This window comes from Osmerus eperlanus, unplaced genomic scaffold (assembly GCF_963692335.1).
Source record: "Osmerus eperlanus unplaced genomic scaffold, fOsmEpe2.1 SCAFFOLD_134, whole genome shotgun sequence".
In the NCBI taxonomy this organism is placed as follows: domain Eukaryota; kingdom Metazoa; phylum Chordata; class Actinopteri; order Osmeriformes; family Osmeridae; genus Osmerus; species Osmerus eperlanus.
Window position 1 is genome coordinate 1 of NW_026911979.1, and position 61,644 is coordinate 61,644.

Genomic DNA, 61,644 nt, shown 5'->3' on the forward strand with positions numbered 1-61,644 from the left:
CCTCCTCTCCCCCCCCTCCTCTCCATCCCCCCCTCCTCTCCCTCCCACCCCTCCTCTCTCTCTCCTCCCTCCTCCTCCTCTCTCTCTTCTCTTCCCTCTCTCTCTGATTGATCTTAATGGGTTCCCCCTCTCCCAGTCTGTAACTGCTTGGAGGAGGGGGGGGGGGGAGAGGAGGGGGGCGGTTTATTGGTCTACAAGGGAGGTGGATTGTTTTTTTGCGGTGAGGTGTGTGGGAGGGGGGGCGGTATGTAGAGTCTGTGTGTTTATGCTTGTGTATGCTTCTATGAGTGTGTGTCTGCATGTATTCCTGCTTGTGCGTCCGTGTGTGCGTCTTCAAGCGCGTGTACATGTGTTAGTGTGTGTGTCAGGGTATGGCTAGAGGAATCTGCAGTCAGGATAATGAGAGGTAATGGATCCCATATGGGGTGTGTGTGTGTGTGTCAGGGCTGTGAGGAGAGTGACAAGCTCCTAACTAGAACCAGATTTCACCATGGAGCCTTTGAACTGTGGAGAGCCAGAGAGTCTACCCCCTCTGTCCTAGACCTAGCATAGTCCTGTCCTAGACCTAGCATAGTCCCCCTGTCCTAGACCTAGCATAGTCCTGTCCTAGACCTAGCATAGTCCTGTCCTAGACCTAGCATAGTCCTGTCCTAGACCTAGCATAGTCCTGTCCTAGACCTAGCATAGTCCCCCTGTCCTAGACCTAGCATAGTCCTGTCCTAGACCTAGCATAGTCCCCCTGTCCTAGACCTAGCATAGTCCTGTCCTAGACCTAGCATAGTCCCCCTGTCCTAGACCTAGCATAGTCCTGTCCTAGACCTAGCATAGTCCCCCTGTCCTAGACCTAGCATAGTCCTGTCCTAGACCTAGCATAGTCCTGTCCTAGACCTAGCATAGTCCTGTCCTAGACCTAGCATAGTCCTGTCCTAGACCTAGCATAGTCCTGTCCTAGACCTAGCATAGTCCCCTGTCCTAGACCTAGCATAGTCCTGTCCTAGACCTAGCATAGTCCTGTCCTAGACCTAGCATAGTCCCCTGTCCTAGACCTAGCATAGTCCCCCTGTCCTAGACCTAGCATAGTCCCCCTGTCCTAGACCTAGCATAGTCCCCCTGTCCTAGACCTAGCATAGTCCTGTCCTAGACCTAGCATAGTCCCCCTGTCCTAGACCTAGCATAGTCCTGTCCTAGACCTAGCATAGTCCTGTCCTAGACCTAGCATAGTCCTGTCCTAGACCTAGCATAGTCCCCCTGTCCTAGACCTAGCATAGTCCTGTCCTAGACCTAGCATAGTCCTGTCCTAGACCTAGCATAGTCCCCCTGTCCTAGACCTAGCATAGTCCTGTCCTAGACCTAGCATAGTCCTGTCCTAGACCTAGCATAGTCCCCCTGTCCTAGACCTAGCATAGTCCTGTCCTAGACCTAGCATAGTCCTGTCCTAGACCTAGCATAGTCCCCCTGTCCTAGACCTAGCATAGTCCTGTCCTAGACCTAGCATAGTCCTGTCCTAGACCTAGCATAGTCCTGTCCTAGACCTAGCATAGTCCCCTGTCCTAGACCTAGCATAGTCCTGTCCTAGACCTAGCATAGTCCTGTCCTAGACCTAGGATAGTCCTGTCCTAGACCTAGCATAGTCCCCCTGTCCTAGACCTAGCATAGTCCTGTCCTAGACCTAGCATAGTCCTGTCCTAGACCTAGCATAGTCCCCCTGTCCTAGACCTAGCATAGTCCTGTCCTAGACCTAGCATAGTCCTGTCCTAGACCTAGCATAGTCCTGTCCTAGACCTAGCATAGTCCCCCTGTCCTAGACCTAGCATAGTCCTGTCCTAGACCTAGCATAGTCCTGTCCTAGACCTAGCATAGTCCTGTCCTAGACCTAGCATAGTCCTGTCCTAGACCTAGCATAGTCCTGTCCTAGACCTAGCATAGTCCCCCTGTCCTAGACCTAGCATAGTCCCCCTGTCCTAGACCTAGCATAGTCCCCCTGTCCTAGACCTAGCATAGTCCTGTTCTAGACCTAGCATAGTCCTGTCCTAGACCTAGCATAGTCCCCCTGTCCTAGACCTAGCATAGTCCTGTCCTAGACCTAGCATAGTCCTGTCCTAGACCTAGCATAGTCCCCCTGTCCTAGACCTAGCATAGTCCTGTCCTAGACCTAGCATAGTCCCCCTGTCCTAGACCTAGCATAGTCCTGTCCTAGACCTAGCATAGTCCTGTCCTAGACCTAGCATAGTCCTGTCCTAGACCTAGCATAGTCCTGTCCTAGACCTAGCATAGTCCCCCTGTCCTAGACCTAGCATAGTCCTGTCCTAGACCTAGCATAGTCCTGTCCTAGACCTAGCATAGTCCTGTCCTAGACCTAGCATAGTCCCCCTGTCCTAGACCTAGCATAGTCCTGTCCTAGACCTAGCATAGTCCTGTCCTAGACCTAGCATAGTCCCCCTGTCCTAGACCTAGCATAGTCCCCCTGTCCTAGACCTAGCATAGTCCCCCTGTCCTAGACCTAGCATAGTCCTGTTCTAGACCTAGCATAGTCCTGTCCTAGACCTAGCATAGTCCTGTCCTAGACCTAGCATAGTCCTGTCCTAGACCTAGCATAGTCCTGTCCTAGACCTAGCATAGTCCTGTCCTAGACCTAGCATAGTCCCCCTGTCCTAGACCTAGCATAGTCCTGTCCTAGACCTAGCATAGTCCTGTCCTAGACCTAGCATAGTCCTGTCCTAGACCTAGCATAGTCCCCCTGTCCTAGACCTAGCATAGTCCTGTCCTAGACCTAGCATAGTCCTGTCCTAGACCTAGCATAGTCCCCCTGTCCTAGACCTAGCATAGTCCCCCTGTCCTAGACCTAGCATAGTCCTGTCCTAGACCTAGCATAGTCCCCCTGTCCTAGACCTAGCATAGTCCTGTCCTAGACCTAGCATAGTCCCCCTGTCCTAGACCTAGCATAGTCCTGTCCTAGACCTAGCATAGTCCTGTCCTAGACCTAGCATAGTCCCCCTGTCCTAGACCTAGCATAGTCCTGTCCTAGACCTAGCATAGTCCTGTCCTAGACCTAGCATAGTCCCCCTGTCCTAGACCTAGCATAGTCCTGTCCTAGACCTAGCATAGTCCTGTCCTAGACCTAGCATAGTCCCCCTGTCCTAGACCTAGCATAGTCCTGTCCTAGACCTAGCATAGTCCCCCTGTCCTAGACCTAGCATAGTCCTGTCCTAGACCTAGCATAGTCCCCCTGTCCTAGACCTAGCATAGTCCTGTCCTAGACCTAGCATAGTCCCCCTGTCCTAGACCTAGCATAGTCCTGTCCTAGACCTAGCATAGTCCTGTCCTAGACCTAGCATAGTCCTGTCCTAGACCTAGCATAGTCCCCCTGTCCTAGACCTAGCATAGTCCTGTCCTAGACCTAGCATAGTCCTGTCCTAGACCTAGCATAGTCCCCCTGTCCTAGACCTAGCATAGTCCCCCTGTCCTAGACCTAGCATAGTCCTGTCCTAGACCTAGCATAGTCCCCCTGTCCTAGACCTAGCATAGTCCTGTCCTAGACCTAGCATAGTCCCCCTGTCCTAGACCTAGCATAGTCCTGTCCTAGACCTAGCATAGTCCTGTCCTAGACCTAGCATAGTCCCCCTGTCCTAGACCTAGCATAGTCCTGTCCTAGACCTAGCATAGTCCTGTCCTAGACCTAGCATAGTCCCCCTGTCCTAGACCTAGCATAGTCCTGTCCTAGACCTAGCATAGTCCTGTCCTAGACCTAGCATAGTCCCCCTGTCCTAGACCTAGCATAGTCCTGTCCTAGACCTAGCATAGTCCCCCTGTCCTAGACCTAGCATAGTCCTGTCCTAGACCTAGCATAGTCCCCCTGTCCTAGACCTAGCATAGTCCTGTCCTAGACCTAGCATAGTCCCCCTGTCCTAGACCTAGCATAGTCCTGTCCTAGACCTAGCATAGTCCTGTCCTAGACCTAGCATAGTCCTGTCCTAGACCTAGCATAGTCCCCCTGTCCTAGACCTAGCATAGTCCTGTCCTAGACCTAGCATAGTCCTGTCCTAGACCTAGCATAGTCCCCCTGTCCTAGACCTAGCATAGTCCCCCTGTCCTAGACCTAGCATAGTCCTGTCCTAGACCTAGCATAGTCCCCCTGTCCTAGACCTAGCATAGTCCTGTCCTAGACCTAGCATAGTCCCCCTGTCCTAGACCTAGCATAGTCCTGTCCTAGACCTAGCATAGTCCTGTCCTAGACCTAGCATAGTCCCCCTGTCCTAGACCTAGCATAGTCCTGTCCTAGACCTAGCATAGTCCTGTCCTAGACCTAGCATAGTCCCCCTGTCCTAGACCTAGCATAGTCCTGTCCTAGACCTAGCATAGTCCTGTCCTAGACCTAGCATAGTCCCCCTGTCCTAGACCTAGCATAGTCCTGTCCTAGACCTAGCATAGTCCCCCTGTCCTAGACCTAGCATAGTCCTGTCCTAGACCTAGCATAGTCCCCCTGTCCTAGACCTAGCATAGTCCTGTCCTAGACCTAGCATAGTCCCCCTGTCCTAGACCTAGCATAGTCCTGTCCTAGACCTAGCATAGTCCTGTCCTAGACCTAGCATAGTCCTGTCCTAGACCTAGCATAGTCCCCCTGTCCTAGACCTAGCATAGTCCTGTCCTAGACCTAGCATAGTCCTGTCCTAGACCTAGCATAGTCCCCCTGTCCTAGACCTAGCATAGTCCCCCTGTCCTAGACCTAGCATAGTCCTGTCCTAGACCTAGCATAGTCCCCCTGTCCTAGACCTAGCATAGTCCTGTCCTAGACCTAGCATAGTCCCCCTGTCCTAGACCTAGCATAGTCCTGTCCTAGACCTAGCATAGTCCTGTCCTAGACCTAGCATAGTCCCCCTGTCCTAGACCTAGCATAGTCCTGTCCTAGACCTAGCATAGTCCTGTCCTAGACCTAGCATAGTCCCCCTGTCCTAGACCTAGCATAGTCCTGTCCTAGACCTAGCATAGTCCTGTCCTAGACCTAGCATAGTCCCCCTGTCCTAGACCTAGCATAGTCCTGTCCTAGACCTAGCATAGTCCCCCTGTCCCTAGAACAGTCCCAGCCTAACATTAGCCTGCAGCCTGTACTTGAACTGTTTAAATGCGTGTGTTTGTGTGTTGAAGGGGCTGGAGGAATCTGTAAACAGCACAGTGAAATCTAACGTGTGTGTGTGTGTGTGCGTGTGTGTGTCCTCCAGGACGGTGGTGATGCCCATAGCGCAGGAGTTCTCCCCTGACATGGTGCTGGTGTCGTCTGGGTTTGACGCTGCTGAAGGGCACCCTGCACCCCTGGGAGGGTATCTGGTCACACCCCGATGTAAGCTCATTACACACACACACATTACACATCACACACACGCACACTCTCACACACACACACACACATTACACATCACACACACGCACACTCTCACACACACACACACGCACACTCACACACACATAATCATCACACACTCACACACACGCACTCATCATCACACACTTCCTGATGTATGCCTGATCACAACACCATGGGGTTGGGTTCATGGTTCATCTCACTCACACTCCCTGTTAGATTAAACTAGTCATTCTTTCTTTCTTCTCATCCTCCACTCTTCCTCTCCTCTCCTCCTCAGTGTAGACCAGCAAACACTGGATGAGATTACAATGACTGATGTCCCTCCCTAGTCATGGAGGTAGAGGGTCCAGAGCAGGGTTCTGACCGTGTGTGTGTGTGTGGCAGGTTTTGGGTTCCTGACCCGTCAGCTGATGGGGCTGGCTGGGGGTCGGGTGGTGCTGGCCCTGGAGGGGGGTCACGACCTCACCGCCATCTGTGACGCCTCCGAGGCCTGCGTCAGCGCCCTGCTGGGGGTGGAGGTGAGGGGGCATGCCACACCCTGCTTTGGGGCGGGGCTGGGATGGGGGGCTGGGCAAGGATGGGGGGCGGGGCTGGGATGGGGGGCTGGGATGGGGGGCGGGGCTGGGATGGGGGGCGGGGCTGGGATGGGGGGCTGGGATGGGATGGGGGGCTGGGCGAGGATGGGGGGCGGGGCTAGGATGGGGGGCTGGGCGGGGCTGGGATGGGGGGCTGGGATGGGGGGCTGGGCGGGGCGGGGATGGGGGTTTTGGCGGGGCTGGTGTATTTAGGGGACATGCATTTTATTTGTTAAAATGTTGTGTGCATGTGAGCTTGTGTAGTGATCCCTTTCCTCCTCTCCCCTCCTCCTCCTCCTCTCTGCTCCTCCTCCTCCTCTCCCCTCCTCCTCCTCCTCTCTGCTCCTCCTCCTCCTCTCCCCTCCTCCTCTCCTAGGAGCCTCTGTCAGAGGAAGTGTTACTCCAGAAGCCCAGTCCTAATGGAGTCTGCTCACTCCAGAGAGTCCTACAGATCCACGGTACTCCTCTACTCCCCTCTCTCTCTCACTCTACCTCTCTCTCTCTCACTCTACCTCTCTCACTCTACCTCTCTCTCTCTCTCACTCTCTCTCTCACTATACATCTCTCTCTCCCCCCCTCTCTCTCTGTCTCACATGTGTGTGTGTGTGTGTGTGTGCAGGTCAGTACTGGCCGTGTCTGCGGGCCTACAGCAGCAGCGTGGCTCTGTCCTTCCTGGGGGCTCAGAGGACAGAGTGTGAGGAGACTGATGCTGTCAACGCCCTGGCCTCTCTGTCTGTAGGGGTCCTCACCAGCAAGAGGTACACACCCACACACACACACACACACACACACACACACACTAATAGACAGACACACACACACACGTATACACACACATACTAATAGACAGACACACACACACACGTATACACACACGTTGCTTACACGAATGCTTATACACACACACACACACATTCCTGCATCGTTCACATAGCTCCAAACATTACGTAACACAAGCAAAACACCCGAGTACACATTCTTTAAACTTTCCAGAAGCCTCCACACCCTGCAGGCTCTCTCTCTGTATCTCTGGAGCTGCAGGCTCTCTCTCTGTATCTCTGGAGCTGCAGGCTCTGGACACACACTGGAACTGTCAAGATTTACAAAACATCAATATTCTGTGAAAATATGACATTCGAAACATCTTCTGACATGCAGAAACTGGTGATGGTTAGGTTTCTAGTAATGTATCGTGTTTATAGTTCATTATCTGATCTATGACAATACAGACTGTCTTATGTCACGTAAATAATTTATAGACTATCTAAAAATAGACTGTCTTGTATACAAATCTTCTATAGACCATCTGAAAACAGACTTTTCTGAATTAAATGTTACCTGCCCGTTTACACCGCCGTCTCAAACCCTCTGTCTCCACTTGTCTCCGCCCCCAGCCTGTCTGACGAGCCAATGGAGCACGAGGAGGACACCATGTAGAATATACTGACCAATCACCGCACAGACCTCACATTCACAAAGTCCTTATCCACCAATAGCCTTGCAGCTCCTGTGCTGTCACATGACTACAGAGAGGGAGGAGCTCTGCCTTAAAAACCCTCAGTATACACACAGACACACCACATACTCACACTGTGCCTCAGAGAAGGTTCTACAGTACAACACACACACACCACATACTCACACTGTGCCTCAGAGAAGGTTCTACAGTACAACACACACACACACCACATACTCACACTGTGCCTCAGAGAAGGTTCTACAGTACAACACACACACACCACATACTCACACTGTGCCTCAGAAAAGGTTCTACAGTACAACACAGACACACCACATACTCACACTGTGCCTCAGAGAAGGTTCTACAGTACAACACAGACACACCACATACTCACACTGTGCCTCAGAGAAGGTTCTACAGTACAACACACACACGCAGACAAGACACACACCTTACACACTTCCCCATGTAGTCATCAGACCAAGCGAGTCTCATGTCAGTTATCTGTGTGTGTGTGTGTGTGTGTGTGCGTGTGTGTGTGTGTGTGTGTGATGAAACATCTACTGAACTGTAAATACTTGGGACATTTGTTTGTGAAGGAGATTAAAGTGCTGAAGTATGAAGATCAGAATAGGATCAGAGAATCTCAGTTTTCATGCGGTAACCAGCGGCACGACGACCGAGCGCAGCCAATCAGGCGAAGGACGTCCTTGTTGGGTAACCGTGACAACGAGCGTGTGAGAGCGGAAACTTTTTTTTTTCTTCTTCATCTTCTGTCCTCACGGTGTTCCGTTTCTGCGCTCCGCTCCGAGGAAACACGCCGGGAAGGGTCGACAACAGGTTGAGACCCAGACACAACATGGCCGCTCCCGCGATCAACACCTCGACCTGCTCTGTCTAACAGGAGAAGTTAAAATGGCCACCGCCGCCGAAGCTAAACATTCCTGGGAGGCCTGGAGGAGCCAGGAAGCTGGCCACAGAGCCAGCTGATGATGTCACTAACACTCAGTAAAACCACTAAAGAAGAAGACAAAAGACGAGGAGGAGGAGAAGGATGGTGATGGATGGTGATGGATGTCTCTTTTGTAGAGAACCAGCCCGTCATGTTTTTGCACTGTCTATTCTGTAATGTGAACCATGAGGAAATCCTAAACTCTGGGAAATAGAAAAGCTCTAGATATTTAATGATCTTTTTGGACTTTGAAAACAGGATTTAAATCTGTGTTCTTTCGTCCACTTACATTCAGTAATGACCTGTACGTTCAGCCTGTACGTTCAGCCTGTACGTTCAGCCTGTACGCTCAGCCTGTACGCTCAGCCTGTACGTTCAGCCTGTACGTTCAGCCTGTACGCTCAGCCTGTACGTTCAGCCTGTGCGTTCAGCCTGTACATTCAGCCTGTACGTTCAGCCTGTACGTTCAGCCTGTAATGGCCTGGATTGACGCAAATAGGGCTATTTCTACAGAACAAAGTGCTTTTGTAAATATATTTTTTGAAATGTGTTTTGGGACAGATGTAGTCACGATTAGCACAGCATTTGCTGTCCATATCCAAGTGTCTTAGCTATTAAACACACACACATGCAAACACACATTTCACAATGTATTGCTAGTGACATGCTGAAGACCAAACACATGAAGGTTATTGCTGTGTCGTGGATATTAAACACACACTCACATTTACAATATAATACTAGTGAAGGTTTCTGGTCTTCAGACTGAAGCAGAGAGAGCCATCACAGGCTACTGTGTGTTCCGGTCTGTTAGCTGCTTTGTACCACCACCACGGCCATTCCACAGCTTCTTCCCTTGAGGACCAGGATTACTGTTATAACTATAAGGACTTGATGCACTTAATGAAGATCACCCAAAGAAATATGTCTTGGTTGACTGTCTGCAAAGGGACCAGTGTGGATTTTGCTTTGTGTTGATTGTGTCTGTGTTCTGTTTCTACGTTAACTGTTTGTACTTTAGCGGTTTGTATATCAATGTTGACTATTTCTGCATTCGCTTTTATTTTTTATTTGTATTACATTGAGTCTAGGTTGACCATTTTTACGTTACCTGTGTCCGTGTCACCTGTCTTCATGTTGTCTATGACCAGCATCGTTCGTCAGCGATGGGACCATTGTGTATACTGCTTTATCCGGATTTCTGTGTCTAGGTTGTATATTTCTACGTTAACTGTGTCCACGTTGTCTATGACCAGCATTGGAACTTGCGTGTCTTAATTCCCCCTCCCCTTCATGAACCCTGAAGAGAAGACAAGCTCTAACTCCCTCCACTATGATGTATAAGGGCTCATATGTTGATAGTGACTTTGGGTCTGTTTGACAGCCCTCTGAATACTGTGCTGAACTCATCCAGGTCCCTGAAACCTGTTGAAGCAAAGCCTTGTAGATGTAGATACAGCCTTTATTGTGTGTGACCTATGACCTATAGTAACCGTGGTGACTGCTAAGGAGTCGTATAGCCCTGTGTATGTTTTTACTATACTCTGCACCAATCACTGTGGACAGCTAAGATGTGTGTGTGTGTGTGTGTGTTGCCTTCAGGACTCTGGGCTAGGTTAGCCTATCGGACTCCTCTAACAAGTTTCTACTGTTCATAGAAGTACATTGAAGTAACAAACTGCATTCTTACTCTTTCAAGTGACTGTGTGTTTGGAAGACCAAGGCAGGAAGTGTGTGTGTATGCCTGTGTGTTCAATACTGTACAAGACTGTTTGGTAAAAAAGGAAGAAAAAAACCAAGTCATATTTGGCCACGGTGTGTTTGTCTCCTAACAAACTTAAACTTCTCTTAATTCCTTAATTCAGTATTGCTCTGTTTCTGTGAGTCACTGTAAATAGATACTTCAGACCAAATGGCATCACGTGTGTGCCTTGATAATGTACAGCAGAAGGTATCTCTAACTGTGGTCCAGTAACAAAACATGAACGTTGAATCTTTTAATATTTCAATATTATTCACCTGTTTTACTATGTGATGGCATCTCTCTGTGTGCATAGAACAAACATCTTTTTTTCTACTGTTTTACTCGTCTTAATTAAATGAAACATTTTGACCTTTATAGAATCTCCTTTTGCTATGCTTTTGTAGAACAGTGTGAGGGTGATGAGTTTAAACTGAAACGGAGAAATAAGGATTCTAGTATTTATTTCAGGACCCAGATGAACACACAACATAGTAGACACACAAAACAACAACAAGACTGTCGTTCAGGCATTCTGGAAAGACGCAGTCACACACAGTCAAAACATCTGGTTAATCAAGAAGTCTACAAGTGCATCACAAACACAACTTTTCTTCCAAAGCTGTTTTTATGTCCCTGTTCCAAAGGCTTGTATCTTGTAAGGCTTGTTAACAATTAGTTGTACATTTATCAAAAGCTTTACACAATGACTATGGAAGCACCACACTTCACAATTTGTAGCCGGTAAATCATGTTTGGGGTGCTCACCAGATAGAGCCGGTGTACCACGGGGGGTAAGGCTTTAACACAGGCGTTCGGGTTCGATTCAAGCCTGGGTCATTTCCTTCATGTCCTCCCCTCACTCTTCTACATTTCCTGTTTCTCTCCACTGTCACTTTCATAATAAAGCCAGGGGGAAAAACTTGAAAGAAACAGTTTTTGATCCCAAAATGGTTTCAACTCTCATGATCTAAAGTGCAGTTATCCCAGAGTCAATGACCTGAGTCGTTATGAAATCCTTTCTGTTGGTGATTGGTTTAGTCTGCCTAGTTTGTTCTCTGGGAACAAGTGAGCTTGGCTCCACTGTGCTGGACAAGAGCAATCAATCACAGACGGGGTTTAGGGGATTTGGGAGACGTTATGAGTGTGGGGGAGGGGGGCGTCTTACTTCAGAGTGCGTGATGCGAAGGCCTCTGGCCCCAGATTAAGGATCTCCACACCAGTGACAGTATTCCTTTGGAACCACTAGTCCTGTACTTAACATTTATGCAGCATGCACATTGATGTTGAACCCGGAGCATTGAGATGTTCCAGAAGATTCCAGAGGATTCCAGAGTTGATGTTCAAAAGGCTCCTGGCATCCAAGGTTCCAGAGTGTTGGCGAATTGGGAACCCCAGAACAGACACAGGTGTGCTGGAGCCAGTGGTGACTGAACTGCTCTCTCGGGTGAGCCGTCTAATCACAACACCAAACAGGACATCCCACAAAGTCTGAAGCAATACTTGGGATTTTTCACCTCCATTTTTATGGGTTCCTGTCCCTGTGGGTGGTCTAGGAAGGAGAGGAGAACACCAGATCCTGTCGTCGGACAAGGCCTGGGGTCGAAGGTGAAAGCCCGAAGGTTTCCATAGTTACGGTTACAGAGATGGAGACACAGGAAGTAATTAAACCACCAGCAGGAGCCCTCCCCTCAGCTTGGTGTCGGGTGCTGTGGAGACAAAGGGTACATGGAATCACTTTCAGGAGACGTCCTGGAACAGCTCTGGACATCAGCCGCAGGTCAGCACTCCTCACACTGTTCCAGAACCTTCTCCAGGACCAGGCTTAGGCCACAGTCACTGGCACCAGACACAGCAGTTGTCATAGCATAGTCGCTTTAATGTTAAACTGTGTAACAATCGAGTGCCCAGAACACTGAAATTACCTCAGGGAGAGAGAGAGAGAGAGAGAGAGAGAGAGAGAGAGAGAGAGAGAGAGAGAGAGAGAGAGAGAGAGAGAGAGAGAGAGAGAGGGAGAGAGGGAGAGAGGGAGAGAGGGAGAGAGGGAGAGAGGGAGAGAGGGAGAGAGGGAGAGAGGGAGAGAGGGAGACATATGGCTTTGCATGAGTCATAGACATCGGTTCTTGACAACGGTTGGGAAACTCAGGAAACAAGGATGATCTCACCAGTGTGGTAGCAACATACACTTTATATACTCGTATTTTATATATTGTATATAATAAAATATACCCTACACACATATTTAATATATTTACATATTTAGCATATCCACACTATGAATATCCACAAAACTGTTTTGATTGCACGATTCCACTCCCTGAATAGTGATAAACATTCCTTTGCGTAATACCAATCCTTTTGAATTGATTTACTACAGATACAGTATAGTTACATTTAACTTCAAAAGAGCCTTTCAAACGAAAAAAAAAAAATCCTCTTCATACTATATTTGTATAGGCACAGTAGGCTAAATGTATCCTTCCGCCAGGTTATAAACACAACCTCAATCGTACACGTCATCTTTGCAGCTCTCTGAGGACATGTTGGTTTTCCCCCATCAACCGCAAAAACAACCGCTAGCCCGTCGCCCGTCTTTTACTTCAAAGTCTGCAGCGTTTACTTGCGCGACTGAACACAGATAGCTCACACCGGGCGGACCGGGTAGGACTGGGAAAATTGGGTTGAGATGGGGTGGCTAGGCGACCTATAGCTCACTGATATAGATTTAAGATCGGGCACATGAATACAATATTATGATGTTGATCATAATAATCAATATAATCATTTTAAATAATAAGTAATAATAATAATAATATTGATTCGTATTGAGGAAATTTAGGCCTACTTTTTATTAGTCTCTATTCATCCTTCTCCAGGATGTCACATGGAGGAGATCACAGTTGAGGGTCAGTCAAACCGAGGGATTTAAACCACCGTATCTATGGGACGTCAAAACATGACCCTTCTATGGTGAACTATAAACAGAGCCTTCATAAACTATGCCAAGATTCAGTTATTTCTTCAAGGAGCTCAGTGTTTAGAGCACTTGACGGTAGATCAAGAAATCGCAGGTTAAAATCCAATTTACTATACTTAATGGCTATGGATAAAAGTAAATGAAAACATAATAATTTAATTGTTTTTTGCGTTTACCGGCTCGTTGTGAGCGGGCCCGTGCCTGACAGGGAGGGACAAGTCACAGACACCTCGTTCACGAGCTCTGGTGGTTTGTGGACGGGACGAAGGCAGCCCTTTGATGGTGGTATGATACATGACTTTAGGGAGAACGTTTGTTATTCTTGCACACTGCCAACTCGGCCTATCTCAAGTCTGCTGCAGTTGCACAGACGCGGATTTCTTTTTTAAATTAAAGGACAGCAGCTTCAAAATAGAGTTGTTGTTTTTTTTAAAGATATGAATGGCCTGTTTTTGTGCATACCAAACTGAATGTTTGGATTAATATTCCAGTTTCTGTCCAAGTGATCACCCTTTGCTCTCTCCCCCTACCCCTCTCTCTCCTCTCTCCCTCTCCCTCTCTTCCTCCCTCTCTCCCTTGCCTTCTCTGTCTCTCACTCCCCCTATTCCTCCCTCTCTCTACTCTCTCCCCCTCTTCTTCCCTTTCTCTCACTCCCTCCCTACCTCTCTATATCCCCTCCCCTTCTCTCTCTCTCTCTCTCTCTCTCTCTCTCTCAGGTCTTTGCTTTCTAGGTTTCCTCTCTCAACTGCTCCTGTTCACCAGTTCACTGAAAGGTGCAAGGGAAGAGGACACACAGAAACAGGTTTCAGATGTAAACAAGGTGATGAAGCATGATGAAGGAAAGCTGAGAGTCTGGCCAGACGTACCTGATTCAGGGCAGGAGAGGGGTCGAGAGCCTGGACTGACAGGTCGTAGAGCGGGGGTCAGTGGTCAGGGGTCAGGGTGTCCTGAGGGGAACTGGGGAAGTTGACCCGGGGTGAGGAGGTGAGCGGAGGGAAGGGGGGCGCTAGGGTAGGCAGATGTGCAAAGTCGAGGGGTGCTTTGAGTTGAAGGGTGACTAAGTAACAAGACTGGAGGCAAGTGAGACCAAGTAGCCTAGTGGCTAATAAGGAGAGCTAGTGGTTAGCAGGCATGGAGATCAAGGAGGCTAGTGGCTAATTTCTAGCAGAAATTATGACTGGTTAGCTGTTAGCAGGGGTAAAGGACTTGGGGGCTAGTGGCTATCAGACATCTGATAGCTAGCAGACTGATAGCTAGTGGCTATCAGACATGGAAACCAAAGAGGCTTGAGGCAAATGGCTACCAGATTTGGTGGACTGCTAGTAACTGGCTAGTGGCAAGGAGACATGGTCCAATGTTTGTGGCTAGTGGCTAGAGACAATAATAGTCTAGCATACTGTTTGGCCTGGATGGTTGTGCATTAGCTTGAGGCTAATAGCCCATGGCTAAACAAGGCTAATGGCTAGTGACATTTTAGACCAGGAAAGCTAGTGATCAAAAGCTAGCTGCTAACAGACATGGTAGAAATGGCGCTCCATGAATGCTAGTAGGTAATAGAAAAGGACTAGAGGACATGCTCGTCCCCAGGGATGCTAGCGGCTAGCAGACACGGAGGACCAGGCAGGCTAGTGGCTAGCGGACATCGTGGACCAGGCCCCCTCCATCCTCCAGACAGAGAAGGCATAGCTCAGTCTCTCGTGGGCCAGGTAGTTGCAGCTGGCCAGCTTGGCGTCCATCTGGTCGCTCTCCAGCACCTGGTACAAGAAGTCGATGTACCTGGAGGCCAGCTTCAGGATCTGGATCTTGCTCAGCTTGTCCGAGGGCAGCGTGGGGATGATCTTGCGCAGCGAGGCGAAGGCGTCGTTCAGGGACTGGGTCCTCTGACGTTCGCGCACGTTAGCGATGACGCGCTGGGCTTGCGGGTCCTCCAGGGTGGTTCCTCCGGGCGACAGCGCCATGGGCAGGGCCGGGGCCGGACCCAAGGACGGGGGACTCTTCTTGGGCCTCTTCGGTCCAGAGGGGACCTGGGTCTGGAGAGAGGCCCCCTTGGACTTGGGGGTCTTTGCCTTGTCGCGCGTTGCCGCGGCAATGTCCGCCTTTCTGGTGCCGGTGACTCGTTTGCGTGCGCCGGTGGCGGGAACGGGGGCGATGACGACGGAGGCTGTGGCGACGGTGGAGATGGCGGCGCCCGTTGCCACGACAACGGGGCACATGTTGGACGGTCTTTCCGGCTCCTCCTCCTCACTGGACGTGGCCCCGCCCTCCTCGGGGAAGTCGATGCTGGTTGTCTCCTCTCCCATGGTCCGCACCTCCCACACCTCACCTTCTCTCTCTCTGTCTCTCTGTCTCTCTCTCTCTGTCTGTCTCTCTCTCTCTGTCTCTCTGTCTCTCTCTCTGTCTCTCTCTCTGTCTGTCTCTCTGTCTGTCTCTCTCTCTCTCTCTCTGTCTCTCTCTATTCAATTCAATGTCTTTCTATCTCTCTGTCTCTCTGTCTGTCTTTTTCTCAGTCTCTCTTTCTGTCTCAGTCCCTATCTCTCTGAATCGATTTCTCTCTCTCTCTGCCTTGCTGTTTCTCTCTATCTCTCTCTTTCTCCTCAAGATTCTTGTCTTTCTTGGGATCTCCACTCTGCCACTCTCTTCTTCTTTCTCTCTCTCTTCTCTCTCTCTTTTTGACACTCTCTCTTCTCGTCACTCTTTCCCGGTTTCTGGCTAAGCTGACGTGGGGTGTTAGCTTAGCATAGCCTGTCCGTAAACACTCCAGGTACAGCCTGCAGAGGAAGTCAATGGGCAGATCATCTGGTTCCAGCACAGGAAATGTCGTCCATAAATGTAGTCCAGTCCATTGATATATCAGCGGGCTGGTTCGGTCTGTCTGTCTGCGTTGTGTTTCTGAGCTCCATCTATAGCTACGGTCAACCAGCGAGGCTTTTTAACAGGAGGAGGAGGATGGAACTACAGATCTCCTTCCCATCTGGTTCCCTGATTGGTCCAGATGTGGTTCTGGGGCGTGACCAGGTCAAGAATAACAGGAAGTAGTCGGAGGTGATTGGCGGAGGGTGAAATCGACGAGGCGGAGACTGGGGCATGTGGGCCGACCAATCAGATGTGTTTCTGGCGTTTTTTTATGTTTTTTTTTTAGAAGTCGTCCAAGTTTATGGGTTCCAGATTTCTTTCAAAACAAGTTGCTAACCACCCCTCCCCCCTTTCCCCACCCCTCCCTCCCTGCTTCTCTCTCCATCCCCTCTCTCTCTCTCTCCCTCTTTCTCTCTCTCTCTCTCTCTCTCTCTCTCTCTCTCTCTCTCTCTCTCTCTCTCTCTCTCTCCATCCCTTCATCCCTACTCCCTCTCTCCCTCTTTCTCTCTCTCTCTCTCTCTCTCTCTCCATCCCTTCATCCCTACTCCCTCTCTCCCTCTTTCTCTCTCTCTCTCTCTCTCTCTCTCTCTCTCTCGCCATCCCTTCATCCCTACTCCCTCCCTCTCTCTCTGTCTCTCTCTCTCTCCATCCTTCCCTCCCTACGTCTCCACAACTCAACACTATCATCAATTTCCCCCCTTTGGATTTGGAAAAAAACAAGGGGAACAGTTGAGAAGAAGAAAAAAGGGTTTAAAGAAAAGAAGCTTTAAAATGTATTTTTTGGGGGTCTGTGATTTAGACAGCACCTTCCCCCCCCCGATCACCCCCCCCCCCCTCCACCCTTCACTGCTTTACCGTCCAATAGGACGACACTCAGAACCACGGCAGCCCTACCCTAAGAGTAGTGTCCTAGAATGTTCTAATCACATTTAGTAATCAGAACCGTAGACGTCACATTCTTCTGATCTTTCACCGTCCATACTTATAAGGACCCATTTGCAATCAGCAGAAACCACGCTTCGCTGAGCTGTTGTTTTTTGAGTGTGTGCTGTTTTTTTTTTCTCACCAGATCAGTATATCTGCTTCAGAGCAGCCGCAGAAAAAAGCTGTATGTTCAGAGCGGTTTAGTTTTACTGGGCTGGCCTTGGCTCTGCGCTGTGACTGGTCGACGGGAGCTTCAAGGGAAACTGGCATTCCTGAGGACGGCAATGAAGTCTAATAGCAGCATTAGCTCAGCGAGGAGAAGAGAGTAGGAAGGAGGACCAGAACCCAGGCAGATCCCTCAGGGCTGGCGTTTCATCCTGGGTGCCAGGATCAGAACATACTGTAGGTCATAGAACATAGAACATAGGTCATAGAACAGGGAACATGGGTCATAGGTCATAGAACAGGGAACATGAACACAAAACAGAGAAGACATAGAAGAATAAAAAATTGTTAATAGAATGTAGGTCATAGAACATAAGTCACGGAACATAGAACATAGAAGATGAAGAAGGAACAGAGAACATCTGGAACGCCCACAGCGCAGGTCTTCCAACATGGTCGACGTTCCCGCTCAGCGAAGTGTTTAACTTCTGAGAGCTGACACGCTGGCAGACTGGATCCCACACAGGAAAACAGGATACTTAAATATATACTTAAATTATAACTAATTTAAATGTATTAAATGAGAGCTTGATGCATTTTCATTACATTGATCTTTTTCTACACAATTGTAATTGTCCTTACTGATATTTAACTTTAATATGATGAAGGCCTATGTAAGCATGTTTGCACTTGAACTTTGCAAGCATACTTTAAGTATAATCTTTTTTCTCTTGGGACGATTGTTCTACAGCGGTATTTGGTTAGGCTGCCCTGTGTGAAGCACAATCCACTCTCAGCATCTGACTTGGTTTAAGGCAGTTTTAGTGGGAAATTCTATTGTGTCCCAACTGCCAGTTTTGAACTTGAAGAACGTTCTAGAACATCTGTTGCATCATAATGGCCTGTTGGTTCTGAATCTGGCACATGCTCGTCAGAAGTTGTTGACTTGTTTACCATTCTTTAATCCTTCCTCTAATTATTGGTTCGTAAATGGGCACTTCATGAAGACTCAGTTAGTACAGCTTGTCTAAGATGATGACAGAGCCTTTTCAGCCAGGGCACGCACCCTCACACACACACACACACACACCCTCACACACCACACGCACTTGTTCCCAGTAACATCTGCCCTGCTCAGGACAACATAGTTAGCAGTTATAGTTTGTTGTTCCGTCTTAGCAACAAGACGGTAGAAAGTGGATACGTTATTATCAGTAGAGATGCAGGGAATTTTGACCACTTGTCAATATATAAAACTAGTTTACTGATACTCCTGTGGACATATATATATACTACTGTATATATATATATGATATAATATATCCAATAGAAAGAGGTTTTCAGCAGGTTAGACCTGTTTGTATGCAGGCACCTGGAACAATGGGCTGTGATGTCATAGAGGTCATTGATGCCATTGTGAGCAGCGGACCATTCTGGAACAGCGAGGATTCCTTTCAAATGGAGACATTTAAACAAAATCAGTGTGTGTTTGTATCATCTCGGCCTAGGCCCCTAGGGGTACACACACACACACCCACACACACGCATACACCCACACACACACCCACCAACACACACACACACACACCTGAAACTGATCAAACTATTTATACTTTATCTACAATTCCATTGCAAGTCCCACTTAGCTGTAAATAAATACCTTAGAAGCAAACTGAAAGAAGGGAACATGGATATCAGAGTTGATATAAACACATATATACACAGACTGCAGGGGGGGAGGGGGGACTGGAGGGGGGGGGGGGCACACAATGCCCGGTGTTGTACGGAGAAAAGCCCCCGGTGGTGGGCGGAGCCTGGAAACAGGAAGTGAAGCGAGCGCTCAGTCTTGAGCTGCATGCTCAAACGAGAGCTTAGCCTAAATATTTCCACAGAGAGAGACGGGAGAATGTTATCACACGTGGAGGTTATATACACACACACACACACACACACAGATGTTTGCAGACACCAGTGCACGCGTCAGACAGACTACATGACCTTTCACATCGCCAAATCACATGCATGGAAAGTGAAACACACAACACAGATTCATAAACACGTGCACACACACACACGCGCACGCGCGCACACACACACAAACCACACATGGATTTCTACAGACACACATACAAACCACACATGGAAATACGCACCCACATACACACACACAAACACATGGATTTATACACACACAAACATACACACAAAAAAAACATGGAAATACAGACAGACTCACACACACACACTAGGCTTGGCAATGTCTCGCGTGCCACTGTGCCATTGTCTGTCTAACATGGAGGAATGCCTGACAGGAAAAACAGGACACAGGCTCAAAGGGAAAAAAGGATTGAAAAGGAAGAGACAGGGAGAGGGAGAGAGAGAGGAGAGATAGAGTAAGACAGAAAGAGACAGAGAGAGAAAAAGAGAGAAACAGTGAAAGAGAGAAAGACAGACAGAGAGAGAGAGAGAGAAAAAGAGAGAGAGAGAGCAAAAGAGAGAGAGAGAGAAAGAAAGAAAGAGAGAGAGAGAGCCTTTCCATTCCAACCAGGTCCAGATGGATGGATGGTCGTGGATCTCTTTGATCTCCTCCACCAGACCCTGATTGATGTTGCGCATTTCATTTCCTCGTCAATGACATGACATATTGTTACTCTTTCACTCTCATTCTATCTCTCCCCCCACCATCTCTCTCTCGTTCTCTCACTCTTTCTCTCTCTCTCATTCTCTCACTCTTTCTCTCTCTTTCTTTATTTCACTCTTTCTCTATCTCTTTCTCTCTCTCTTTCTCTCTCTTTCTCTCTCGTTCTCTCCCCCCCCCTCTCTCTCTCTCTCTCTCTCGCTCTTCTTCTGCTGTCCCTCAACAGTCAGGACACATAATAAAAAGATGAATGAAAATTCATTCGTACATTTGCAACAAAACTAAGACTGTAGAAACCAGAAATGTTGGAGTGGAAACCTGGAACAAACAGATTTGACTTGGAGTCCTCCCGCTTAGAACTGACTGCAGATCAAGAGGACGCAGGTTCGAATATCCCCTGTATTGAATAATGCTTTGAATAAAAAGTGTTTGCTGGATGAAAAAACTAACAGAAAAGTAGTCTGACACACAGCTATACTCAGCTCCAGTTCACCCAGCTAGACTCCGTTTGTGTCTAAGTGTGACAGCAAGCCAGGCAGAGCTGTCCACAGAGAAGAATCGAGATTAACGTTTTTGTTTGTCACTGACTGTTGGCTCATCAGGAAGGGAAGACAAACAGAGACAGAGACAGAAAGAGATATAGAGAGACAAAGAGAGCGAGAGAGAGAGAGGGAGAGAGGGAGAGAGAGAGAGATAATGAGATGCAGAGAGAAGACGTGTGAGACTCCTACAGAACTTCCGCACACGAGACCAAACAGTCAGCATAGACACTTCTGCACTGTTTATTAGTTGTGTCGTACAGACACACAAATACACACTCAAACAAGCAACACGTATATACACACACACATCTAGCCACTATTGTACTGTTTGTTTGTTGTGTATGTGTTTACACACACAAACACACGGATATAAACACACACACAGACAATGTTTTTAAACATTTATACACACACATAATGCAGCATGAGGTTGTTGATGCTTGTGTTCCCTGCCCCAAAACACGCACACCAACACACACACACCAACACACACCTTTGTTGATGCTTGGGTTCTGATCTGGTACATCAGCTATGAACCCTCCGCCTGCCCCCCCAACACACACACACTTACACCAACACACACACCAACACACACAGTTGCCATGGTACTCTGCCGCATCTGGGCTCCATTTCCTCAGGAGAAGAAACACTTCCTGTGTGTGTGCGCGTGTGCGCGTGTGTGGGGGAGGCATGGTTAATGTTTGGGTATTTCAGATTAGGCTCAACCCACGAGTTTATATGTGTGTGAGGTGCACACAAAACTAGATTTAATGGTGTGATATAATAATGTTAATTATTTGGCTGAAAGCATATGTCTGTATACAGTTTGTCTGAGTATGCATGTATATGTGTGTGTGTGTGTGTATGTGTGTGTGTGTGTGTGTAAGGAAGGGGCATAGCTAATGTTTGGGTATTTCAGAGCTGGGTGGGGGTCAGGGGTGAAAGGTCAGGGTTCAGGGTTAAAGGGCTATCCTGCGGTAAACACGCTCACAGTCACTTCAGCAGTAGCAAGACCTCTATTTCCTGTTCTAGACAAACACGGTCTCTGAAAGGAACAGAAGAAGAAGCTAACCTAGACTGCTATGTCAACACAGGACATTGAGGACAGCAAGCTCACTAACTGGAATTTAACTATTTTATTCTGATATACGCCCGTGTGTTGATTAAAAATAATCTAAAATTGTAATACTAGTTTAAAAATAACCGAGCTAATTTAGGGTTCTAGAATCCAGAAGCTCTTCATCTGCCTCCCCCCAACCCTCTCTTCTCCTCCCCTCCCCTTTTCACCTTATCCTCCCCCTCTCCTCACCCTCCATCTACCCTTCCCTTCTTCTCTCCTCCCCCCAACCCTCTCTTCTCCTCCCCTTTTCACCTTATCCTCCCCCTCCATCTACCCTTCCCTTCTTCTCTCCTCCCCCCAACCCTCTCTTCTCCTCCCCTTTTCACCTTATCCTCCCCCTCTCCTCACCCTCCATCTACCCTTCCCTTCTTCTCTCCTCCCCCCAACCCTCTCTTCTCCTCCCCTCCCCTTTTCACCTTATCCTCCCCCTCTCCTCACCCTCCATCTACCCTTCCCTTCTTCTCTCCTCCCCCCAACCCTCTCTTCTCCTCCCCTCCCCTTTTCACCTTATCCTCCCCCTCTCCTCACCCTCCATCTACCCTTCCCTTCTTCTCTCCTCCCCCCAACCCTCTCTTCACCCCCTCCCCCCCCCCTCCCCCCCCCCTCTCCTTCCCCTCACACATCCCACTCAACCTCAAACCTGGCACGATGCCGTTCTGGAGGGTTTCAATCGGATGCTAATCTAGAGCACCTGATTCCTGATTCCAATAATCAACTGGTTAATTAGCTGAATCTGATTAGTTACAATGCACCACAGGAGGATCACTCTACAGGAACAGTGTGTTTTTGTGCATGCGTGTATATGTTTTGCTTTTCTCCATTTTACCTGAAGAAAAAACTTCAGAAGTCGGAAGACAACATTTCACATCGTTATAGTCTGAGCTGAATTTTTTTTTTTAATTGAATAGTGGCGCCATCCAGTGGCGCATGAATGAACTGCTCTGACAACCTCAATTTAACGAGGCAGGTGTCCTACAAGGTTTCGAATACCAAAACTGCAGTCCTTTATGAAAGTCACCAAAATCAAGCTGTGTGTCTATAAAATGAAATAAAACAAGAATATAGAAATGTAACGGTTGGACAAATATATCCATTATCAAAATTCAGATAAATATGACCACTTTTGTTAAAGCACCGAATAATATACATCAAATATAAGAGATTAAATCAAATCCAACTCCTGTTCATTTATGACACCTAAGTAAACCACAACATCCATCAATCTTTCCGCCACCTTTTGAACACGATCCATTTCAATTGGATATCATCATTGTATCCACCAATGGTATTGGAGTATACTGACCCATTCACTCTGTATTGTGGAGATTTCATCTGTCAAATAGCTAGCTAGCTGTCACTTGAAGGTAATAAGCGGCTTGTTATCGGTCGGTAGTTACGCCTGTTACATACAGAACAGTATTTCGGTTTCCGTTAACCAACACTGAGATGGGATCTGGTGAAAGCTCCACCAGAAAAGTGTCTTTCGGCGTTGATGATGACGACAGGGTCAAAATTGTTCGTGGAGTGAAGGTACTGTAACGTTGCATCGGCTAGCCAGAAAGTCCAGCAGAATGTCCTTATGCTAGCACGCTAGCTAACTTAGCTACTGAAACTAACTGCGTATACAATGTTTTTAACATCACTATTTGTCAAATGGTAGCAACATATACAGGACCCTTGCTAACGGCATCCGGCATGAACCCTGGAGGATGCAAAGGGGGATGCGGGGATGTACCAGTACAGACCACACAGTCATGTTACTACTATAGCTACGACCTCTGTGTGTGCGAGTCACCTCATATGAACTGGGCGAGGCGGTGAACTGGGGTGAAGAAATTTGAGCCCTCGCTATTAGCGGCGCGTTATGCGGTGGCGAAAAGCCACCAGCGCCGAAGAGTGTTTCATTTTCAATCTAATTTCGTGGCCTTTATAGCTAGCTACTTGGCTAAATAGCGGGCTAGCTGACTTAGTAAGCCGCTTGAGAGGACGCAACCCTCTACTCAGAGTAGCCTAAATGAACTGCAATAGTTGCTGAATATGCGTCTATTGCCAAATCAAACCAGTTCGCACAGTCAATCATTAGCCAACAAACAGTAAGTTAAAAAGGTCGATGGTTTAAATCAATCCTCTGCATTCATGCCCGTCAGTATTCAGTGACATATTGAGTGCTGTGTGTGAGGTGAGCTGTCAACCGAGAGAACCTCGTGTGTCTCCCGGTGGTGCCAGGTATGTGGTCTTGGCATCGGTAACCGGCTGAGCTGCAGTCGGTATACAGATACGTCTGCCCCGGGGCAGAGGAATCGGGAACGACACCCTAAACTACTCTTTCTATATAGTAGCAGATTAAGTGTCATGTACTACTACTACTACTTCGTAATTAAAAAATAGATTTATGTGATACCTATTGTTAAAAAAGAAAAAGTAATTATTTTACATTTGTTTTTGACAAACCGAGACCCAAGTATGTTGTGTGCATAAGGTGTAGATTTATACAAACTAGGTTTGACTTAATACATTTCTTTCACGCGAACCTCCTCCCCACCATCACTCTCCTCTCTCCTTCTTTCCCTATGTCTCTCTCTCTCTCTCTCTCTCTCTCTCTCTCTCTCTCTCTCTCTCTCTCTCTCTCTCTCTCTCTCTCTCTCTCTCTCTCTCTCCTCCCCCCCCCTCCCTCCTGTTGTCATGTCCAGCTCTCAGAAGACGTTCTCCAGAGGATGAAAGGCGACCTGGCACCGGAGCCCACTGCACAGCCGTGTCCCCCCAGCCCCCAGAGAGAAGCAGGTAACACACACACACACAGCTTACACTACACACAGCTTACACTACACACACACACACACACACACACACACACACACAGCTTACACTACACACACACACACACACACACACACACACACACACAGCTTACACTACACACACACACACACACACACACACAGCTTACACTACACACACACACACACACACACACACCTTACACTACACTACACACACACACACACACACACACACACACACACACACACACACACACACACACACACACACACACAGCTTACACTACACACACACACACAGCTTACACTACACCCACACACCTTACACTACACACACACAACTTACACTACACACAGCTTACACTACACACTCACACACACCTTACACTACACTCACACAACCACACACCCACACCTTACACAACACACACAGCTTACACTACACACACACACACACACTTTACACTACACACACACACACACCTTACACTACACACACACAGCTTACACTATACACACACCCACACACACACACATCTTATACTATACACACACACACATCTTATTCTATATACACACACACACACCACAAACCTTACGCATGTGTGCTTGTTGGAGAGACATGGTTCATCACCCTGGCGTAACCAAGACCTAACCAAGGCTTCTGTTTTCCCTCCTGCAGCCACTCCCCCTCCTCCTCCCTCCCCCCGCCCACAGCCCCGCCCACAGCCCCGCCCACAGCCCCGCCCACAGACACCAGCCCCCACCACCAACACTACAGTTGACGACAAGAAGAGGTGAGTAGTTTAGGTGTGTGTGTAAATGCGTGGGTGTATTCTCGTGTGTGTTTTTACGTGTGTGTGTTCTCATGTGTGTTTGTGCATTCACACGTGTGTGTATTCACTTGTGTGTGTATTTGTGTGTGTGTGTGTTCTCGTGTGTGTGTATTTACATGTGTGTGTGTGTGTGTGTGTGTGTGTGTGTGTGTGTGTGCAGGTATGAGCTCCAGCAGGCTGTAGTGAAGGAGGAGATGAGCAGGATGGCTAAGAAAGAGAGGGAGGTGGCGAGGGCGGAGATGAGCAAGGTTCTGCAGAGAGAGAGACTCACCGCACGCCAGGACAACGACAAGGCCCAGATAGTGGTAGGTCTGTCTGTCTGCCTCTCTGTCTGTCTGCCTCTGTCTGCCTCTCTGTCTGTCTGCCTCTCTGTCTGTCTGCCTCTCTGTCTGTCTGCCTCTCTGTCTGTCTGCCTCTCTGTCTGTCTGCCTCTCTGCCTCTCTGTCTGTCTGTGTGTCTGTCTGCCTCTCTGTCTGTCTGCCTCTCTGTCTGTCTGCCTCTCTGTCCGGCTATCTGTCTGTCTCTGTCTGTCTGTCTGAATGCCTGTCTGTCTGTCACTCACTCACATGCACACACACTATCACTCCCTCAGTCAGTCTCTCTCCCTCTCTGACTGTTGCAGTCCTCTGTAATGTCCACCTGTGTCCTGTAGAGGGCGCTGTAACACAGGACATCTGGGTTTAGAAGGTCCACAGTTATGAGCTGTGAGTGTTCCTCTACACGCACACACACACACACACACACACACACTTTCATACACAGACACCCACACACACTCTCACACACTTAATTAGGCATTCATAGAGATGCAGGCTGTTCCATCCATCCTGTTCTTGTGTTTTTTTTCAATGATTAGTTGATTCATTCATCCTTTATCTGGTTAATTGGTTAGTTCCCTTTGGGGCTAATAAGGATTTAGCCAGGTTAAGAAATTGCAAGTTGAACACTTAGCACAACTCGGATTGCTTCTTAGAATCCCGTCAATATTTTCCACCCAAGACACACACACACACACCCCTTGTCTCAGAGCAGCCGGAGGGCTGTGTTATCGCAGGTGTGTGAGGGAGAGAGAGAGAGTCCTGGGGCCTCAGATAGAGGAGACCGTGTTTTACACCCCCCCCCCCGGTCAGGACATGTAGCAGGGTCTTATCTGTCCAGCGCCATGCGCAGGACACTAATAGAAATCCACTGGAGAGGAGGCGTGAGCAGAAGGACCAATGAGAGGACAGGGGACAGGACTGATGTGGAGGGGGAGGTCATTACAGGTCCGACACACACATTCACACACGTGAGCGCGCACACACACACATGCGCGCACACATACGCATGCACATTCAGAAGTGTGCACACACATTCACACACGTGAGCGCGCACACACACACATGCGCGCACACATACGCATGCACATTCAGAAGTGTGCACACACATTCACACACGTGAGCGCGCACACACACACATGCGCGCACACATACGCATGCACATTCAGAAGTGTGCACACACATTCACATTTACACACACTTGTTAACTTGTATCATACACACACACCATCTTAACCGAGACCTTCTCCCACCCCCCTTTTTTATACTTAATTAGAACACTTACAACTGTGATTGTAACCGTGACAACCCTCTACATGTCTGACATAGTCACAGTAGTCATAGTAAATCATGGACTGGCCTTATCTTGGTTGGTTGTGTGTGTGTGTGGGGTGTGTGTGTGTGTGTGTGTGGGGGGGGTGATCAGAGACAGGAAGTGACCTGGGAATCTTCCTGTTCTCTGTGGGGGGAGGTGGGGTCAGACTGAGGATCTGAAAGCTTTCTTATTCTCCCTCCTTTTCTCTCTCCTTTCTCCCCCCCTCTCTTTCTCCATCTGGCTCTGTCTGTCTCTTTCCCTCCTCCTTCCCTCCTCTCTCCCCTCCCCTTTCCTCCTCTCTCCCCTCCCCTCTCCTCTCCTCCTCTCATCTCCCCTCCTGTCCTCTCCTCCCCTCTCCTCCTCTCTCCCCTCCCCTCTCCTCCTCTCTACCCTCTCCTCCTCTCTCTCCTCCTCTCCTCCTCTCTCCCCTCCTGTCCTCCCCTCCTGTCCTCTCCTCCCTCCTCTCCCCTCCTCTCTCCCCTCTCCTCCTCTCCTCTCCTCTCCCCTCCTCTCTCCCCTCCCCTCCTCTCTCCCCTCCCCTCTACTCCTCTCCTCTCCCCTCCTGTCCTCCTCTCTCCCCTCTCCTCCTCTCCTCTCCTCTCCTCTCCCCTCCTCTCTCCCCTCCCCTCCTCTCTCCTCTCCTCTCCTCTCTCCTCCTCTCCTCCTCCCCTCTCCTCCTCTCCTCTCCTCCTCTCCTCTCCTCCTCTTCTCCTCTCCTCTCCTCTCCCCCTCCTCTCCTCCTCCTCCTCCTCTCCTCTCCGCTCCGCTCCGCTCCTCCCCTCCCCTCTCCTCCTCTCCTCTCCCCTCCTGTCCTCCTCTCTCCCGTCCCCTCTCCTCCTCTCCTCTCCCCTCCTCTCTCCCCTCCCCTCCCCTCCTCTCTCCTCTCCCCTCCCCTCCTCTCCTCCCCTCCTCTCCTCTCCCTTCCTCTCTCCTCCTCCTCTCTCCTCCTCCCCTCCCCTCCTCTCCTCTCCTCTCCTCCTCCCCTCTCCTCCTCTCCTGCCCTCCTCTCCCCTCCTCTCCTCTCCTCCTCTCCTCCTCCTCTCTCTTCCTCTCCTCCTCTCCTCTCCCCTCCTCTCCCCTCCTCTCCTCTCCTTTCCCCTCCTCTCCTCCTCCTCTCTCCTCCTCTCCTCCTCTCTCCTCCTCTCCTCCTCTCTCCCCTCATGTCCTCCCCTCCTCTCCTCTCCTCCTCCCCTCCTCTCCTCTCATCCCCTCCTCTCCTCTCATCCCCCCCTCTCCTCTCCTCTCTCTATCAGTCCTCCTGCCTGGTCATCTCAGTGCTTTCTGAAGCCTCATTGTTCACGGCAAATCTTCTGGAGATTAATTTCAGAGCGAGAAGAGAGAGAGAGAGAGAGAGAGAGAGAGGGAGAGAAGAGAAAGGGAGAATGAAGGAAGAGAGAGAAATAGCGAGAGGAGAGGGAGAGGAGAAAAGAGAGAGAAGGGTGGAAGATGAAAAGAGGGTCTGAAGGGATTTTGTCTTTCTGAACGTATTAATGCCCTTTCACAGTCTGTCGGTGGAAAATAGGTGATAAGTCACATTAGCATACATTCTCCCCTCCTCCCTCCATCCCTCTACGCCTCCCTCCATCTCACTCTCTACAATTAAAGAGCGGGTCCATTAGCGCCTCCCCTCTGTGTGTGTGTGTGTGTGCGTGTATAGGGGTAGGTCCGTTTGTGCGTGTGTACCAGGGATGGAAATTAGCACCCGCCACCAGCCAAATGCGGGTGATTTTGTGTTGTGGCGGGTAAACTCGCTTCACCTACCGGCCACCGTGGCGGGTAAATAAAAATAGCATACTGTTTCACCCGGACACTTTAGAGGCGGCGCACCTTCAAAAATGCGTTACATCGCAGGCGTTAAGAGGTCCGCTGAGAAAACATCTCAGGAGGAGCCAGTGGACAAAGAGGCGAAAGTCAAAAAAACATTTTTTTAAAGAACGATGGAGAAAAGCAGACAATGGGGAGTCCCGCGATTCATAGTTTTCACGTGACGTCACGTTCCAAGGGACACGCCCCCCTAGAGGGCAAAAAAGACTTTCCGCTGCCCGCCACCCATTATAAAGTCATACATTTACGTTGAGTCTGCTGCTTTTGTTTAGGTATAATGCCGGATAGTTGTTGTGCTATCGGATGCACTAATTGCAGAGGAGACAAGCCTGGGCTGGGTTTCTACAGAATTCCGTCCGATAAAGAAAATATAGAGAGGAGAAGATTGTGGATTTGTGGCATTAAACAACACTACCTCTGTCTCCGGTGAGGGCATACAATGGCAGCCGTCCAAATATACACGTATTTGCAGCGAACACTTCATCAAAGCTAAGCACAAGTAAAGTTAAACGCAATTATATTAATGATTGTATTTTTAGACATAAAACACATCTTTATGTAATCGGTTTGAGATAGTTTGTTGTGTTTCGAGGCGACCAACTGCATTGGTCGTAGTGAGATAAAGTTAGCTAGTTAGCTAAATAGTTGGGTTGTTGTGTTAGACGCCAACACTTGCAGTTTGTGTCCATATTTTTACTTTTCTTTAGCTGAGAGGTGATCCAAAGAAACGTGGGAAGGTAAATTTGCGGGCTTTTGCTGCGTCTCAATGGTGTGAGCTGCTATCGCCAGCAGCTTTCTGCCCTCCAGGTCACAGAGCATGTCACGTGACTGAAAACTATGAATTGGTTAGTTTACGACGAGACAAATCTGATAATGTACTGCTCTGTATGTCGTCAACACGCTTCAGAAGATGCCAAAACTAATAGTTTCATTCATCACTCATTTAATGAAATGTATATCAGTTCGTGGTTTGTGTATGTATAAGAGAGAAAGAGAAAGTGTCAGTGTTTCATTGAGACTTGAGATTAAATAAACTGCTTAAGTATTGTAGATCTTGTAGTATTAATTTTCACATGCAGTTACACATTGTCGGTTAAAAACAAGAAAGTGGCTGGTAAAAACATTGAGTGGCTGGTAGATTTTGAAATCCACCAGCCACAGTGGCCGGTGGACAAAAAATTTAATTTCCATCCCTGGTGTGTACTGTATGTGTAGGGTTAGGTTTGTGTAGGTATGTTTGTGCGTGTGTACTGTATGTGTAGGGTTAGGTGTGTGTAGGTATGTTTGTGCGTGTGTACTGTATGTGTAGGGTTAGGTGTGTGTAGGTATGTTTGTGTGTAGCCTTCCAGGCTGCCTTTGATAAGGCTGGACACACACACACACACACACCACCCTCACAGACACACAGCGCAGCTTGGCCAAGACCCTGTGTACTTTTATCTACCTGTGAGAGCACTCAAATGTTCTCTCTATCAAGGTTATCAGCTGCTGCCTCTCCTCTCTGATCGGGAGGCTGCAGTTCCCCAGAAAGACACTAGAGGCTGCTCTCTCTCTGCGCTCCCTGCTCTCTCTCTCTGCTCCCTGCTCTCTCTCTCTGTGCTCCCTGATCTCTCTCTGCGCTCCCTGCTCTCTCTCTCTGCTCCCTGCTCTCTCTCTCCGCTCCCTGCTCTCTCTCTCTCCCTGCTCTCTCTCTGCGCTCCCTGCTCTCTCTCTCTGTGCTCCCTGCTCTCTCTCTCTGTGCTCCTGCTCTCTCTCTCTGTGCTCCCTGCTCTCTCTCTCTGCTCCCTGCTCTCTCTCTGCGCTCCCTGCTCTCTCTCTCTGTGCTCCCTGCTCTCTCTCTCTGTGCTCCCTGCTCTCTCTCTGCGCTCCCTGCTCTCTCTCTGTGCTCCCTGCTCTCTCTCTCTGCTCCCTGCTGTCTCTCTCTGCTCCCTGCTCTCTCTCTCTCTGCTCCTGCTCTCTCTCTGTGCTCCCTGCTCTCTCTCTGCGCTCCCTGCTCTCTCTCTCTGCTCCCTGCTCTCTCTCTCTGTGCTCCCTGCTCTCTCTCTGTGCTCCCTGCTCTCTCTCTGCTCCCTGCTCTCTCTCTCTGCTCCCTGCTCTCTCTCTGTGCTCCCTGCTCTCTCTCTGTGCTCCCTGCTCTCTCTCTGCTCCCTGCTCTCTCTCTCTGCTCCCTGCTCTCTCTCTGTGCTCCCTGCTCTCTCTCTCTGCTCCCTGCTCTCTCTCTGTGCTCCCTGCTCTCTCTCTGCGCTCCCTGCTCTCTCTCTCTGCTCCCTGCTCTCTCTCTGTGCTCCCTGCTCTCTCTCTGCGCTCCCTGCTCTCTCTCTGCTCCCTGCTCTCTCTCTGTGCTCCCTGCTCTCTCTCTGTGCTCCCTGCTCTCTCTCTGTGCTCCCTGCTCTCTCTCTGTGCTCCCTGCTCTCTCTCTCTGCTCCCTGCTCTCTCTCTCTCTGCTCCCTGCTCTCTCTCTGTGCTCCCTGCTCTCTCTCTGCTCCCTGCTCTCTCTCTGTGCTCCCTGCTCTCTCTCTCTCTGCTCCCTGCTCTCTCTCTGTGCTCCCTGCTCTCTCTCTGTGCTCCCTGCTCTCTCTCTCTGCTCCCTGCTCTCTCTCTCTGCTCCCTGCTCTCTCTCTCTGTGCTCCCTGCTCTCTCTCTCTGCTCCCTGCTCTCTCTCTCTGCTCCCTGCTCTCTCTCTGTGCTCCTGCTCTCTCTCTGCTCCCTGCTCTCTCTCTGTGCTCCCTGCTCTCTCTCTCTGCTCCCTGCTCTCTCTCTCTGCTCCCTGCTCTCTCTCTCTGCTCCCTGCTCTCTCTCTGTGCTCCCTGCTCTCTCTGCTCCCTGCTCTCTCTCTGTGCTCCCTGCTCTCTCTCTGCGCTCCCTGCTCTCTCTGCGCTCCCTGCTCTCTCTCTGTGCTCCCTGCTCTCTCTCTGTGCTCCCTGCTCTCTCTCTGCTCCCTGCTCTCTCTCTCTGCTCCCTGCTCTCTCTCTCTGCTCCCTGCTCTCTCTCTCTGTGCTCCCTGCTCTCTCTCTCTGTGCTCCCTGCTCTCTCTCTCTGCTCCCTGCTCTCTCTCTCTGCTCCCTGCTCTCTCTCTCTGTGCTCCCTGCTCTCTCTCTCTCTGCTCCCTGCTCTCTCTCTGTGCTCCCTGCTCTCTCTCTGTGCTCCCTGCTCTCTCTCTGCTCCCTGCTCTCTCTCTGCGCTCCCTGCTCTCTCTCTCTGCGCTCCCTGCTCTCTCTCTGCTCCTGCTCTCTCTGTGCTCCCTGCTCTCTCTCTGTGCTCCCTGCTCTCTCTCTGCTCCCTGCTCTCTCTCTCTGCTCCCTGCTCTCTCTCTGCTCCCTGCTCTCTCTGTGCTCCCTGCTCTCTCTCTGCGCTCCCTGCTCTCTCTCTGTGCTCCCTGCTCTCTCTCTCTGCTCCCTGCTCTCTCTCTCTGCTCCCTGCTCTCTCTCTGTGCTCCCTGCTCTCTCTCTGCTCCCTGCTCTCTCTCTCTGCTCCCTGCTCTCTCTCTGCGCTCCCTGCTCTCTCTGTGCTCCCTGCTCTCTCTCTCTGCTCCCTGCTCTCTCTCTCTGCTCCCTGCTCTCTCTCTGTGCTCCCTGCTCTCTCTCTGTGCTCCCTGCTCTCTCTCTCTGTGCTCCCTGCTCTCTCTCTCTGTGCTCCTGCTCTCTCTCTCTGCTCCCTGCTCTCTCTCTCTGCTCCCTGCTCTCTCTCTGCTCCCTGCTCTCTCTCTCTGCTCCCTGCTCTCTCTCTGTGCTCCCTGCTCTCTCTCTCTGTGCTCCCTGCTCTCTCTCTCTGCTCCCTGCTCTCTCTCTGCTCCCTGCTCTCTCTCTGCGCTCCCTGCTCTCTCTCTCTGCTCCCTGCTCTCTCTCTCTGCTCCCTGCTCTCTCTCTCTGCTCCCTGCTCTCTCTCTCTGCTCCCTGCTCTCTCTCTCTGCTCCCTGCTCTCTCTCTCTGCTCCCTGCTCTCTCTCTGCGCTCCCTACTCTCTCTCTGTGCTCCCTGCTCTCTCTCTCTGTGCTCCCTGCTCTCTCTCTCTGTGCTCCCTGCTCTCTCTCTCTGTGCTCCCTGCTCTCTCTCTCTGCTCCCTACTCTCTCTCTGTGCTCCCTGCTCTCTCTCTCTGTGCTCCCTGCTCTCTCTCTGTGCTCCCTGCTCTCTCTCTCTGCTCCCTGCTCTCTCTCTCTGCTCCCTGCTCTCTCTCTGCTCCCTGCTCTCTCTCTGCTCCCTGCTCTCTCTCTCTGCTCCCTGCTCTCTCTCTGTGCTCCCTGCTCTCTCTCTGTGCTCCCTGCTCTCTCTCTCTGTGCTCCCTGCTCTCTCTCTGTGCTCCCTGCTCTCTCTCTCTGCTCCCTGCTCTCTCTCTGTGCTCCCTGCTCTCTCTCTCTGCTCCCTGCTCTCTCTCTGTGCTCCCTGCTCTCTCTCTCTGTGCTCCCTGCTCTCTCTCTCTGCTCCCTGCTCTCTCTCTCTGCTCCCTGCTCTCTCTCTCTGCTCCCTGCTCTCTCTCTCTGCTCCCTGCTTTCTCTCTCTGCTCCCTGCTCTCTCTCTGCGCTCCCTGCTCTCTCTCTGCGCTCCCTGCTCTCTCTCTGCTCCCTGCTCTCTCTCTCTGCTCCCTGCTCTCTCTCTCTGCTCCCTGCTCTCTCTCTGTGCTCCCTGCTCTCTCTCTGCGCTCCCTGCTCTCTCTCTCTGCTCCCTGCTCTCTCTCTGCTCCCTGCTCTCTCTCTCTGCTCCCTGCTCTCTCTCTCTGCTCCCTGCTCTCTCTCTCTGCTCCCTGCTCTCTCTCTGTGCTCCCTGCTCTCTCTCTCTGCTCCCTGCTCTCTCTCTGTGCTCCCTGCTCTCTCTCTCTGTGCTCCCTGCTCTCTCTCTGCTCCCTGCTCTCTCTCTCTGCTCCCTGCTCTCTCTCTGTGCTCCCTGCTCTCTCTCTCTGCTCCCTGCTCTCTCTCTCTGCTCCCTGCTCTCTCTCTCTGCTCCCTGCTCTCTCTCTCTGCTCCCTGCTCTCTCTCTCTGTGCTCCCTGCTCTCTCTCTCTGCTCCCTGCTCTCTCTCTCTGCTCCCTGCTCTCTCTCTGCTCCCTGCTCTCTCTCTCTGCTCCCTGCTCTCTCTCTCTGCTCCCTGCTCTCTCTCTCTGCTCCCCCTGCTCTCTCTCTGTGCTCCCTGCTCTCTCTCTGCTCCCTGCTCTCTCTCTGTGCTCCCTGCTCTCTCTCTGTGCTCCCTGCTCTCTCTCTCTGCTCCCCTGCTCTCTCTCTGTGCTCCCTGCTCTCTCTCTGCTCCCTGCTCTCTCTCTGTGCTCCCTGCTCTCTCTCTGCTCCCTGCTCTCTCTCTGCGCTCCCTGCTCTCTCTCTCTGCTCCCTGCTCTCTCTCTCTGCTCCCTGCTCTCTCTCTCTGCTCCCTGCTCTCTCTCTGTGCTCCCTGCTCTCTCTCTCTGTGCTCCCTGCTCTCTCTCTGTGCTCCCTGCTCTCTCTCTCTGCTCCCCCTGCTCTCTCTCTCTGCTCCCTGCTCTCTCTCTGTGCTCCCTGCTCTCTCTCTGTGCTCCCTGCTCTCTCTCTGCTCCCTACTCTCTCTCTGTGCTCCCTGCTCTCTCTCTGTGCTCCCTGCTCTCTCTCTGTGCTCCCTGCTCTCTCTCTGTGCTCCCTGCTCTCTCTCTGTGCTCTCTCTCTGCTCCCTGCTCTCTCTCTGCTCCCTACTCTCTCTCTGTGCTCCCTGCTCTCTCTCTCTGCTCCCTGCTCTCTCTCTGTGCTCCCTGCTCTCTCTCTGTGCTCCCTGCTCTCTCTCTGTGCTCCCTGCTCTCTCTCTCTGCTCCCTGCTCTCTCTCTGTGCTCCCTGCTCTCTCTCTGTGCTCCCTGCTCTCTCTCTGTGCTCCCTGCTCTCTCTCTCTGCTCCCTGCTCTCTCTCTGCTCCCTACTCTCTCTCTGTGCTCCCTGCTCTCTCTCTGTGCTCCCTGCTCTCTCTCTGTGCTCCCTGCTCTCTCTCTGTGCTCTCTCTCTGCTCCCTGCTCTCTCTCTGTGCTCCCTGCTCTCTCTCTGTGCTCCTGCTCTCTCTCTGTGCTCCCTGCTCTCTCTCTGTGCTCTCTCTCTGCTCCCTGCTCTCTCTCTGTGCTCCCTGCTCTCTCTCTGCGCTCCCTGCTCTCTCTCTGTGCTCCCTGCTCTCTCTCTGTGCTCCCTGCTCTCTCTCTGTGCTCTCTCTCTGCTCCCTGCTCTCTCTCTGTGCTCCCTGCTCTCTCTCTGTGCTCCCTGCTCTCTCTCTGTGCTCCCTGCTCTCTCTCTCTGCTCCCTGCTCTCTCTCTCTGTGCTCCCTGCTCTCTCTCTGTGCTCCCTGCTCTCTCTCTGCTCCCTGCTCTCTCTCTGTGCTCCCTGCTCTCTCTCTCTCTGCTCCCTGCTCTCTCTCTGTGCTCCCTGCTCTCTCTCTGCGCTCCCTGCTCTCTCTCTGCGCTCCCTGCTCTCTCTCTCTGCTCCCTGCTCTCTCTCTGCGCTCCCTGCTCTCTCTCTCTGCTCCCTGCTCTCTCTCTCTGCTCCCTGCTCTCTCTCTCTGCGCTCCCTGCTCTCTCTCTCTGCTCCCTGCTCTCTCTCTGCGCTCCCTGCTCTCTCTCTCTGCGCTCCCTGCTCTCTCTCTCTGCTCCCTGCTCTCTCTCTGCGCTCCCTGCTCTCTCTCTGCGCTCCCTGCTCTCTCTCTCTGCTCCCTGCTCTCTCTCTGCGCTCCCTGCTCTCTCTCTGCGCTCCCTGCTCTCTCTCTCTGCTCCCTGCTCTCTCTCTCTGCTCCCTGCTCTCTCTCTCTGCGCTCCCTGCTCTCTCTCTCTGCTCCCTGCTCTCTCTCTGCGCTCCCTGCTCTCTCTCTCTGCTCCCTGCTCTCTCTCTCTGTGCTCCCTGCTCTCTCTCTGCGCTCCCTGCTCTCTCTCTGCGCTCCCTGCTCTCTCTCTGCTCCCTGCTCTCTCTCTCTGTGCTCCCTGCTCTCTCTCTCTGCGCTCCCTGCTCTCTCTCTGCGCTCCCTGCTCTCTCTCTGCTCCCTGCTCTCTCTCTCTGTGCTCCCTGCTCTCTCTCTCTGTGCTCCCTGCTCTCTCTCTGTGCTCCCTGCTCTCTCTCTGCGCTCCCTGCTCTCTCTCTGTGCTCCCTGCTCTCTCTCTGTGCTCCCTGCTCTCTCTCTGTGCTCTCTCTCTGCTCCCTGCTCTCTCTCTGTGCTCCCTGCTCTCTCTCTGTGCTCCCTGCTCTCTCTCTGTGCTCCCTGCTCTCTCTCTGTGCTCTCTCTCTGCTCCCTGCTCTCTCTCTGTGCTCCCTGCTCTCTCTCTGTGCTCCCTGCTCTCTCTCTGTGCTCCCTGCTCTCTCTCTGTGCTCCCTGCTCTCTCTCTGTGCTCCTGCTCTCTCTCTGTGCTCTCTCTCTGCTCCCTGCTCTCTCTCTGTGCTCCCTGCTCTCTCTCTCTGCTCCCTGCTCTCTCTCTGTGCTCCCTGCTCTCTCTCTGTGCTCCCTGCTCTCTCTCTGTGCTCCCTGCTCTCTCTCTGCGCTCCCTGCTCTCTCTCTGCGCTCCCTGCTCTCTCTCTCTGCTCCCTGCTCTCTCTCTGCGCTCCCTGCTCTCTCTCTCTGCTCCCTGCTCTCTCTCTCTGCTCCCTGCTCTCTCTCTCTGCGCTCCCTGCTCTCTCTCTGCTCCTGCTCTCTCTCTGCGCTCCCTGCTCTCTCTCTCTGCGCTCCCTGCTCTCTCTCTCTGCTCCCTGCTCTCTCTCTGCGCTCCCTGCTCTCTCTCTGCGCTCCCTGCTCTCTCTCTCTGCTCCCTGCTCTCTCTCTGCGCTCCCTGCTCTCTCTCTGCGCTCCCTGCTCTCTCTCTCTGCTCCCTGCTCTCTCTCTCTGCTCCCTGCTCTCTCTCTCTGCGCTCCCTGCTCTCTCTCTGCGCTCCCTGCTCTCTCTCTCTGCTCCCTGCTCTCTCTCTCTGCTCCCTGCTCTCTCTCTGCGCTCCCTGCTCTCTCTCTCTGCTCCCTGCTCTCTCTCTCTGTGCTCCCTGCTCTCTCTCTGCGCTCCCTGCTCTCTCTCTGCGCTCCCTGCTCTCTCTCTGCTCCCTGCTCTCTCTCTCTGCGCTCCCTGCTCTCTCTCTCTGTGCTCCCTGCTCTCTCTCTCTGTGCTCCCTGCTCTCTCTCTCTGCTCCCTGCTCTCTCTCTCTCTGCTCCCTGCTCTCTCTCTGTGCTCCCTGCTCTCTCTCTCTGCGCTCCCTGCTCTCTCTCTGCTCCTGCTCTCTCTCTGTGCTCCCTGCTCTCTCTCTCTGCTCCCTGCTCTCTCTCTCTGCTCCCTGCTCTCTCTCTCTCTGCTCCCTGCTCTCTCTCTGTGCTCCCTGCTCTCTCTCTGCGCTCCCTGCTCTCTCTCTCTGCTCCCTGCTCTCTCTCTCTGCGCTCCCTGCTCTCTCTCTCTGCTCCCTGCTTTCTCTCTGTGCTCCCTGCTCTCTCTCTCTGTGCTCCCTGCTCTCTCTCTCTGCGCTCCCTGCTCTCTCTCTGCGCTCCCTGCTCTCTCTCTGCTCTCCACACCTGGTCTCTCCACACCTGGTCTCTCCTCACCTGGTCTCTCCACACCTGGTCTCTCCACACCTGGTCTCTCCTCACCTGGTCTCTCTCCTTACCTGGTCTCTCTCCACAACTGGTTTCTCCACACCTGGTCTTTCTCCTCACCTGGTCTCTCTCCTCACCTGGTCTCTCTCCACACCTGGTCTCTCTCTTCACCTCTACTTCTCTCTCTTTTCTCTCCTCTTTATTCTTGTCCTTGTTGCTAATTCTCCTCCGCTCTCCACACCTTTAATCCTATTTTTCTCTCTTCACCTTTTCTTTTTACCCCCTCTCTCCCTCCACCCTTCTCCCCCAAAATCCCTCTCTCCTTTCTCTCCCTCCGTCTCTAGTGTTGGGTCTTACCTTTCATGTTTTTCTCTGCCCTATCTTCCTCCTTCCTCCCTCCAATCTCTCCTCCTATTTTCCACCTTTTAATGAATGCCAGCCGATGTGTTTTGATGTGATTTAGTCCTGATAATGATGATAAATCTCTCCTTTTTCTCTCTCTCTCTCTCTCTCTCTCTCTCTCTCTCTCTCTCTCTCTCTCTCTCTCTCTCTCTCTCTCTCTCTCTCTCTCTGTCTCTGTCTCTGTCTCTGTCTCTGTCTCTCTCTCTCTCTCTCTCTCTCTGTGTGACCACTGTCTTGTTTTGTTTCCTTCACTATCTCCTTGCTTCTTTCCTTCTCTCCTCCCCATATAACCTCCCCTCCTCTTCCTCACACCTCCTCCCCATCTAACCTCCCCTCCTCTTCCTCACACCTCCTCCCCATCTAACCTCCCCTCCTCTTCCTCACACCTCCTCCTCCTCTGACTCCAGCCAGCAGAGGATGTAGATGTGATGGTAAGACAGACAGATAATATAACATATTACGTCCCTCCTCCCTGATCTGATATTCATCATTTCACCAGCTGCAGCATGGACTGTTTCCCTTGCATTACAGCTGAATGTGTGCCTGTTTGTGTGTGTCTGTGTACTTCTATGTGTGTGTGTGTGTGTGTGTGTGTGTGTGTGTGTGTGCGGCCAGACCACTCTCCACGCTCCACAGCTACCCTGCTTGTAAATTGCATATGATCTGCCTGCTGATGGAGGTGATTTTGCGTGTGTGTGTGTTAGGGGTAAGGGGCTGGTGTGTGTCTGGGTATAATTTGGGGTTGTGCTTTGTTGCACTGTGTTTTTCAGGCTTCTAGATGTTAGACTCACACATTCAGCACTACAGGGTGCTCCTCTCTCTCTCTCTCTCTCTGTCTCTCTCTGTCTCTCTGTCTCTCTCTCTCTCTGTCGCTCTCTCGCTCTCTCGCTCTCTCGCTCTCTCGCTCTCTCGCTCTCTCGCTCTCTCGCTCTCTCGCTCTCTCGCTCTCTCGCTCTCTCTCTCTCGCTCTCTACCTACCTTTGTACTTCTCTTCCTCTCTCTCTCTCTGTGTGTGTGTGTGTGTGTGAGAGAGAGAGCAAGACCCCCTGCTGTGCTACAACCATCTATTGGCATTTCCTCCTCCTCCCCTCTCATAAGCGTCATCCCAATCTGCCCCCTCCACTTTCTCCTCCTGTAGGCTGCTGCTGGTTACCATGGATACTCAATCCAGCCCTTTCTTGGCCAGTATGTAAGACAGCTCCACACCTGGTCTCTCCTCACCTGGTCTCTCCTCACCTGGTCTCTCTCCTTACCTGGTCTCTCTCCACAACTGGTTTCTCCACACCTGGTCTTTCTCCTCACCTGGTCTCTCTCCTCACCTGGTCTCTCTCCACACCTGGTCTCTCTCCTCACCTGGTCTCTCTCCTCACCTGGTCTCTCTCCTCACCTGGTCTCTCTCCTCACCTGGTCTCTCTCCACAACTGGTTTCTCCACACCTGGTCTCTCCTCGCCTGGTCTCTCTCCTCACCTGGTCTCTCCACACCTGGTCTCTCCTCACCTGGTCTCTCCTCACCTGGTCTCTCCTCACCTGGTCTCTCCTCACCTGGTCTCTCTCCTCACCTGGTCTCTCCATACCTGGTCTCTCTCCTCACCTGGTCTCTCCATACCTGGTCTCTCTCCTCATCTGGTCTCTCTCCTCACCTGGTCTCTCTCCTCACCTGGTCTCTCTCCTCACCTGGCCTCTCCACACCTGGTCTCAACACACCTGGTCTCTCTAAGTGTCTGTGTGTTTCTGTATCAATGCCTCTGTATGTCTGTACCTCTGGTCTCCTGCTGCAGTACCTTTCTACTTCACACAAGTGTGAGTCTGGTCTCTGTCTCTAATCTGTGTGTGTGTGTGTGTGTGTTCGGTCTCTGTCTAACCTGTGTGTGTGTGTGTGTGTGTCAGGCTCAACAGCTTCAGAAGAAGGATGCTGAGCTGAAAGCCCTGGATGCCTTCTACAAGGAGCAGCTGTCCCAACTGGAGAAGAGGGTAAGCACACCCACACACACACACACACACACACACACACACATACTCATACACACACACCCACCCACACACACACACACACACACATACACACACACACACACACACACACACACACACACACACATACTCATACACACACACACACCCACCCACACACACACTCATACACAAACACACACACACACATACACAAACACACACACACACTCATACACACCCACACCACTAGCACCCTCCTGAGAAAGACATTAGCTGGCGTGGTGCTAAAAGCTGTGTGTGTGTGTGCAAGTGCATACGTGTGTGTGTGTGGGTGTGTGTGTGTGTGTGTGCAAGTGCATACGTGCGTGTGTGGCACACCTTTTGTTTTCTGTCATCTGCACTCAGTGATCCCGGGAGGTCACATGCTGACAGGAAGTGATGCGATGCGTTGCTAAGCGAAGCACGATGATGCACGTCTGTAAATAACAGACGTGTTTGGCTAATTGTAGGTCTTAATAGGGTGAATTAAGGTGCTTTTCCACTGGAGCGGAGAGGATCTGTACACCTCACCAGAGGCTTCAGGGGCTCTTTGTTCTGGGGGCGTGTCTTCCAAACGCTCACAGTCAGGGTTGTAGAGTAGAGTTGTAGTCGCTGATGACAGAGTAGTAGTCCTCGCTGATGTCACGGTTGTAGTTCTCTGCTGTGGGTGTGAAGACCTCAGTCAGACATGGGTTAGGATCATGTATTTATTCACTTGTTGTAGTAATTAGGATTTCTGATAACTGGCTGTAGCGCTGCAGGTATTTTTCCAGGAACATTCGCTGGCAAGCTAGCTGTCTAACATTAGTTTTGTTTTCAGACTGTCTGAATATGTATCGTGAAGCTAGGGCTAGCTAGTGATGGCTACTGAGCGTGTGCAAAAACTAGAAATGTTTACCATGACGAAAGGTTGCTACGTTACAAGAAACATTTCGCTCCTCGTTTGAATGAAGCAAAAGGTTATCTGTAAAGTGTGTGTTTGTAAAGTGTGTCAGCTGGGTAAAGTGTGTGTTGGTGTGTGTTAGTGTGGAGTGTGTGTTAGTGTGTGTTAGCTGTTCCACCCTCAGAGGAGAGAGAGAGGCTTTCTTCTCTCTTAGTGATTTTCCATCCTGTTGCTTCCCTTCAGATCCATTTAGTTGGAGCAGCCAGCATGTCCAATCCCCGCCAGCAGCTCCATACTGTGGGAAAACAAAGGATTTGGGGGAGAGAAATATTTACAGAATCAGGACTTCTTAGTGTGGTGGTCCTGTTGGCTTGTCGTGTGTGTGTGTGTGTGTGTGTGTGTGTGGTTCTGGTAACTTGTTGTGTGTGTGTGTGGTTCTGGTATCTTGTCGTGTGTGGGTAGTGAGGGTGATGAAGGTGGTGCAGGGTGATGAAGGGTAGTGAGGGTGATGAAGATGGTGCAGGGTGATGAAGGGTAGTGAGGGTTATGAAGATGGTGCAGGGTGATGAAGATGGTGCAGGGTGATGAAGATGGTGGAGGGTGATGAAGATGGTGCAGGGTGATGAAGGGTAGTGAGGGCTATGAAGGTGGTGCAGGGTGATGAAGGGTAGTGAGGGTGATGAAGGTGGTGCAGGGTGATGAAGATGGTGCAGGGTGATGAAGGGTAGTGAGGGTGATGAAGGGTAGTGAGGGTGATGAAGGGTAGTGAGGGTGATGAAGGGTAGTGAGGGTGATGAAGATGGTGCAGGGTGATGAAGATGGTGCAGGGTGATGAAGGGTAGTGAGGGTGATGAAGGTGGTGCAGGGTGATGAAGATGGTGCAGGGTGATGAAGGGTAGTGAGGGTGAAGAAGATGGTGCAGGGTGATGAAGATGGTGCAGGGTGATGAAGGGTAGTGAGGGTGATGAAGGTGGTGCAGGGTGATGAAGGGTAGTGAGGGTGATGAAGGGTAGTGAGGGTGATGAAGGTGGTGCAGGGTGATGAAGATGGTGCAGGGTGATGAAGGGTAGTGAGGGTGATGAAGGTGGTGCAGGGTGATGAAGGTGGTGCAGGGTGATGAAGGTGGTGCAGGGTGATGAAGGGTAGTGAGGGTGATGAAGGTGGTGCAGGGTGATGAAGATGGTGCAGGGTGATGAAGGGTAGTGAGGGTGATGAAGATGGTGCAGGGTGATGAAGGGTAGTGAGGGTGATGAAGATGGTGCAGGGTGATGAAGATGGTGCAGGGTGATGAATATGGTGCAGAGTGATGAAGGGTAGTGAGGGTGATGAAGATGGTGCAGGGTGATGAAGGGTAGTGAGGGTGATGAAGATGGTGCAGGGTGATGAAGGGTAGTGAGGGTGATGAAGGGTAGTGAGGGTGATGAAGGTGGTGCAGGGTGATGAAGGGTAGTGAGGGTCATGAAGGGTAGTGAGGGTGATGAAGGGTAGTGAGGGTGATGAAGGTGGTGCAGGGTGATGAAGATGGTGCAGGGTGATGAAGATGGTGGAGGGTGATGAAGATGGTGCAGGGTGATGAAGGGTAGTGAGGGCTATGAAGGTGGTGCAGGGTGATGAAGGGTAGTGAGGGTGATGAAGGTGGTGCAGGGTGATGAAGATGGTGCAGGGTGATGAAGGGTAGTGAGGGTGATGAAGGGTAGTGAGGGTGATGAAGATGGTGCAGGGTGATGAAGATGGTGCAGGGTGATGAAGGGTAGTGAGGGTGATGAAGATGGTGCAGGGTGATGAAGATGGTGCAGGGTGATGAAGATGGTGCAGGGTGATGAAGGGTAGTGAGGGCTATGAAGGTGGTGCAGGGTGATGAAGGGTAGTGAGGGTGATGAAGATGGTGCAGGGTGATGAAGGTGGTGCAGGGTGATGAAGGGTAGTGAGGGTGATGAAGATGGTGCAGGGTGATGAAGGTGGTGCAGGGTGATGAAGATGGTGCAGGGCGATGAAGGGTAGTGAGGGTGATGAAGGTGGTGCAGGGTGATGAAGGGTAGTGAGGGTGATGAAGGTGGTGCAGGGTGATGAAGGGTAGTGAGGGTGATGAAGGGTAGTGAGGGTGATGAAGATGGTGCAGGGTGATGAAGATGGTGCAGGGTGATGAAGATGGTGCAGGGTGATGAAGGGTAGTGAGGGCTATGAAGGTGGTGCAGGGTGATGAAGGGTAGTGAGGGTGATGAAGGTGGTGCAGGGTGATGAAGGGTAGTGAGGGTGATGAAGGGTAGTGAGGGTGATGAAGATGGTGCAGGGTGATGAAGATGGTGCAGGGTGATGAAGATGGTGCAGGGTGATGAAGGGTAGTGAGGGCTATGAAGGTGGTGCAGGGTGATGAAGGGTAGTGAGGGTGATGAAGATGGTGCAGGGTGATGAAGGTGGTGCAGGGTGATGAAGGGTAGTGAGGGTGATGAAGATGGTGCAGGGTGATGAAGGTGGTGCAGGGTGATGAAGATGGTGCAGGGCGATGAAGGGTAGTGAGGGTGATGAAGGTGGTGCAGGGTGATGAAGGGTAGTGAGGGTGATGAAGGTGGTGCAGGGTGATGAAGGGTAGTGAGGGTGATGAAGATGGTGCAGGGTGATGAAGATGGTGCAGGGTGATGAAGATGGTGCAGGGTGATGAAGGGTAGTGAGGGCTATGAAGGTGGTGCAGGGTGATGAAGGGTAGTGAGGGTGATGAAGATGGTGCAGGGTGATGAAGATGGTGCAGGGTGATGAAGATGGTGCAGGGTGATGAAGGTGGTGCAGGGTGATGAAGATGGTGAGGGTGATGAAGATGGTGCAGGGTGATGAAGGGTAGTGAGGGTGATGAAGATGGTGCAGGGTGATGAAGGGTAGTGAGGGTGATGAAGGTGGTGCAGGGTGATGAAGATGGTGCAGGGTGATGAAGATGGTGCAGGGTGATGAAGGGTAGTGTGTGTGTGTGTGTGTGTGTGTGTGTGTGTGTGTGTGTGTGTGTGTGTGTGTGTGTGTGTGTGTGTGTGTGTGTGTGTGTGTGCGAGATGATAATCCTGCTCAGATCCTGACAGCCTGGTATGGTTGATGAGCTGTTGACAGGGCTTCACTCCTTTGACACAGTCTCTCTCCCCCAGTGTTCCTCTCTCTCTCCCCCCTCCCCCAGTCTCCTTCCCTGCCCAGTCTCCCTCCCTCCCTCCCCCAGTCTCCCTCCCTGCCCAGTCTCCCTCCCCAGTCTAACCCTAACCCCCCTCCCCCACCAGAACGCCAGAGCTGAACAGAGGACAGGACCAGTGGTCAATCACACGCACACACAACACACACATATACACACACACACATACATAATACATGCATGCAAGCACACACACACACAGACCCTTAGGGTCCACATCGGCCAGCCAATCACAAATTCATTTACTTCAAAGCTTAGGGGGGGAAACGAATGCATTTTAATTGTGTTTTTTATATTTTTTATTTATTTCTCCAAAGCGGGATTATTAATTTCCCAGCATGCTAGATGAATGTGTGCACATGTCATGGACTATGAGGTGTGTGTGTGTGTGACTGACATACTGCAGGGGTTGTGTTAGCATTATCATTAGCACCAGCCAGCAGTTCACAGGGGGAGTCTTCATAGCAGAATGCTGGACATGCTTTTTTCTGCATTAAAAACTCGATTTCTGCTGCGTGTCAGTTCCGTATGGAAATAGTGTGTGTGTGTGTGTTTAGGCTTCTAAAGAAAGTAAACTTGAACGCTTTCATCACACCACACTTTGCTGTGTTGGCGCACGCATGTGTGTGTGTGTGTGTGTGTGTTTGCTGCATCAATACTTAGGGTAGCGTAGCAATCTGTCGTCAATTGTGGATTCCAAATTCTTTATGGCAGATTATTAGAAGAGCACAAATGTGTATCTTTTAGAGTCTGAATGGCGGGCTGGCTAACAGGGTGAGGGAAGGAGGGGTGAGGGAAGGAGGGGTGCGGGAAGGAGGGAAGGATGGGTGGCAGATGAGTGTGTGGTTGCCAAGGAGACGCGTGCCAGGTGACAGCTGCCAGATTAGCACCGGCAAATCCGGCTAAGACGGTGACGCTGCCACGGCAACGGGGGGCTCCTCAGAACGGGGGATTTGATGGAGGAACCTCCAGCCCCAGCCTCTCTCCCCGGCCTCTCTCCTCCAGCCCCAGCCTCTCTCCCCGGCCTCTCTCCTCCAGCCCCAGCCTCTCTCCCCGGCCTCTCTCCTCCAGCCCCAGCCTCTCTCCCCGGCCTCTCTCCTCCAGCCCCAGCCTCTCTCCCCGGCCTCTCTCCTCCAGCCCCAGCCTCTCTCCCCGGCCTCTCTCCTCCAGCCCCAGCCTCTCTCCCCGGCCTCTCTCCTCCAGCCCCAGCCTCTCTCCCCGGCCTCTCTCCTCCAGCCCCAGATGGCCGTTTATGTTGGTTAAATATTGAGGAATCTCTGGAGTCTGAGTCTGGAGGCTGAGTATGTGTGTGTGCGTATGTGTGTGCGTGTGTGTGTGTGTAGAGGAGTTTATGCTTTCAGCAGGAGCTGTGTTTGGGATTAACATTGTTTTAGGGAATTAGAACTGATTCTCTGTATGAGTGTGTGTGTGTGTGTATGAGAATGTGTGTATATAAGTGTGTGTGTGTGTGTGTGTGTATATAAGTGTGTGTGTGTGTGTATATAAGTGTGTGTGTGTGTTCTCCCAGGTGGTACAGCTAAGCTAGGCTCTGCAGCCTCTGCTGGATGAAGAGATCTTCCTGTTACAAGGATCTGGGTCAGAGTCTATCTGGAGTCACACTCTTCAGAGACTCACTCACTCACACACAGACACACACACACTCCTTCACACACACACTCACAACACAGTCTGGAAACACAGCAACACCTCTGCCCATACTTGCATACAGGCCAACAACATCATCATGTTATGTGAAATCTAGCTCCCTCCCCCTGTCTCTCCCCCATCTCCCTAGCTGCCTCGCCCCTGCCCCTGTCTCTCCCCCATCTCCCTAGCTGCCTCGCCCCTGCCCCTGCCTCTCCCCCTGTCTCTCCCCCATCTCCCTAGCTGCCTCGCCCCTGCCCCTGCCTCTCCCCCTGTCTCTCCCCCATCTCCCTAGCTGCCTCGCCCCTGCCCCTGCCTCTCCCCCTGTCTCTCCCCCATCTCCCTAGCTGCCTCGCCCCTGCCCCTGCCTCTCCCCCTGTCTCTCCCCCATCTCCCTAGCTGCCTCGCCCCTGCCCCTGCCTCTCCCCCTGTCTCTCCCCCATCTCCCTAGCTGCCTCGCCCCTGCCCCTGCCTCTCCCCCTGTCTCTCCCCCATCTCCCTAGCTGCCTCGCCCCTGCCCCTGTCTCTCCCCCATGTCTTTAGCTGCCTCGCCCCTGCCCCTGCCTCTCCCCCTGTCTCTCCCCCATCTCCCTAGCTGCCTCGCCCCTGCCCCTGTCTCTCCCCCATGTCTTTAGCTGCCTCGCCCCTGCCCCTGTCTCTCCCCCCTGTCTCTCCCCCATCTCCCTAGCTCCCTCGCCCCTGCCCCTCCCTTGGCCCTGTGATGGAGGGGTTGCTGGAGCGAGGTGAGACGGGCAGAGCGATGACAGGGACTGACCCCCAGCAAGGCATGTTGGGAATTGATGTTCATGCAAGGATGAGGTTCACTGGTGTTGTCATCCATCACTCACCTGCTGCTGCCTCGCTCTGGGTACCTGCTGCCAGTCTGTGTGTGTGTGGGGGGGGGGGTGTACCTGCTGCCAGTCTGTGTGTGTGTGTGTGTGTTTCTGGACTGGCATATGTGTGCCGGTGCTTTTGTATATGTCCTTGCCTGTGTCTGAGTGTGTTTGTGCCTGTGTGTGCGTGTTCAGTGTGTGTGTGTTCAGTATGTGTTTGTGTGTGTGTCTACTGTGTGTGTGTGTACAGTATGTGTGTGTTAGTGTTTATGTTATGTGCCCACCATGGCTATTCCCTCCAATCTGTCTGCAGTCCTAACTGCTGCTGTTCATCTCTCCCCCTGCGATAACAACCACTTACCTTCCCCTTGAACACCATTATAGCTACACTAAACACACACTGCACACACACACACACACTGGTAAACTCCTGTAAAGGTCTTAGTGTGCCTTAGAGCTCCACAGTTAACCTGCAACACTCCACCAGGCCATGAGCTGACATCTCTCTAGCCCAGTAGTGATGTGAGACAGGTTCTCTAGCCCAGTAGTGATGTGAGACAGGTTCTCTAGCCCAGTAGTGATGTGAGACAGGTTCTCTAGGCCAGTAGTGATGTGAGACAGGTTCTCTAGTCCAGTACTGATGTGAGACAGGTTCTCTAGCCCAGTACTGATGTGAGACAGGTTCTCTAGCCCAATAGTGATTTGAGACAGGTTCTCTAGCCCAGTACTGATGTGAGACAGGTTCTCTAGCCCAGTAGTGATTTGAGACAAGTTCTCTAGCCCAGTACTGATGTGAGACAGGTTTTCTAGTCCAGTACTGATGTGAGACAGGTTCCCTAGCCCAGTACTGATGTGACACAGTTTCTGTAGTCCAGTACTGATGTGAGACAGGTTCTCTAGTCTAGTACTGATGTGAGACAGGCTCCTAGCCCAGTACTGCTGTGAGACAGGTTCTCTAGTCCAGTACTGATGTGAGACAGGCTCCTAGCCCAGTACTGATGTGAGAAAGGTTCTCTAGTCCAGTACTGATGTGAGACAGGTTCTCTAGCCCAGTACTGATGTGAGACAGGTTCTCTAGCCCAGTACTGATGTGAGACAGGTTCTCTAGCCCAGTACTGATGAGAGACAGGTTCTCTAGCCCAGTACTGAAGTGAGACAGGCTACAGCAGTAACAGATGTTGCCAACCAGTACAAGAAAGTTGTGTAGATTACCTCAGTGTGAGTGTGTGTGTGCGCGTTTGACTTTTGATAGAGAGGTTGCAGGTTCAAATCCTTCCCTGTACTTTGGAGGCACCGGTCCAGCAAGGTGGAGGTCTGGAAGTGAACCTTTCTCTCTCTACCAACCACCGCAGGGCTCCAAGGTCCACCGCATCTTAGCTATGTAGGGCTTGATGAGTAACTGTGTTTGTGTGTGTGTGTGTGTGTCTTTCAGAACCTGGAGCGCTACAGCCAAGCCTGCGAGCAGTTCCATGAAGGTGCCACAAAGTCAGAAGCTCGGATCAAGTAAGTTCTGATTTAATATTAATATAAATTAATGCATTTATGACATGTATGTGAATATAGTTTACATGAAAGTCTATGGGTAATGTAGTGTACAGGTTGGTCTATGGGTAATGTAGTGTACAGGTTGGTCTATGGGTAATGTAGTGTACAGGTTGATCAATGGGTCTGTCTGTGGGTCGTTCTAATTGGATTAAACTTCTTCTGTTGTACAGACTTCTTGTGTTTAGTCTCTCCAGATGTTGCCCTGGGATACAGGATTCCTCAAGGGAACTCTGTGGGCACCAGTAATACTTTAATCCAGCAGTATTTTAGCAGGGACGCTCTCTAGATTATGGTAGATTACATAATCATATCACAGATAATCCCCCACTATTTTGAGATTGTTTAGGCCGTTCTTGATGCCAGTCTGACAACAGAGGAAACACACACAGAACCAAGTGCACCCTAGGTCTCAGACAGGAAATCTAAAACGTAATCTGCAGATCCAACCAGAGATGGACTGTGTGTGTGTGTGTGTGTGTGACACAGTGAGACCAGTCACCTGGGGTTTAGGACTGGTAATCCCAGGAGGAGGACCGAGGGCCTGATTAGGGATTTGATATCCACAACTGACAGTTTGTGTGTGTGTGTGTTGACATCAGCGTCTGACAGGAAGTACGTTTTCAGGAGACATGGGGACTCACCCTTCCATCAGATGGACAGATATCAATGTTGTGCTGCCGTAAGTGTGTGTGAATGTGTGTGTGAGCGTGTGCGTGTGTGAGGACTGTGTGTGCGTGTGTGTATGTGAGGACTGTGAGTGTGTGTGCGCGCGTGTGAGTGTGTGTGAGCGTGTGTGTGTGAGGACTGTGTGTGTGTGAGTCTTGTCTGTGTTGCCCTAGGTAACTAGTCCATATAATTCAATGAAACACATACACACATACACTCACACACATACAATCTTATGCACACACACATATAGCTCAGACATAAAGACACATATACAATATGGCATTGTGATCAAAATAAATAAAGTAGAATAACTATAGGACTATTTGACTGGGACTGAAGCACTGTGGGATTATGAGGCTGTGGGATTACGAGGCTGTGGGATTATGAGTGGTCTCTTTGGGTGGAGGCTGTGTAAGGCTGGGGCTTTGGGATGCTGAGTGTGTTTGTATTAGCAGTGCCATTCCGGCGCTGTCACGGAGCTTAGACACACAGGGACAGGACGGCCACACACGCCTGAGTGTGTGTGAGGGAGGGAGGAAGTGTGTGTGTGTGTGTGTGAGAGAGAGAGAGAGGAAGTGTGTGTGTGAGAGAGAGGAAGTGTGTGAAAGTGTGTGTGTGTGAGAGAGAAAGCGAGAGTGTGAAAGTGTGAATGTGTGAGGAAGTGTGTGTGTGAGAGGGAGAGAGACTGTGAAATTGTGTGAGTGTGTGTGTGTGTTTGTGAGAGAGACTGTGAAAGTGTGTGAGTGCGTGTGTGTGTGTGTGAGAGAGAGAGAGGAAGTGTGAAAGTGTGTGTGTGTGTGAGAGAGAAAGCGAGAGTGTGAAAGTGTGAATGTGTGAGGAAGTGTGTGTGTGAGAGGGAGAGAGACTGTGAAATTGTGTGAGTGTGTGTGTTTGTGAGAGAGACTGTGAAAGTGTGAGTGCGTGTGTGTGTGTGTGTGTGTGCGTGTGTGAGAGAGATCTAATCCGGACATTAATCCCTGATGTGCTCTGAGGGGTTTGACTGCTACCGCGAGGCAGGGAGTACCATGTCAGACTGTCATTGCTGTCACTGCCTCCCCCCCTCTCTCCTCTCCTCCCCCCTCCCCCTCCTTCCCCCCTCCTCTCCTCCCCCTTCCTCCTCCTCCTCTCCTGTGGCTCTCTCTGTGTCTGTCTGTGCTTGTCTGTCTGACCTAGCTGTCTCTGTATGTCTGTCTGTCTGACTAGCTGTCTGTGTCTGTCTGTCTGACTAGATGTCTGTGTCTGTCTGTTTGTCTGACTAGCTGTCTGTGTCTGTCTGTCTGACTAGCTGTCTCTGTCTGACTAGCTGTCTGTGTCTGTCTGTCGGACTAGCTGTCTGTGTCTGTCTGTCTGTTTGTCTTACTAGCTGTCTGTGTCTGTCTGTCTGACTAGCTGTCTGTGTCTGTCTGTCTGTCTGACTAGCTGTGTGTGTCTGTCTGTCTGTCTGTCTGACTAGCTGTCTGTGTCTGTCTGTCTGACTAGCTGTGTGTGTCTGTCTGTCTGACTAGCTGTCTGTGTCTGTCTGACTGACTAGCTGTGTGGCTCGCTGACTGCAGGTGGTGTGTCTGGCACCAGGCCAGGCCACTGCAGACCTCTCCTACTGGGCTGCAGAGAGGGGTGGAGGGAGAGAGAGAGGGAGGAAAAGAAAAGATAGGTGAAGGGAGAGGCGGAGTGGAGGGAGAGAGGGAGAAGAGAGGTGGGGAAAGGGAGGGAGGAGAAGAGAGAGTTAAGAGGAGGAGAGTGGAGAGAGAGAAGTGAACTGACAGTCGTAAGTGGGAGCTGTGGCAGGTGAGGCTGGGGATGGGGGGATGAGAGAAGGATAGCAGAGAGAGAGAGAGAGAGAGGTGGACTGGGGATGGGGGGGGATGAGAGGAGAGTGGAGAGAGAGAGAGGTGGACTGACAGATTTAAGTGAGTTCCAGAGTGCACAAGAATCCCCAGTGCTGCAGGAAAGATTGGAAGGAGAGGGGAGAAAGGGGGGGAGGAGGTATAAGGGGGGGGGGAGAAGGGGAGAGAGGGGGGAGGAGGTATAAGGGGGGGGGAGAAGGGGAGAGAGGGGGGAGGAGGTATAAGGGGGGGGGAGAAGGGGAGAGAGGGGGGAGGAGGTATAAGGGGGGGGGGGGGAGAAGGGGAGAGAGGGGGGAGGAGGTATAAGGGGGGGGAGGAGAAGAGAAAGGAGAGGGAGACCTGCTCAGTCAATTGAAAAGCTGTCAAGAGTGCATGGCCCTTGAAGCAACACCCGTAGATAAGACAGAACTCTGTCTTCCACTCTCCCTCTCATCCCTTCTCTTTCTCTAGCTCTCCATCGCTCCCTCCCTCCCTCCATCTCTGCTTCGCCTCTTCTCCTCCCCCCTACCTCCCTCCCTCCATCTCTGCTTCGCCTCTTCTCCTCCCCCCTACCTCCCTCCCTCCACCGTCTAGGTTTGGATAACACTACTGTAATCTAGTTCCTGTCACACCTTTCTCCTCCAGAATATATCAGATAAGATGAGTGTGTGTGTGTGTTTGTGTGTTGTGGTGGCTTGCTGGTTTACCATGTTCATTCGCTAGTGAGATTAATGTATTTATCTCTCTCCCACAGCCCTCGTCAGGCCTTGGTTGGGGAAAGCTGGGCTGAGGAGGAAGTTATCAGTTAGGGCCCAAGGCTGAGCTAACGCTAGGCCAGGCTAGTTAGCATCAGTGCTTGGTTGACTTCAGGGGATTAGCGCAGCGTTAGCATAAGTGCTTGGTTGACTTCAGGGGATTAGCGCAGCTAGCAACAACGTTGTCTCCTCTCTGTTATAGTCTAATTGAAGAACTCCAGGCTAACGCTAGGCTAGTTAAGATAGCCTCAGGACTAATGGGTGCTGGTTGATGTCAGGGGATTCTGAAAGCTGCTTATTTTCTCTCTTTACAGTCTAAAGATGACTAAGGCTCTTGGCTAACAGTAGGCTAGACTATCTACCTTTTAGTTTTATACATTTACATTTATGCATTTAGCAGACGCTTTTATCCAAAGCGACTTCCAAGAGAGTGTTCCAAGAGAGACCCAGCTTGTGTTGGGACCGGGCGCTCTTGAGCGGTGGGACCACCAGACGGTTGTCAGAAGAAGACCGTAGGTGGCGGGTGGGGGTGTAAGGCTGAAGGAGAGACTTGATGTAGTCGGGTGCAGTCCCGTTCACCGCTCGGAAGGTCAGTACCAGAGTCTTGAATCTGATACGTGCCGTGAAGCCAGTGGAGGGAGATGAGGAGCGGGGTAACATGGGAGCGTCTGGGTAGATTGAAGACCAGGCGGGCCGCCGCGTTCTGAATCCTCTGGAGAGGGCGGGTTGCGCATGCTGGGAGACCGGCGAGCAGCGAGTTGCAGTAGTCCAACTTTGAGAGGACAAGTGCTTGGTTTAGCAGCTGGGTGGAATGCTCAGACAGAATGCTTATAACAGATCGTTAAAGCTTTAAAGCTTCAGACTATAGTAGGCTAGGCTAGCTAGCATTGGCACAGCTAGCAAAAGCACCTCTTTTCCCCCCTCTTAAAGATCCTGTAAAGTGGACCTGGAAACTAGTTTTAAGTTCGCCACACCACAGAATAACGTGTTATTAACTACCCATCCAAATTCGAATGAAAAAATAACACCGACAAATATGTGAAATTAGGCTTTGAAATCGTGAAAAAATCAGCAGTCTTCTCTGCTTGAGACTGGGGGGGCGTGTCGCCTGAAGGAGCTGAAGCTCCGCCCCTCGCTGCCTAGTAAGTAAGTAAGTAAGACTTTATTTATATAGCACATTTCATACAAGAATTGTAGCTCAAGGTGCTTTACATAAAATCAATAAAAACAATAATACAAGTGATAAACAATTCAAACAAAAATAAAAATCCCAATAAGATCTCTGTTCAAGAGAGAAAACAAGTTTAAACATGCATCTTAAAAGTAACATATACATTTGGTTCACCCCTGGTCTGTATATATAAAACCATACACTCTGTTAACAGATCCTTGCCCCAGGTCAAGAGTATGGGCCGTATTCTCTGTTAACAGATCCTTTGCCTCAGATCAAGAATACAGATTGTTTTACATATTTGTTTAAATACTTCACGCAACCAGAGTTCTTGTACGCTATCAGAGTTCGCCAACTCTGACCTAGACAAAGTAAAATTAGCAAGTCAAATAATGACCCAAATTTACTAAACCAAGATTCTACAATAAAATAACTAATAAAAGTAGGATTACAAGTAACACACATACATTTGGTTCACCCCTGGTCTGTATATATAAAACCATACACTCTGTTAACAGATCCTTTCCTAGTGCCTACCTCCGACCCAGATAATGGACGCTATGTCAAGCCGAACAAAACCGTATAGAATTAGAATTTATTTGTTCAATCAGTGAAACATACAGATGCATATAAATGAAATGTTCCCCTGAGCTGTAACACAAGAGTAAACATTTACAGCAGAGACAGCAGACAGTGAGCTCTCCAACTACTTCTAGCACATTAGCTACCATTTCACCAAAATACCATCATTCTACACAGAGTAGCCTAATATCAAGTTAGCGGTTTGCACTAATTATAGCAGAGATACCTCTGGAAAAGTTATCTAGTATAATTATAACAAGCACACAGAACTGAGTGATGAACTGCTGGCGGCGGTGGATGGTCCAGGTGCGACCGGAGGATGAACGGCCGGAGGGGCGATGCTGGGTACAGCTCTGCGCTGCAAGAGAAGCCGTGTGTTGGTGAACCCCGTCTGTCTCTGGTCCATGTTAAAACTGTCCGCCGTGAAATGGTCAGTGGCGCAGAGGCGGCTGTTGGAGTTTATCCGAAGCTTTCCATGAGCGTGGCTCTTCACAAAATCTATCCACCTATTTTTCCTTTCATTATCAACAGGGAACTTAAATGGTGTTGCAGCGCAGCTGGAGTTCTTGCATCCAGGGAAGATGCAGTTGCGGGTGGTGGGAGACATCCTGAAGCTAGCTAGCTAGCTGATGTAAGCTACAATAACAGTACAGCAGGAGGAGACATTCAGTGATCTGACGTAGATAGGGCAAAATGACGTAGATAGGGCATTTTTGGGCTCCGCCCATTAAAACCTGATATGAAAACGGAAGAGAAACGGTTCTTCGGTTAAACTCCACATTTCAGTGTGACAAAGTTTTAGCGCTTTGCACATGCTTTCAGGAACTCATTTCACACGTATATAATGTACTTAGAAGCAAAACATGGAATTTACTTTACAGGATCTTTAAAGTCTGTTTACAGATCGCTAGGCTAACATTAAGCTAGGCTAGCTAGTGTCATTGTTTATGAACATTGTATGAAAAGTTTTAACTGACTAAATATGTTATGATTGACCAGTTCCTACTGTATTCCAGTTTGAGAAGGGGACTGAAGGACGCGTCCACAACTACACCGAACTTTACCATAACTACGCACTCGGCAGGGCCGACTTTCCTATACGCGCTATTTCTACGTCGCTAAAAGCGTCTGCTAAATAAACATAAAAGGCAAAAGAATTAAATGTGTACTGTACACGACTCCATCTTGAATTTACATTTCAGTACTGATAAATAGGTCTGTTTGTTTGTTGTTTATTTGTTGTTTGTGCTCCGTTTGTTTCTTTAAGCTGTGCTGCCTGGTGCGAATGCTCAGAAGGAGGCTTTTGTTCTACAGCCCGACGGTTGTTTGAGGAGATTAAGAAATATCCCAATGTTCCGTAATTAAGGCCTTAATCTCACTGCCTTATATTGAATTAACTGTAGATGTAGAATGCACAAATTACCCCTCGCTCGCTCACTCACTCACAGACTGACAGATTTTCTCTTCTTCTCTCTCTCTCTATCTTTTCTTCTCTCTCTTTCTCTCCCTTTAATTTTTCTCTCTTACTCTTTCTGTTTGACTTCTCTCTCCCTCATTCCATCTCTCTCTCTCCCCCTCTCCTCCTTCTCCTCTCTCTTCCCCTCTCCCCCTCTCCTCCTTCTCCTCTCTCTAACCCTCTGTTTCTCTCCTCAGTTGATCTGAGTTAATATCACTTTATTTACTCCCTCACCTTTAATTCGGTGGAGGGGGTCTGGACTCCTGTTACTACGGCAAACCAATTTTCTGCCCGGCATCCCTTTAATGACCCCCCTGGTGGAAACACAGCACTTGCTCTCAATTAAAGGAGAGGTCCTTATCTGAAAGACAGGAAGTGACACGTTGCAGCCTGCTCTGCTATCCTCTTTAGTCTTTGGTCCTCTCTTATCTGGGTGGGGGGGGGGGGGGGGCTATAAGCAAGGGAGAGGAGGAGAGGGAAAGGTGGAGATGTGAGGGGGGGGAGATGGGGAGGTCAGAGTGGGGAGGGGAGAGAGCGAGGGGGGTGGAGAGGAGGAGAGCGAAAGAAGAGATGAGAAATGGAGGTTGAGAAGGAAAGGAGAACTAAGGTGGGGACAGAGGAGAGAGACTGAGGGAGAGGAGAGAGACTGAGGGAGAGGAGAGAGACTGAGGGAGAGGAGAGAGACTGAGGGAGAGGAGTGAGACTGAGGGAGAGGAGAGAGACTGAGGGAGAGGAGAGAGACTGAAGGAGAGGAGAGAGACTGAGGGAGAGGAGAGAGACTGAGGGAGAGGATAGAGACTGAGGGAGAGGAGAGAGACTGAGGGAGAGGAGTGAGACTGAGGGAGAGGAGAGAGACTGAGGGAGAGGAGAGAGACTGAAGGAGAGGAGAGAGACTGAGGGAGAGGAGAGAGACTGAGGGAGAGGAGAGAGACTGAAGGAGAGGAGAGAGACTGAAGGAGAGGAGAGAGACTGAAGGAGAGGAGAGAGACTGAGGGAGAGGAGAGAGACTGAGGGAGAGGAGAGAGACTGAGGGAGAGGAGAGAGACTGAGGGAGAGGAGAGAGACTGAGGGAGAGGAGAGAGACTGAGGGAGAGGAGAGAGACTGAGGGAGAGGAGAGGAGAGAGACTGAGGGAGAGGAGAGGAGAGAGACTGAGGGAGAGGAGTGGAGTGAGACTGAGGGAGAGGAGAGGAGTGAGACTGAGGGAGAGGAGAGACTGAGGGAGAGGAGAGACTGAGGGAGAGGAGAGGAGAGAGTCTGAGGGAGAGGAGAGGAGTGAGACTGAGGGAGAAGAGAGGAGAGAGTCTGAGGGAGAGGAGAGGAGTGAGACTGAGGGAGAGGAGAGGAGTGAGACTGAGGGAGAGGAGAGAGTCTGAGGGAGAGGAGAGGAGTGAGACTGAAGGAGAGGAGAGGAGAAGGAAGGAGAGGAGAGAGAAGGAGATGAGACAGCTACTTGTACAGTAGATAAAGTATAAAATGTAATCTCTTAAATAGCGCCTATATGAATGTTTATTCAGTTCTCATCTGTCTCTCTGCCTTTCATCCTCCCCTTTCTTTTTCTCTCTGTCCATCTCTCACACTTTCTCCCTCTCTTTCTCCCTCCTCCATCTTTCTCTCCCCCTCCCTCCCTCCCTCTAACTCTCTCTCTTCTTCTATCAGTCTCTTTTGCTCTTTCTCCCCCCCACTCCCTCCCTCCCTCCTCCTCCCCCTCCATCAGTAGATAAGATGAGTGGGTGTTCATGTCTGATGTGTTTTAATTGAAATGGTGAAAGTGACGTCGGAGTCAAAGCAGAGGCGAAGCTTTTAATCCAGGTTTCAATTAAGCCCAGTGTCAACCCGTCCTCAGAGAGAGAGAGCAGGGCAGCTGTGTGTGTGTGTGTAGTATGAGTGATGTGTGTGTGTGTGTGTAGTATGAGTGATGTGTGTGTGTGTGTGTGTGTAGTATGAGTGATATGTGTGTGTGTGTGTGTAGTAGAGTGATTGTGTGTGTGTGTGTGTGTGTGGTATGAGTGATGTGTGTGTAGTAGTGTGATATGTGTGTGTGTGTGTGTAGTATGAGTGATGTGTATGTGTAGTATGAGTAGGGATGGGTATCGGTTCCCAGTGAATCGATTCCTTGGAATCGTTAGCAAAATTCCTTAACGATTCTCTGTGCTGTTAAACAATTAAAATTCTAAGTTTAATAATGGATTAAAAATCGATATGCTCAGTTTAATAATGGGACACGCGAACGTCTGTCTGAATAAACTATAAAAGTTCGCGCATAGACAGACTGCAGCAAACATGGCAACTAGGAAGAAGCGTTCTAAAGTTTGGTTGTATTTCACACGACAAAATAACAACAACGCCACTTGTAACGCGTGTAAAAAGTCTATTTCGTCGAAGGGAGGAAATACTACAAATATGAAGAAGCATTTGAACACACAGCATGGAATGAAGTTACTGGAACGTCATGTGTTCAATGCATGCAGCAGCGCAGCTAACGTTCGCGCTTCATCTCTATCTAAGGTAGAGCTAAACTGCTCAAAAGTGATCACAACCACTTGTTACTGTGTGAAGCAATTTGCCTTTATTGTGTGTAGTCGATCTAGTTATCTTCTGTCCCGTCGTTTGAAGCATACATTTTAGCTCCGGCATTCGTCTCCCATTAGTATTGATCTTATTGATCATTTCACGTTATCGGGGCGGCGTGTGTTATCAGCAAACGTTCGCGTGTCGGATTATTAAACTGAGCATATCGATTTTTAATCCATTATTAAACTTAGCATTTTAATTGTTTAACCTTTTAATAGTCCTGTTAAATGTGCCTGAAAACGCCTAAACAACATACCCAAAGTACATTGAAAGCTGTTGTTGAACCATTTGGAGTACATGCATGAAAATGGTCTCTTTTGAAAGGTGACACTGAAGTTATTTCCCCTGTTGTTAGGACCCCTGTAAGTCCTACTGGTGTTGAGTAATAGAAGCTTGAACACAAGGAAACTGAAAGTTTCTATCTCCGACTAGATTTTGTTTTGAAAACAGAGGCCTGAAGAGGCCTAGTAGTAGGTATTAGCTCATTTCAGAGCCAGTCAAAGCCAGTTTGAGAAATTCGTTTAGAACGAGTGTGTGTGTGGGGGGGGGTGCAGGACGCACAGACCTAGTTGGCTGTAGAGGGGAACATTGATAAGAGAATCGATAAGGAATCGATAAGCAGGAATTGATAAGGAGTCGGAATCGTTAAAATCTTATCAATACGCATCCCTAAGTATGAGTGAATTGTGTGTAGTAGAGTGATGTGTGTGTGTGTGTGTGTAGTATGAGTGATGTGTGTGGTATGTGTAATATGTGGCGTGTTTGTGTGTTTGGTATGAGTGATATGTGGTGGGTGTGTGCGTGTGTATGGTATGTATGGTATGAGTCATACTGTATACAGCATATCTGATGTGTGTGTGTGTGTGTGTGTGTAGAGTGATGTGTGTGTGTGTGTGTGTAGAGTGATGTGTGTGTGTGTAGAGTGATGTGTGTGTGTGTGTGTGTGTGTGTGTGTGTAGAGTGATGTGTGTGTGTGTGTGTAGTAGAGTGATGTGTGTGTGTAGTAGAGTGATGTGTGTGTGTGTGTGTAGTAGAGTGATGTGTGTGTGTAGTAGAGTGATGTGTGTGTGTGTAGTAGAGTGATGTGTGTGTGTGTGTGTGTGTGTGTGTGTAGTAGAGTGATGTGTGTGTGTGTGTGTGTGTGTGTGTGTGTGTGTGTGTGTGTGTGTGTAGTAAAGTGATGTGTGTGTGTGTGTGGTAGAGTGATGTGTGTGTGTGTGTCCTGTATGGGGGAGCGGCTGAACGTGCACAACTTCCCTGAACCAATCAGGCATCATTAGAAATGTTGTCAGAGTCAGGGAGACTGATCTCTCACATCCATCACACACCAACAGGAACAGACACACATTCACATGTGAAATATTCACACGCATTCATTCGACTGAAAACTCACATCCACATATGTTAAATGCTTGCAGCGATACATATAGCACAAACATTGTTAAATACTAGGTGACCAAACACCAGAGATGGGAAGTAAGAAATACAAATACTTTGTTACTGTACTTAAGTAGATTTTTCTGGTATCAGTACTTTTTTTTTTTACTATACATTTTTCTGACAACTTTTTACTTTCACTCCTTAAATTCTTTAGACAAATATCTATACTTTATACAGAGGGTTTCCTTTAGATATGTACCTAAACCAACCTAAAAAGCCTCTATATAAATGTATATATTGTGTTTACATACAGGTCTGCTGTGTGCTGCTGTTTACAGTCCTCTAACTCCTGCTCTAGACAGTATGGACTGGAGTGTATACATGGTGGAGTCTGAACATACAGTTTTTCACAGTTCCAGCTCTCAGAACAACTGGAAAGTGTTGTGAGATGGGATGTGCTGGAGGTTAAACCATCTGAATCAGGACTGTTCCTTCTGAACGCACCTAGCTCGAAGACCCTGCTTGTGCAGGAGTTTGTTTTCTTATACTGAATACAAAACTCTCTTTATCACCTTCTCCCTCTCTCCCCCCTCCCCTCTCTCCCCTCGTCCCTCTCTCCTCCCCTCCTCCCCTCTCTCCCCCCCTCCCCTCTCTCCCCTCCTCCCCTCTCCCCCATCCCCTCTCTCCCCCCCAGGTCTCGTAGTACAGATCCAGTATGCACCAGTCTCCAGGCCCAGATTCTGACGTGCTACAGGGACAACAGAGACCAGACGCTCCACTGTTCCGACCTGGCCAAGCAGTACATGCGGTGCATCGACGCCGCCAAGAAGGTGACTGTCCAGTCTAGACCACGCGTATCTACGCTACCCTACACTGACCTACCGTAGCACACACGTTCTAGCCTATGCATATCTACACCACACTAAACTTATCTATGAGAGGATACACATTCTAGTGCAGGGGTGGGGAACGTCATTTGGTCCGGCCAATCATTTGGTCCGGCCCGCCATGGCACTGCAGGAACCATATTATTAGGTGCATTATTCGTTGGCAGCAGCACTATTTTAATATGTGGAAGAGGACCGTGGAGGCACGCAGCGTTGCGTACCAATGTACCAAAAAAATTCGCTTGCGCGCTCGCATTACGTGTGGAATTCCTTTCTAGCAAATCAAACCCAGAATACGTTCTTGGTTTGGGCTAAGCCCCGAATGTTTACAACGTATGGCTCTGCGCCTGATTAACACTCAGATCGATAAGCAGTCTCAAAAATGGTAGCAATATAAAAAATAATACGATCCCTTTCCGTAATCATGATACCCCCCAAGAAATGTTCGATGCACCCCTAATCAAAGCAGGCTGCATCCGTGCCAGCTAACATCACAAACCTCACCAAAGAGAAGCAGTTCCAGCCATCACATTAGGGGTGAGTTAATTAAATGTTTGACCAAATATAGCAGGCACATTTTTAAGTTGATAATTCTGTACGGCCCCCGAATGATTTTATAAATATCCAAATGGCCCTTGGCAGAAAAAAGGTTCCCCACCCCTGTTCTAGTGCAAGTTATATTTATACCATACACATTCTAGTGCACGCTATATCTATACCATAATAACATTTGGTGAAGTCGTCCGTCATGCATTCAGTTAGTCAAAGCTGGTTGCATGTCTGTTCCCATGTTGCACTTTTGCAAAAACACAAAACAAGCTCATGGGTAGTCGGCTGTACAGGCCAGATCTACTCGTTCTGGAGCAGGCTGGCAGGCAAGCAGGCTGGCAGGCTGGCAGGCTGGCAGGCTGGCAGGCTCCTGTTCTCTCGAACTACAGACATCTGAACACTGGCCTTGATGAAGAGAGAAACTCCAGCGCACCTCCGGAGTGATCCAGTATTCAGCTCCCTCCTTCTCCCTCAGAATCCATCAATACAGACTAGAACCCAACCCTGCAACCCTGATGACACTCAGAAACAAAGCTCTGGGAGTCATAAATAATGGGCTGTGTTCTGGTCCAGGGGCCTTCTGAATATCTTTAGGGTTAGCTACTTACCTCCTTGAGTTCTTGTTTCCGTGGCTCCTTGCTATCTTGGTAGCTTGGATCCTGAATCCTTGGGTCCTTTTAACTGTGGCTCCAGGTTCCTTGGTTCCTTGAAAGTTCCCAGTGTTATTTGAACACTCAGGCTGGGAAGGACATTCAGTTTGGCAGCCTTGGTTTCTTATTAGTTTAAAGCGATCTTGATCAGACACACACACACCAAATACAGCTCCTCTGCTGTGTGTGTGTGTGTGTATGCGCTTGCAGTCATGCTTACTTTAAACGGGTGTGTGGTGATTTCATTGCACTGAGCTGAACCAACAGCAAAGTTCCTCCACAGACCAGTTCAGCTAGATAACGAGATCTGAAATCACAAACCTTTGAAAGCAGGGGAACACACACACGCAAACACACACAGACAGAGACACACACACACACAAGGACAGAGACACACACACACACAAGGACAGAGACACACACACACACGGACAGAGACATACATAACACACACACACAGTTAGTGAACCAGAGCTCAGTGAGGCAGCGATGCTCATCCGCACCAGACCCACAGGACAACAGAGAACACATCAACACTCCTCTCATCTCTCTGTCTGTCTCTCTCATCTCTCTCTCTCTGCCTGTCTCTCTCTCTCATCTCTCTCTCTCTCTGCCTGTCTCTCTCTCGTCTCTCTCTGTCATCTCTCTGTCTCTCTCTGTCTCTCTCTCATCTCTCTCTCTCTGCCTGTCTCTCTCTCGTCTCTTTATCTCCCACGTTCATTTGCTTTTGAGTCAAGTCGTGGTGTGTGTTATGACCTGCAGAGCTGAGTCTCCACTGATGATGCACACAGCTGATCATTGATTCATAAGCGGCCTTTAGGATGAGAACATTCCTCACTCCATATCCATATCAAAACACACACACACACACAGACAGACATAAAGCTGATTCAAATGAAAGACATGAAAGACATATCTGTGTGTGTGTTGTTATCTGGGCCTAGGTGTGTGTGTTGTTATTTGGGCCTAGGTGTGTGTGTGTGTTGTTATCTGGGCCTAGGTGTGTGTGTGTTGTTATCTGGGCCTAGGTGTGTGTGTGTGTGTGTTGTTATCTGGGCCTAGGTGTGTGTGTGTGTGTGTTGTTATCTGGGCCTAGGTGTGTGTGTGTGTGTGTTGTTATCTGGGCCTAGGTGTGTGTGTGTTGTTATCTGGGCCTAGGTGTGTGTGTTTGTGTGTTGTTATCTGGGCCTAGGTGTGTGTGTGTGTGTTGTTATCTGGGCCTAGGTGTGTGTGTGTGTGTTGTTATCTGGGCCTAGGTGTGTGTGTGTGTGTTGTTATCTGGGCCTAGGTTTGTGTGTGTGTGTTGTTATCTGGGCCTAGGTTTGTGTGTGTGTGTGTTGTTATCTGGGCCTAGGTGTGTGTGTGTGTGTGTTGTTATCTGGGCCTAGGTGTGTGTGTGTGTGTGTGTTGCCATCCAGGCTGGGGTGGGGTCAGAAGAGCTGAACCAGACAGGGCTTATTAGTGCTCTGACAACGCTCCACCACGCTACGAGAGAGAGGAGGAAGAGAGAAAGAGACAGAGAGGAGGATGAAGAATGATAAGATTATTGTGTGAGAGACACTGTGTGTTTATGGGACAGAGGGAATTCTAGAGACATTAAGAGAGATGTTCATGCGTGGGTCCCTTCTGGCAGGGCTGGAAGCAGGTTCCCCCTGTGTGGGCTGATCCTGCTCATTTACACACTGACTGGAGATTCTTCTAGAAGTGTGGAGATGACCTCCACCTAACTCTGCAAACAGACTGTCGGGAAGAGAGACACCAGGAGACACACAGTTAATGGAGAGAGTGAGAACATCGAGATGGAGGGAGTGTGTTGGGG

General features: G+C 50.3%; 3 protein-coding genes across 5 annotated transcripts; 2 read left to right on the forward strand and 1 right to left on the reverse strand.

The window, feature by feature from the left end:
- Nucleotides 1-5,215: 5,215 nt before the first annotated feature.
- LOC134016869 (histone deacetylase 4-like) lies at nt 5,216-7,677 on the forward strand. Its single transcript, XM_062456126.1, has 5 exons — nt 5,216-5,335; nt 5,744-5,877; nt 6,311-6,392; nt 6,554-6,692; nt 7,329-7,677. Exons 1-5 carry the CDS (start codon nt 5,227-5,229, stop codon nt 7,369-7,371), a joined length of 507 nt encoding a protein of 168 aa, XP_062312110.1. The 5' UTR covers nt 5,216-5,226; the 3' UTR covers nt 7,372-7,677.
- A 2,857-nt stretch (nt 7,678-10,534) lies between these two features.
- On the reverse strand, nt 10,535-15,981 carry LOC134016871 (twist-related protein-like). Its single transcript, XM_062456130.1, has 2 exons — nt 13,933-15,981; nt 10,535-11,798 (listed from the first exon to the last, which is right to left on the reverse strand). The coding sequence occupies exon 1, from the start codon at nt 15,364-15,366 to the stop codon at nt 14,692-14,694; it is 675 nt and encodes a 224-aa protein (XP_062312114.1). The 5' UTR covers nt 15,367-15,981; the 3' UTR covers nt 10,535-11,798; nt 13,933-14,691.
- A 6,636-nt stretch (nt 15,982-22,617) lies between these two features.
- On the forward strand, nt 22,618-58,641 carry chchd6a (coiled-coil-helix-coiled-coil-helix domain containing 6a). 3 transcript variants are annotated; one of them, XM_062456127.1, is made up of 7 exons: nt 22,618-22,838; nt 23,999-24,089; nt 24,771-24,885; nt 25,085-25,253; nt 39,155-39,238; nt 47,218-47,288; nt 58,434-58,641. In XM_062456127.1, the coding sequence occupies exons 1-7, from the start codon at nt 22,755-22,757 to the stop codon at nt 58,624-58,626; spliced, it is 807 nt and encodes a 268-aa protein (XP_062312111.1). In that variant the 5' UTR covers nt 22,618-22,754; the 3' UTR covers nt 58,627-58,641. The 3 variants fall into 3 exon arrangements, with proteins under 3 accessions (XP_062312111.1, XP_062312112.1, XP_062312113.1); XM_062456128.1 differs by having other exon boundaries at nt 22,621-22,838; nt 25,085-25,229; XM_062456129.1 differs by lacking the exon at nt 22,618-22,838 and adding an exon at nt 22,996-23,135.
- Nucleotides 58,642-61,644: the final 3,003 nt, after the last annotated feature.

Excerpts from the sequence above, each read along its gene's own strand:
- LOC134016871 (XM_062456130.1), bottom strand. The coding sequence starts at position 15,366 with ATGGGAGAGGAGACAACCAGCATCGACTTCCCCGAGGAGGGCGGGGCC.
- chchd6a (XM_062456127.1), top strand. The coding sequence starts at position 22,755 with ATGGGATCTGGTGAAAGCTCCACCAGAAAAGTGTCTTTCGGCGTTGAT. Across the intron at positions 25,254-39,154 it reads GTCTGTCTGTCTGCCTCTCT|GCTCAACAGCTTCAGAAGAA; the intron begins GTCTGTCTGCCT and ends TGTGTGTGTCAG. Across the intron at positions 39,239-47,217 it reads TGTCCCAACTGGAGAAGAGG|AACCTGGAGCGCTACAGCCA; the intron begins GTAAGCACACCC and ends TGTGTCTTTCAG.
- LOC134016869 (XM_062456126.1), top strand. The coding sequence starts at position 5,227 with ATGCCCATAGCGCAGGAGTTCTCCCCTGACATGGTGCTGGTGTCGTCT. Across the intron at positions 5,336-5,743 it reads GTATCTGGTCACACCCCGAT|GTTTTGGGTTCCTGACCCGT; the intron begins GTAAGCTCATTA and ends TGTGTGTGGCAG. Across the intron at positions 6,393-6,553 it reads GAGAGTCCTACAGATCCACG|GTCAGTACTGGCCGTGTCTG; the intron begins GTACTCCTCTAC and ends GTGTGTGTGCAG.